At 34.3% G+C, this 72089-nt stretch overlaps 2 protein-coding genes across 2 annotated transcripts; one reads left to right on the top strand and one right to left on the bottom strand.

Moving 5' to 3' along the window:
- The first annotated feature begins 38184 nt into the window (after positions 1-38184).
- Positions 38185-46759, top strand: LOC128231983 (uncharacterized). The gene is made up of 3 exons (XM_052945300.1): positions 38185-38344; positions 43709-44962; positions 46319-46759. Exons 1-3 carry the CDS (start codon positions 38284-38286, stop codon positions 46498-46500), a joined length of 1497 nt encoding a protein of 498 aa, XP_052801260.1. The 5' UTR covers positions 38185-38283; the 3' UTR covers positions 46501-46759.
- An 11636-nt stretch (positions 46760-58395) lies between these two features.
- Positions 58396-64139, bottom strand: LOC128234975 (uncharacterized). Its single transcript, XM_052949635.1, has 3 exons — positions 63981-64139; positions 60307-61683; positions 58396-59365 (listed from the first exon to the last, which is right to left on the bottom strand). The coding sequence occupies exons 1-3, from the start codon at positions 64102-64104 to the stop codon at positions 59184-59186; spliced, it is 1683 nt and encodes a 560-aa protein (XP_052805595.1). The 5' UTR covers positions 64105-64139; the 3' UTR covers positions 58396-59183.
- Between the last annotated feature and the right edge of the window lie 7950 nt (positions 64140-72089).

Below are 72089 nucleotides of genomic sequence, written 5' to 3'. Positions count from 1 at the left end.
AACGAAGGTTATTCACCTTATTGATATCCGGATGTTTTCTGTATATAAAGGGACCGAATAGTCGATTTTACAAGAGAGAGACAGAATGAGGCAGACAATAGATAGTCGTGTTCTGGTATTATTATATCTTTCGCTGGCGTTTGCAGGTAAGAGTCTTTTTTTCAGGTTACTATATAATGTAATAGTATTCTACTACTGTATCATATCGTTTAAAAGATATGTTTGGGTATTGGGGATATTGGAGCTTTTTGAAATCCACTTGCATGTTTACGACAATACAGACAAAAATGATATTCCTTAGTGTCAAAACTTTTTAGGGGAATTCGGCAAATGGTACAATTGAAAGCTTCAAATAAAATACTTATTTCTACTAAATTATTAGATATATTGTCTGATATTTCAATGTCGAATAATGTAATTTTTCGAAGCGAAATGGAAAATTTCCAATATTTTGTTTTTACTTTTTTAATGCGTTATAAAATGGCACAAATAGGATAAAGGGAATTTGTCAAGAGTCGTCATACTAAACACAATTCAAGAAAATTGTTAGTAAACGAGCATTCGGCTATTTTTTATTTATTTTTTGTGTAAAAATGAATGAGTTATTTGAATTTTTCTTGGAAATTTGCCACATATAAAATTCAGCCTTCCTATAATTTCACATACCGAAATATATTTAGCGCTCTATTTGTATCTCATTTTGTATGGACGATAAGTTAGTTCCTTATTCCTTTTTCATTATTTCTTTTTTTCTAAAAAGTAGTATGGAATAAGAAGCTAACTTAACATCAATTTTCTTTTTAACGCTATTTACAATCACCCACTTCAAAGACAATATTTGTACATATATCAACTTGTCATGATTTGATTAAAATTAAATTAAAACTCAAATAAGAATATAGCAAGCCGTCAAATACCTTTCTTAATACCTGAAACTATCTAGCTACTTGATTTTGGAAAAGTAAAATTGTGTTTTTGAAAACTGCAATTTACTGTAATTTTACCAATGCGCTTTGAATTCACATCCTGTTACATATATCATTCTTAAAGATTTACCTCGGAATACAATTATGTCATAGTATTATAAAATCAACCTGAATAGAATATATGAAAGGACGCATGTGCCCATACAAATCGACCCTTTGCGATTTTGTGTTTTGATCCTGTTGCACCGATGATGTTTTAAAAAGGTTCGACGATATATTATGCATCAATCGAGCAGACAATTAATGGACGATAGGTAGTACATTAATTGCGCAGACGATTAATGGACGATAGATAGTGCATCAATCGCGCAGACGATTAATGCACGATAGTTAGTGCATCAATCGCGCAGACGATTCATTGACGATAGATAGTGGATCAATCGCGCAGACGATTAATGCACGAAAGTTAGTGCATCAATCGCGCAGACGATTACCGGACGATAGTTAGTGCATCAATCGTGCAGACGATTAATGGACGATAGTTTGTGCATTAATCGCTCAGGCGATTAATAGACGAATATTTAAACATATTTTAGTCTAGAACAAAAATTCATTCTGTTAAATCATTTTATATTGGTATCCACAGTAAAACATAAATGTTTAATCCCAAACTTAAACACTTCTGAGCAGTTCGATGGTCGAACAATGTATATTAACTTTTGTGTATTGGTCAAAGGGAGTACGCACGCGCGAACCGCCAACATAACATACTTTGTACAATACTTAAATGACCAATTGTTTGACAGATGCTGTATAACATCCCGCTTATCCCATTGGCGAAGAGAAAAGAACAGGGAAACATATTTATGATATTGACAGTGAAGATACAATTAAAAGTATGCAGATGTATTTTAAACCCAAAACAGCTTTATGGGAAGCCCGACGGTTGAAAAATGAATAATAACTTTTGTATTAGCATAAATGAGTGCCCATGTCATGCAACTGCCAAAATGATATACTTAATACAACATTTGACTGACAGACATTTTGACACAAGGCGTATAAATGATTCAATTAGATGCTTGCCACATATCCCATTGAAGAGACACTATCGTAAACACTTAGATTTTATCCCATTATCAATGAGTGTATTAATTAAGTAGTACACGTCTAAAGCATGATTAAAAGGAAAATAGGAGGAATGCTCATGTTTTCAAAAGAGGTTGAAAGAAACTTCGCTGAAGCGCATCTATTTTCAAATAAATAATTGTTATAAACAAATCGTGAAACAAGCTTATTACTGTGAGCCGTAACCAATAAAGCAATTAAATTTTCAAACAATTTGTTGTTACACATTATTATTTACAAATAAGATTGAAGCAATATCCTAGTACACATCTGGAATACGATATTCGTAACGTTTCAATTAAGTCTTAAACATGGCATAGCATGTGATAAAACGTATATTGTTTCTGTTGATTACCATCATTTTGACAGACTTTTGTTGCTGGTTGATTTTAAAAATTGTTTGTTTTAACAATATCTTCGTATTTCAGAGTCGAAATTCCTTCACCAACTTCAACGTAATGTAGATAATTACCGAAAATCTCATTTCGCATGGAACATTCTCAACTTCGACCATGATAACTACGTATCACTGAGACTGGTTGAGGTAAACAAAGATAAGGCATACCGTCAATACTTACAGCTCAACAGCCCTGATGTCAACCACCTACCAGCAAGTCGGAAAAATGCTTTGGGCAGAAAAGAAGGATCTCTTGGACAAAATGACAACATATTTACAAATAAAATTAAACCTGCTGCTACAGAAATGAAACCTAAGAAAAGGCGAACAGCGGAAGACCCTACAATAATGAAGCATGGAGCAACAGCAAAGAAACTTCAAAAGCGATCGGCAGAAAACCCTCAGATGATGCTGCATGCTGCACCAGCAAAGAAACTTCAAAAGCGGTCGGCGGAACACCCTCAGATGATGCTGCATGCTGCACCAGCAAAGAAACTTCAAAAGCGAGCGGCGGAACACCCTCAGATGATGCTGCATGCTGCACCAGCAAAGAAACTTCAGAAGCGATCGGCGGAGCACCCTCAGATGCTGCTGCATGCTGCACCAGACAGGAAACTTCAAAAGCGAGCGGCGGAACACCCTCAGATGATGCTACATGCTGCACCAGCAAAGAAACTTCAAAAGAGAGCGGCGGAACACCCTCAGATGATGCTGCATGCTGCACCAGCAAAGAAACTTCAGAAGCGATCGGCGGAGCACCCTCAGATGATGCTGCATGCTGCACCAGACAGGAAACTTCAAAAGCGAGCGGCGGAACACCCTCAGATGATGCTTCATGCTGCACCAGCAAAGAAACTTCAAAAGCGAGCGGCGGAAGACCCTCAGATGATGCTGCATGCTGCACCAGACAAGAAACTTCAAAAGCGAGCGGCGGAACACCCTCAGATGATGCTTCATGCTGCACCAGCAAAGAAACTTCAAAAGCGAGAGGCGGAGCACCCTCAGATGATGCTGCATTCTGCACCAGCAAAGAATCTTCATAAGCGAGAGGCGGAACGCCCTCAGATGATGCTGCATGCTGCACCAGCAAAGAAACTTCAAAAGCGATCGGCGGAAAACCCTCAGATGATGCTTCATGCTGCACCAGCAAAGAAACTTCAAAAGCGAGAGGCGGAGCACCCTCAGATGATGCTGCATTCTGCACCAGCAAAGAATCTTCAAAAGCGATCGGCGGAACACCCTCAGATGATGCTGCATGCTGCACCAGCAAAGAAACTTCAAAAGCGATCGGCGGAAAATCCTCAGATGATGCTGCATGCTGCACCAGCAAAGAAACTTCAAAAGCGAGCGGCGGAAGACCCTCAGATGATGCTGCATGCTGCACCAGACAAGAAACTTCAAAAGCGAGCGGCGGAACACCCTCAGATGATGCTGCATGCTGCACCAGCAAAGAAACTTCAAAAGCGAGAGGCGGAGCACCCTCAGATGATGCTGCATTCTGCACCAGCAAAGAATCTTCATAAGCGAGAGGCGGAACACCCTCAGATGATGCTGCATGCTGCACCAGCAAAGAAACTTCAAAAGCGATCGGCGGAAAACCCTCAGATGATGCTTCATGCTGCACCAGCAAAGAAACTTCAAAAGCGAGAGGCGGAGCACCCTCAGATGATGCTGCATTCTGCACCAGCAAAGAATCTTCAAAAGCGATCGGCGGAACACCCTCAGAGGATGCTGCATGCTGCACCAGCAAAGAAACTTCAAAAGCGATCGGCGGAAAATCCTCAGATGATGCTGCATGCTGCACCAGCAAAGAAACTTCAAAAGCGAGCTGCGGAGCACCCTCAGATGATGCTGCATTCTGCACCAGCAAAGAAACTTCAAAAGCGAGCGGCGGAACACCCTCAGATGATGCTGCATTCTGCACCAGCAAAGCAATTTCAAAAGCGAGCGGTGGAACCAGCAAATAAACTTCAGAAAAGAGCGGAGGAACCAGCAAAACATATGAAGGTATCCAATACGTTTCACTCAAGACGTTACGATAGCAATATTGGTCATTTATCAGAGAAGTTTTTAAAATTCCAACACAAAGCATTGACGTTAAAAAACACATCGAATGCAACTATTGGTACCGAAATCAACAACTTGAAGAGATTTGATTCACAAAGAACTCAGTGGTTTTCAATAGCAGACTCGATGTCTCTTAGGTTCCCAGAAAAGGAAAGTGTATACTTTAATAGCTGGAGTCAACGTATCATCCTCTTTCAAAACGGCACACTTAACAGAAATGACTTTACGCGATTGTTTCCGCGCTTACCACTGCAACTGATGGTTCAAGAGTTGTCTTTGACAAACGTTTTTCAAAAGATATTCTGGCCATTTAGTTTTGGCCAAGCCCTAATGAATCAAAGATTAGCTTTATTAGGAATGTCTGGAATATCTACAGATAAGTATAAACAGAAAGAGAGATTTTATACTGAACTTGAGAAATATCAAACAATCAAAATACCCGTGCAAGAGGAGGCAGTGGTGTTAAGTTTTGATCATCCTGATTTAGTTGAAGGGCTTAATCGCTCAGGGATATTGGAAATGAGTAAAGAATATGTGGATGCTGGAAAGCATTTATATACATTAGAAGAACAAGAGTATATTAAGTCCAATGTCCAGGCAGCCATGGACATGATCAACTCTACAGATCCGGAGCTTTACCGCGCGATCCACCAAGTCATCGGTTGTATTGCTTTCTACAAGGCTGAACATGGACGCTACGGTGGCGGCACCATCAGCTCAGCTCTAGGGGTAATCTGGCAGGATCCTAGAGCATACGGACAGAAGACAGTTGCCCATTTTGCTGAACAGATAGTACATGAGTTCATTCACACGTCTCTTTTCCTTGCTGACATGGTACATGGGACCTACATCGACCGCAGTTTGCTACCTCAATTCAAGGTTTATTCGCCTGTAATTAAAGAACTGAGGGATTTTGACAAAACTTTTCATGCCTCCTACGTTACAACAGGTACATAAAAACTCTTTAAAAGTCCATTAAGGAATTATGCTTTGTGAATTTTTGGCTTTTGAAGAACGTTTTGATTTAAGTAAGTCACACCAAGAACATGGCATTGTTTGTTTCGGTAGACTGCGAATGTCATTGTATTATAAAGAAGGAACGGTTTCAATTTCAGGGGTTGCCATATTCCAATCGCGAGCAGGAAACTTTGAGAAGGCCAAGACATACGCTGGAGATCTTCGTGCCGCGGTCGATGGTATGATTTCAATTCAAAACGAGGCTGTGATTCTCAACGAGTCTGGGGAGGCCATGTTACAGGCCCTAGACGATGTGCTGACTGTGATCAGAAAGGACTAGGGGAGGAATAGTATCATTATATTTGTGATGTAACATGAATGTTATGTTGTCTTTAAAACTGTTTATAGCCTAGGGCTTTGTCTGATTGTGCCATAAAACTTCGGACAGGATATAAAATTGTATATATCTATATATATATATATATATATGTTGGATAGGTTCGGATTGCGAATTATCGCGTATTGATATACATAACGTACTACTGTTTATTTTATGTCAGCAGTCCACAAAAAATAATCAACATGTTTAAAAGTGTTGATTTATGGTTGTTCAATGTATTGCTGTTATTATCGGCCTTCTTTTTCGTTAAAAATGTTATTCTGGGACTATTTGTGTCCGTAGCAATAAAATGTGCAAATCGGTCGGATCGTTCTAATTATATCATGGGTGAGAAGGAATTTATGCTAGTTTTTTTTAAATAAAATTAAGTAGAATGAACACCTTAGAAGGGTATATTCGTATCAGAAAATACTTAGTATGTTTACAGTAATTATCGATGAACATATTCGCACGCTAAGTATCATATTTAGACTGGGAGGTTGGTCGACCAAGTCCAAAAATATATATAAAGGTTTGCCAAGGGAGATAAAAGATAGATAAAGGAGGGAGAGATATATCATATTTAAACTGGGAGATTGGTTGAGCAATTTCTAAAAATATATATAAAGGTTTGCCAAGGGAGATAAAAGATAGATAAAGGAGAGAGAGATGATAGTTGGGAACACAACAAAGGAAGAAGGGAACAGTGTAGATAATCAAAAGCGTTTCGATTTCACGATGAAATACTGAACAATAGTAAAGATTCTGCAGTTGGTCTCATTATCGAGGGTTTTATTTCAATTAAGAATGAATTCAATATATACTGCTATAATTTCTGCCATGTCATCGATGAGTTTTTCGCTAATGTTTCAGTATAAGAAACATTGCAGAAAGAAATAAGTGGTATTTTCAATTTCCCCACAAGTGCATAGGGGTGATTTCACAATATTGTTGCAGAAAAAGGTGCAGATTAACCCTGCATTTAGGACTTAGTCTAACATGGATGACCTGCATACGTCGTAATAGTGGGAAAAACAGGAAGGGCTTAATGGGATTTGGCTATAAAGAAACCGCTCAAAAACTGATTTTGAAGGACTATTCCGCGCGTGTTCTGAAAGGCCACTGTGAAATCATAAATATTCTTTGGACATTAATTTGCGTGAATTTCGTGAGTTGGTTTCTCCACGAATTCAAGGTCCAAACTAAACTTTTACATTTAATTCTGAAATAGTAGTGTCTATATAGAAGGGTACACATGTTGATCATGTATTCACATGAATATAAATGGTCGCGGTTTATATTCATATAATCTTTTATTTAACCTAAAGAATAATAAAAGTCAATTACATGTAATAGTACTTGCATTCAGTTTATTGTGTGAAATTACTGGAACGTTAAAAAAGCAAATTATTAACCTCGTGTTCGGCACATGTAAAACGTGCTGTTTATTAAGTTCGTGTGTTTGAGCGTCGCCTCTTGGTTTGGTTTCTTTGATTAACTATTGAATCGATTATTTAATTAAACACCCTTACCAAATGTTCACAGTTAGCATAAACATATTGAATGGCGCCGCTATTTTATATCATGCTGTGGGTGCATCTTTATTTATGACCTTAATTTGAATGACATGCGTATCTGCGGTAATTGACATAAAGTCCGATTGCAGTGTGACGTAGATGTACTGCGTGACCCAGATGATACATAGCACGATATCGGCGCATGGTGAATTTGAAGACGATTTAGGATCGTAGAATCGATATTTTATTAAAATAAAATGAAAATCCACGAATTTAAGAACCCACTAAATTGTCCTTTTTCGAAAAACAAAGGGTTTTTGTAGCCAAAGAATATAATTGCTATGTCCACGCTCGTATTGTTGAAGGACGAATAATACGACGATATAAGAGGCATAATGCGTAATGCGTAATTCCTAGAACTTACAGGTGAATCTGTGATAGATGAAAGATACTCCGGGGCAATAACGTTATTATAGTATAGTAGACATAATTTATTATGAAGGCGTCGTTCAGAAAGAATGGACCAGCATAGCTATCTATGTAGAAGAGAAATAAATACTAACTTTATTGCTTAACCAACAATAATTCCAGTTTCGTTTTGATTCTTTTGCAATTCATTTATTTCGTAATTAGTACAGTTATTCCTACCAGTATCAACGTAAGACCGGAACGATTGTATGAAAAGTAGATATTTTCTAAGCATCTTCAATTAAGAGAGCTTTATAACAAATATATACTCAAGGTGTTCATGCACAAGAAAGGATTTAGCCAAGGTGCTTATGAGATTTAGTTTCTGAAATTTGATGACCCTACACAGGCAACTAAGAATAGATACGGGTTGTCGTTTTCTAGAGAACAGAACGGACAATGCTTTTGCTGGATTTAAGGTTACTAGCCATTATTTAGCCCAAGCACTTATGCTATCGATGTTATTTCAGTAACTCTTAACGGTTCTTCAACATATATATATGTCAACAACTTAAAGACCGTCACTTTAGGTTTTACAAAATAAAAATTATGTTATAGAGAAAATTAACTTGATTGATATTGGAATCGGCTGGAGGAAAAATGGACTGGAAGGGTGTAAAAAAAAGTTCGCATCACGAGGATGATTGAATATATGCTCATATATAACTCGTTCAAATACCTTTTCTAGTGTATTTAGTAATGAATAGGCCGATAGTTTACAGAAAGTGTCGGGTCATCTTTTTTAAAAACTGCGCAGACATTAGCATCTTTCCTTGAAAAAAATAACAGAAGAGTGAGATAAGAAAGAGCATAGCGGCTCCGCTATGGATTTCGCACATTATTTGAATATGCAATTGCTTATACGGTCAGGAAACGACGCCTAATTATTTGGCAGTGTTGCGAGAACGTCTGTTATCTCACTTTGTAACCTGCTAAATTCGAGGACGCTTGTTCCTGTTAGATGCCCTGTCGGCATTGAACTGTTCGCTGTGCTTAGTCCCCGTAAACAGAACTTCTTACAGAAAAAGGATGTAAAAAAGGCACCATAATAGTATACTAAGCTGAAGAACTATGCTTGCTAGTATAAGTGGATTGAAATAGTTCTTCTGTTGCAAATTGCTACAGGTAAACTGATTCAGTGGTCAAAGTATCAACAATCCAGTCTTTGGTGTAAGTTCTCCTTCCTCAATTTAGTAACATATTTTAAGGGGTCTACTTGGTCTTTTTCTAGGGAATTGGAGGAGTAACTTTGGGAGATGCTCGGGCTCTCTGGTAGTGCGTCGAGAAATCACTTAGTTAAGTCAGTGTTATTCAGCCAGATCATTTCCGCTTGCGTTTAGCTATTCAAGTTCCGCATTGACATATAACAATTATTTGTGAGACCTTTTTTTAGTTGTGAGTATTCCTGACACCGTGAAATATATAACCTTTAATCGCCTTACCCAGTCTGTCTGCTCTTTCAGTGCTTTGATAAGCATGTTTGTGTCGGAAAAAGATGCGTACAAGAATGTCGCCGGTATGATTTTAAATAAGGTTACTATTAGGGGGTTTCATGTTTGCGTATTCTTTATCGTTAACAAATATATGCACGTCAATGTTTGCTACCATAGATTCATGCTCACCTTTGTAAAGCCTCCAAAGAGTTACAACCCCGTTTCTACTCATATTACTGAAAACATAGTTTTTTCCCTTACACAATTTAACCCGGCAAAAGAAGTTAAATTCTAGTAAGTCGAGAAAAAGGTGGACTTTGGCATTTTTCGGAGATTCGACAATAGTGATTTACAATCTTAAAATACAAAAAGATTGCTCTTGCATTGCAACTATTGTTTATGCCTACAGTTATGTAAATGATATCAGAAATACTTCATTCTTACCTGTTAGATTATTTGTTGTGTTTTTCAAGTTCAACGGGTGTACTAAGTCCCTTCTTAATCTTCAGAAGAGGGAAGCGGATATTTGTTATTAAACATACATTTTAGGTTTTTAAAAGTCGATTTGAAGCCTCTTATGTTCCTAAAGGAGCTTCAATGGATCGAGTCAGTGTATTGTTCTATTTTGTCACAGCGAACAGACGAAAAAAATCAAAAACAATTTCCATCACGTATTCCTGCAATTAATTATTGAACAGCATATTAAGGCCTTTTCATTTTGGCCAAGTATTCATGAATCAAAGAAGAAGCTTTAAGAAGAATGTATGACCTATCAATCTTAAATCTAGAATTATATAGACTTATTAGTATAAATGTATATTGTATAGTGAGTAAATAATACAATATCAAACAGTCATAACTTGCTGAAAAATAATGCATTCCAACGCTTTCAGGATGTTATGCCTTAATGATATTTCATGCAAATAACGCAGATATTGCTAATAAATCTATTCGTTGATTTATGAAGGCTGTTATCGATATTTAACTGCTTTTATTGTTAGACTACAAGTGCTTGCAATAGAGGCATATAATAACATAACAAGCATCTCGACTTGCAGCCATGTTTTACGTTGAACTTGAACAATATTATAAGTATCTCCAATGGCCGAGAGTGTAAGATATGTTCATCCGAACCCGATCGTAGGATGTTCTTCGGAAACGAGGTTTTCCGAGTTTTCGCTGAACACCCTGCGCGAGGGTTGGGATAAACCTATCTTACATGAGCGGCTATGGTAGATGTTTTTTCACCCACCTCAGTTTAACAAATTAAAGTAAAATGTATTTTTTCGCTAGAACTAGTGCGTAGTGAAAATAATGCGCGTATAGATATGTGATAATTCGTGGTTGTCATGGATATGAGCGCAGTGATTCAGATAATGTCTATAATCAAATCGTTCTTTAAATAGTTCTGAGGAGAGGAGAGGATTATTTCTTGAATAGAGCGCTAAGAAATTTATGAGCAATAATTAATTTGTATTTCAAATATTGCCACAAGACAAGGTTTCCATGATTCTACAGAAGACGGCCTTCAACAAGGGAGGTAATTGCATGCTGACAATAAAAAAGTTATAATAAAAAAACGTACGGTTACTCGATTCATCTTTGCCCAGCACGGCCAAACTTTTGGAAATTCTTATCTGAGGTGTGAGAAAAAGTATTCCGATGAGGTAGAAATTGTAGCAGGGAATGACGGCTCTATCTGTTTGTCAGGTAATATTGTTATTATTAGAAGTGACACTTGATGTCATATCAACTCTTATATTTATATTACGATAAATAATCATATCAGTACAAATTGTGATAGTGCATACCTGTGTTGAAGCTACCCGTAACACATCAGGAGTAAGCAAAATGTGACATATACTCAAATTAATGATAATGACTCCTATATTATTTTTTTTCATTTTTCGTGGCTGTATACGTTACGTGTTATTGTATCAATTAAAAGAGCATTTAGTTGAATTATGTATATTTACACACCACAGGCACAGTAATAGTTAGCTTTATGTTTTGGATTTTAATTTACATTATTTTGTCAGTTATCATTTCAAAAATATGAATAAAAAGTCATAACTCAAGAAAAGGAAATGGATTTAAAGAAGCTAAGAGGATGGCGATCATATATAAACCAATCTATCAGGATATTGAATCAAAATTAAATCTTTCTTTCTGACTTGCACATCATGCCTTGGTACTTTTACATCGTGCGTTATTGCATCCTTGATTCGTTATTTGGGCAACTCTTATGCTAGGTTCGTTGAAGTTCCCTCTTGTATCTTGGTTGGTCTTAAGTGAAATTCAACGTTTGCCAATGCATAAAGTTCGATGCGTATGTTTTCTGACTGATTTCTTGTCAGTCAATTATCATTCTTATTCTAGCTATCTTTTCACTCTAGCTGTTTTTATAGCTTACGTCCTGTCTAACTTCTTCCCTTGCTTTGTTGGGTCACGGACACTACGGACCATGGACATTACGGACCAGACATTACGGACCAGATTTAGGGACATTACGGACCAGATTTAGGGACATTACGGACCATCTTTAAAAACTTACGGACCATCATTTATAATGTTTTTAAACATTTTTTGTTTTTAATTTATTCACTTATTGGTCTCAAATTTGTTAATAAATACTTGAATATTAGTGCTCAGTATGACAATTATCTTTAATGTAACTGAAAAATCCCATGAAATTCCAATGTTAAACATCAATGTATTTTTAATAAAATATTATAATAATTTGAATAATAATGAAAGAAATATGTGTTTATCTTATAATTGTAAATGTGAATATTAATGTTTCCAATACTCAACATGAATGACGAATGTCAGCAAACATCATGACGAATACTGCATAGCCGAATATAGCAAGCATGATGCAATACCTCATGATACGAGTGTTTCATATTATTACACACAATACGGGACGGCGATGAGCTGCTTTATACACATTAACGTCCCCTCGTTGTTAAAATTCCATTTTCAATGAGATTTGCCATGAATGAAATTAGGTAAGTTAGACCGTTGACTAGTGTACAGTTCAAAATATCCATGGAAAAATATAGGTTTAAATTGTAGCATTAGACCTGTCATTGGTAGTTGAAATTTCTGTTGCACTGCTACTTTCTCATGGGTGTAACATAGTGTTTGTCGGGTCTTTAACGTAGCTGTAAGCGTACAATTTTATTAACTTGACCACAGTGGCCTGATGAAAAGAGCTCATCAAAGTCATAATAAATCAGTTCAACTAGCCAAAATCATATTATACACGTACTCAAACATGTTTGTCATCTATATAAGGCAGTTGCCCTATACTGTAATAATAGTAGAGATTTCGACTAGACTTTAACTTCAAAAGCTCTGTCCTTTGTTAAATAAATTATCCCACCATACTTCTCTATATAGGTGACCTTCTTATAGTTTAAACTTATTTAATTAACAACGATTGTGAAACAAGTTATTGCAACATTATATTTATCACTCTTGTTGGCACGATTTTACGCGAGAGTGTGGTCTTGTGTTGTGGAACCCAAAGTACCCGGAGGAAACCCACTTGTCTGGCATAGTGACCACAAACCAAACTCACATGCGTCTAGGCCGAGAATTTAACCCGGGTCTCCTAGGTGTGAAACGAGTACGCTTACCGCTGCGCTAACCGGACGGCAAAAGTTTCTTATGCACTGTAGGAAGTCATTTGACAGATATGAATTGGGAATTTCGCAATAGAATGCGCCCAGAAAGACCTGTAGCAGTTCACAAGCTATTACAAACACAGGCAATATATGTGTTTCTCAAGCACAAAATTACCACCATTGTAATCACCATAAAGTATGTTCTGTCTGTCTGCACAAGCCTGCCTCTGGAATGTAGAAGAACGGAACCGTGTTGAAAAGCCAACTGGTAAGACTGTGCTTTGAATTTGTAATTTTGAATGACACCTCAGATATTGTTTCTGCCACGCTTAAATATATACACCAAAATGGTATACCCATGTACAATGTTTAATAAACAATGCATCTCATACCATGAATAATATTAGGAGCTGGTCAGGGACCTTTGCCTACTATTCATCAAGAGCCTGCCTCAGTGGTGGCAGGTATATCGCTCCTTGGACAAACAGTTGACTACGTCGTTGAGTCAATGATCTCAGTAGCAGCCATGACAACATCTACAGATTGACACCTGCAGTAGGCGTTCATTCTGCACCTCCCTTTTTAAATATGTTTATAAATAATTGTAAACAGACAAAGTGACTGATATCATTTGTATATGGGTAACAGTTCATGTAACATCACTTTATGTAAACAAAATATAAAAAAGTCAATATAAATATAAACATTTTTCAAATATGTACATTTGAATTGCAGGCTGTCAATCTGCATCGTCCCTACTCGGAAGGAAGTTCATGAATCCAATGGATTGTTCTTTCGGAAAATCTCTTCAACAGGCAGTTGACAGTACAGATTACCTTTGGCCAGAACATGACCAGTATTGTTTTAGAGGTGTGTTGGTCAAAGGTGATGGTCATGGCAAACAATGATTACAATTTATTTTACACAATGACTCTTTAATGCTTCGACCTAAGGTCATATATATTTATTGATTGATATATTTCTTTTTTAGTTGACGGTGTTATAGGGTCACTGGTTAAGTTCACATTCATTACTGTTATAAAAAGAAATGTTTGCTTAATAACTTTTTAAAAGAGTTATAAGTTTGAGGACCATGTAACTTCATTGCTAGTTTGTACAAAAACAGCATGCGACCATTAGCCAATTTAGGGGCGGAGGAGTAACCTCAATGTCATTATCGGGAAAAGGTAATTTTCGTCTCTGAGGGAGGGACGCGTGTCAAAAGGTTGCAACTTTAAGTTACGCCCATTTTAAATTCAGCAGCTTGACCCGCTTCTGATCACTTCTTATTTGTTTGAAACCAGTATATCAAAGTCACAGTTAATCTTCTTTGTAAAACAATTACATATCTCAGACAATTAATTATTTTAGTAGCTTTGACTTGACCAGTCGATTATCCTTAATGTTCATAAGGTCAAAGGTCAATATAAGGAGGCGTGCCCCAGCGTCGCAGTTGGTGTCCGTTTTAAGTGTTTGGGAAGGTTGGCATTTTCACTTTGAACTCCAATACCCTTTACACAGTTGTTTAGGAACATCACACAACTCTTTCTTGTCCTTAATAAAAGTTATTGCCCCTGACTTAGGAACTTAGAGTGAAGGAACACTGTGTCGGGTTAAAGTTTTACGGCCATTTGAGATTTTTATCAATTACTTCTAAACAGTTCATGCAATGGTCTTAATAATTCACACAATTACAAATGACCATCCAACAATGTGGTAAATTATATTAACTCTTAATAAAAATTATGGTCCTTTGCTGACCTTTTTTATACTTTTCATTGCTTATCATTGCATTGCAGTATTTCTTGCTTATTTTTGATTTTGATTTTATTTTTTTTTGACAGGCATGTATTACATCGTTATTGTTTTCTTTTTTAGGAAGTTTCTGTACAGAATCCTGATTCTCAAAAATATAGAAATAAGACTGTCTACCCACTCTATTTATTTTGGAAATGTTAGTGGAAACATAGAACTCGTTATCTCTTACAGTTATATGAGATATTGTATCCTTAAGATTTTTGCTTAAAACTCTATGTTAAGGTAACTGTTTTTTTCAAATGTAATATCTTTTGCTTTAGAATGTTCAACAGTTCATTGGAACCAGTGAGTTCATCAAAATGCATCACTGTACATGTTTCCTCATATGTATGGGCATTTATGCAATCAGAACATTATACAATTGGCTGTCTTTGTTTAAAAGCCCAGTTCCGAACATTTGCCACATGGCTGTGACAGCTCTTGTTCGAATATTTATATATATGTATTGATTTTATATACGAAGTGATTGCTGATATCCTTATAAGGTCAAGTCTCTGTTTCATGTATAAAGGCATGCTTTAAAACATTTTTACATTTTACACCAAGCCGATGGTACCAACTTTTTCAGGCAGTCAGGATAAACTGTTCAAAGTGTTCCCTTTGTAAAATTGCAGTTGCTGCAAGCATACTTTATTCAATAGACCAGTTGAAGGGAGATCAATGCAAACTGTACTTGGATGGTTTGCGTGGTTAGGAGCCCGCTTTATCAGAAGTAGGTTCTATGTTTCTATGTGACAGGTTAAACATCACGTCACATTGCTGAAGGTGTTGAAGCTAGTGTTTTTCCGATTTTTGAAGTGGAATGACAAGCCAAAGATGGTACACTTGAAAAGAAATTCACTTGGTGGTTAAAGCCTGAACAAAAGCCAAGATCAATTGATGCTTAAGACCCTTGATATATGTATACTAACGTGATTTGCAAACAGTAGTGTATAATTGTTACTGTATACTTTCAGAAGAACTTATTTGTTAAACAATTCACACAAGTTTTGTTTTATGTTGGTATCTCCATTAAGATAAAAAAAAAACATACTTGTATGAAAAACTATTTCTCAATTTAGCCAAGGATAGAAAACTACCTACAATGGAAGTGTTTTTGTTACAGACTCAGTCATGTCATCTAAAATCCACACAGTTCGTTTAATTTTATTAAATCTTCTCTTCAATATTGCCCAATTTAGATGAACAACATACATTTCTACTCCTCGTAGAAAGGCACAGTTAAATAAACTTTCATCATATATTTTCTTGTAATTCATTGTACTTTCTTGTCATTCCTCAGTTGAATCCCATTGTTTATTTAGAATTTTACTCGATATATTTAACATATTCTTGTAGGTTATCTTCTTAATCCAATGATAATCTGTATTTTTTTGTAATTCCATTTTTCATGTATCTTCGCCAAATCATAAGTTTCTGTTTGTTTGGTTTTTTACACAACCAGTGAAGACTTTTTCTTTAAAGTCTTCACTGATTCTAAGCACTAATCTTATATTTGCTGTACTTTATCCTGTATATTATCTGTAGAATTCAGAATCCAACAACATTTAATTTCACAGAATCAACCTTAACATCACTTCACTCCTCTAGTGAATCCAACCTCTATTCTTATACTAGTCAATGCTTCCAGTTTATCCCCGGTCATTGGTTCGAATATTTTTTTATCAATTTTCAAATTGACAATTGATCTACAGTGCTTTAAAATGAGTCCACCAGCCAAAGTTACCAGTATGAATGTATATACCGGTAGTCAGCTGATAAACTACATTGCTTAAGATTTAGAACTTCACATCATGTTTCAACGTCATATCCACTCATATGAAGGGTTATAACATATTGTCTAACTGCGGTGCTTTAAAACGTGTCCCGTCGCAACGGTCACCACTCAGCGGTATTGATGTAGAAGGTCAGTTGACTTACCACAGCGTTTTAGACTAGTCCCCTACCCATGGTCACCAGTATAGAAATAGATGGCCAGTTGACTAGCTATAGTATTTTAGAAAGTGTCCCCTAGCCATGGTCACCAGTATAGACATAGATGGCCAGTTGTCTTACTACAGCGCTTTAGAACGTGTCCCTCAACTATGAACATCAATAAAAAAAATATGTATGGTCATTTCTCAAACTACAGTGCTTTAGAACGTCATCAGTATGAAGATACATGTATATGTTCATTTGTTAAATTTCAGTGCTTAAACAGGTGTCCCTAACCTATGGTCACCAGTATTAAGATATATGGTCGTTTGTTGAACTACTGAGTACTGTGCTTTAGAACATGTCACACCAGTATAAAGATATATGATCATTGTTAAACTACATTGCTTAAGAACGTGTAATCCGGCTATAATCACCAGTATGAGGTCATATGGTCATTTGTTAAACTACTGTGCTTTAGAATGTGTTTGGCAGCTATGGTCGCCAGTATGAAAATATATGGCCATTTGTTAAACAACAATGCTTAAGAAAGTTTCACCTAGCTAACATTTCCAGTATTAATATGTATGGTCATTTGTCAAACTACAGTGCTTAAGAACTTGTTTTATAGCTTTAATCACAAGAAAACAAATATATGGTCACTTGTCAAACAACAGTGCTCTTACCTGTCAGTGTATCATGTATTGCAAGACGTGTTATGTACTGAACATTATTTGAATCAATGGTTAAATACTAGTTACACATATTATTTCGAAAATGTTTGATACACTTTTCTTCCCGAAATTCTTTGAACTCGAGTCCGTAACAAACTGAAAATTGAAGTTCCAATTGTCGGATTTTCAGAAAACCTGATCAAAATTTGTGTAAACATATTGTGGGCGTACCCATTTGTTTTACACAGATATATTTGACGTAATGATGTAATCAGGCAGTCTCTACGACCTCGAAATAGCTTAATAGCTTCATTGAAAACAAGGGACACAAATTATTCAAACTGCATATAAAAAAATTCGTGACTGGTCAAAACTTTCCGTGCGGTTCTGTATTACTTTCCGATCTTGTGCCCTCTGGCGTCAAAAGAAGGAGCAGTTTAACATTCTGCTGTGTGACATGTTGCTGTTGGTGTATGGACCATGTTGGAATACGGTGTTGGACAAATCACCAAGTGCATTGTCATTTCTTTGGAAGTTAACATCGGCTGTTCAAAACGACAGTGGCGGTGGGTGGGGTAACGTGTTAAGTAGTGAAAACTTTCGCGGAAGGGAAGCCAGAGGACGCCATAAGACTTAGTATTGAACTGAGCTATTTCATCTGGACGTTGCTGGGTGCACTGCAATATGTTATTGTTTCATTTTCTCCATTTAATGTTTTGTCGGATGATTTATTTTTACCGAATGTCAATTCCAAATTCCGGAATAAGTCGTCAAAATGTCATTTAATATTTCTTCAACTGTTCCATCCATCATGAAATCAAAATCTACATTAAAATCAATCAAATTATCGTTGCTCATTTTGGTTTTAACTGCTTTACTGCAGATTTTAGTTTTGCAGGTTGCCAATAATTTTACTACGATTTCATAGTTCCGTAGTAAATATGCCCCGCCATTTAGTATTATTGATCCCAATGACAGGACATGAGTATTGAACAATTGCACGCGATTTCGATGGGAAATGCCATTGCACTTTATACAGAAATAATGTGAAATTGATCAACAACAACCATCGTTAAGGAATGACGTGTTAATGTAAATATTTATAGATTATTACTTAAATTTTAAAGTAAATGTTATTTGTTGAATGGGATAAAACGTTCCTCCACAGTATGTATTTTTTAAGCTGCACTTTCACACATTGACTGTTCTGACAACTGTTATCATATTTTGTCTTGGAATAAACCAATCTTTGCAAGAATATCTAAATAAGCAGTGATAGAAGACTGTTGACAAAAAACAGATCACAGTTTTAATATCTATGTTTGAGAATTAAAGTTGTGTGGCTATAAGCCTTATCAACACTTAGAGAGAAATAGGTTTTTCTGCATAAAACATCAATTTTCTAATGTAAATGTAAAAAACGTGATCTGATCCTTTCTCAGCAACCTATAATCAATGGTTCTCAAGACATTTATACAAATATTGGCTCATACTAAAAATATATCTATATTTTGTTTGGTCAAAACGGTCCATCTGTGACAGTGCATCTTTAAAGTATTTACAAATTGTTCTTCATTCACTTCAGTTTCTGGTCATTGCCGATATTTTATTTTGTGCATTTGAACGAAGTGTTTTACGCTTGTTAAAAAAATCTTTATGTTTTCATAATTTTGCTTTCTTTTCACTCCTTGCAGAATGAATTTAAAGATCTCTGCTGTACCTTAAAATCCAAAAAAATATAAACACGAAAAGCATCTTCAATGTCACAATTTCTTGCAATAATAAACTGTTACAGTTCAATCCTTCTAAGATTTCATGATCAGTAATTAAACCTTATAATTTGATCAATTTCAAGGATCAGCATAGTGATTCTGCTGAAACAGCTGAGTCCTTAATACACGTTCAGAGATAACAAATATGAAGAACTTGCCAGCAAGTTGATTTAATACTGGACGATAGGTGCCATGGAACTATTTTATTTAGTTCCTTAATCAATTATCCACAATACCGATGTAAATAGGACCATTATTTTGTGCAATAATTTTGCAAGGGAATAGGGTGAGAGTGGTCTAGTGGTATAGGTGTTCGCCTCTCATAGTTGATTGCAACTATTTCCCGATATCTTGTTGTTATTTTCCATAAAGCTGTTGAGCATGTTGTTATCAGAATTGGTTATTGAAGTATTGGACTCGTCATTCATTAAACTGACTTATTCGTCATTCATTAAAATAACCTATTTGCTTCAGAAGAAAATGAATTGGATGATGTAATACAACCACAGAAGAATCCTCTTTGTACTCGATTTCCAAAACATTCCCATCAGTACTCCCAGTGTTTTGATTTGCCTAGAACATGAACATAATTAATAGGTTTATTTCATTCTATGATAACCTTATATAAGTTTAAAAGAAGTTAAGTAATTAAATTGAACTTTTTATTGGTATATATACTAATTTTGACATGTCACCCACTTATGGCTATTGACAAACACTAACATCGAGCTTCAAAATATGCCCTTAAAAAAATCTAAATTAGCCTTAAATATTAACCAACATCGGGGGCAAAAAATAAAACACACAATGTTTGTGTATGTGTGTTTATGTGCGTTTTTTTCTATATAAAGTAATAAAAGGGTGTACTTACCAACAACTTATTTTGTTTTGATATCTTCACCCTCTCTGAAAATAGTAACAAAACATGCAAGTTAAATCATAACCATCCTGCTAGGATTGTCAAGATACAACAGGAGCATAATATATTGCAATTCAAAGCAAGCTACTGCGCTATATCGCTTCATTAAAGTAATATAGGATAAAACCCTGAAGCATTCTTTTCAATTGTAAAATGCTACAATAAATCAGATTAACTTTAGTGTCTTCTCAGCCATGTAATTAACAGTTGAGTCACTGAACGCTTGATTAATAACTTACATATTGCTAAATTGCTGGGACATTACACCCTACTTTACATTGAAATTCATGTTAAAAAAATCCATGAAATAAACAAAAACTTGCTATACACACGTGAAACATGGAATAACAATACTTTGAACAACTATCAAACATCAGCTGAGAAGTAGGCTGATATTACCATGGTTCATACAGCTATATACAAATCTATCATGACAGCCCTTCATTGTACAAGTCTTTATAGACCGAATCATTATTTTTCTATATTCATTGACTTATGGTACTTGAGTTTAAGGTTGTATTCGTAGCAAAGTGCTGAAAGTGCTGAAAGGGCTGCTAGCAAAAACAAAGAACAACAATGGTTAGGTAGTTATTATTCTCCTCAGACTAAGTGCTCATCATCCCTTGCCCTTCCCTCTACCTTTTTGTTGAACATTTCAATGACGCATAACATCCTTAATATTAATTTAAAAAGTCTAAAACATCAAATTAGTAATACTGTTGTATCTCTTAACTTAAATTATACAAAGGTGATGTTAAAGATAATGAGAACATACTTACCTTCTGTCATTTCTGAACTTTGTTGCTCATCCCAAGGCTCATCCGGAAATTTTGACAGTGCAATAAACAAGGAAAACTATCATTTTGGGGAAAACTACATGATTTTAAAGAAGTTTTCGAGGGGAAGGCACCTATTAACAACAACCCTGTTTTCACATCTTTTGGAATGCAAATTTCTGTATAATCTAACCGTAATTACACCCGAAATCTGAAGTCAACCATGAGCAAATGTTTATGTTAAGTATTTAGGTTAAAGGAAACCACAGTGGAAGAATCAAAGATTAAAGGACCATGTAATTGCTATTTGTTTTGTCTCTTTTTTATTTAATTTACATGTCACACAACAATCCGTTATGTTTGAGTCATCCACGTCAACCCACGCATTACTTGGTTGGCATTCAGTTCCATTTAAATAAGTATCAAACATAATGTCTTCTTAAACAGAAAAAAATGTCAATGGTCCACTTAAGACTTTAAATACATATGTAACGAGTATACTTAAGGACAAATGTTCTGCACAGGTTTTATATTTTAAATGCTATATTAATGCAATAAATCAAATATAGAGGATAATTGTTGATTTCAGTGGAAACATGTATGTTATTTCACGAGGGTCGTAGAAAACATATTATAACGAGAGGCAAAGCAACAAGTGAAAATTTATTTTTTCATTGATCACTTGCTGTTTCTGTTTCTTTTTTGCTTATTTTCGAAATTTTATTATTATTTTAATTTATTTGTCTTTACAACCCCTTTTTTTAAAAGAGTGTTTTCTACGCCACTACCCATGGGGCACCCCTCACGCAAATTTTAAGCTGATGTCTCAGCTGTCAATATTCTATTTCCAGTTTGTGGATTTTCCTAATTATTTTATATAGTTCATTATACACTCGTGTCTAGGGTCAAACATTTTATGAATATTAATCAAGGAACTTTTATAAATGCATATATTATGTTCCATAAAAAAAGAAAGCACTTTTAAATTTAATAGTGCATGAATACATGACCAAATCACTAAATAACCTTTATTTAATAAGAAATGTGAAAGGTCGAAATTGCGGATAATCGTTTGATAAAAACTTCTTTTTTTTAGTTTTATAGTTTGTTTCATTATACATGGGTATTAAGTTATCCCTCAATATTAGAGACGAATCTGATTCTTTTAAAGACAGTGAGTTTGTTTTCCAGGTTGTTGACAAATTTTGAAGCGATGGTGGGGTAAAAATCATCAGTTAATCTGTGAATTGTTATGGAGTAAAGTTCGTATTAATTACGTATTACATGACGAACAGTTCAAAAACATACTTGAACGATGATAGAACATTATATCCATGTTCAGGTATCTGTTTTCGTCTGTTATTTATTTGGAATGAAAGTAAATGTTCAAACATTCAAATAAACCGTTTGTTGTTTATTTCCAAATATATCCTTATTAAACCTAGGGAAACCTTTTTTAAAATTATATTTTTTTTGGCAAGGTATTCTGGTTCAGAAGTGATTTGATAATTTTTTACCAAGGGGAAGTAGCTTTAATTGATATTTAAAGCAGTTCTTCAATTTGATATTCGCACTCCTTATTTTGCAATTAGAATATCAATTTGATATTTTCACTGTTGTTATTTCACTGCTTAAACTCCATATTTCATCAAAAAGCATGAAAGAAAAAGGGAAATCAATTGTTATAAGTTCTGAGTGACCAATGTTTTTAATCACCTTTTGATGTCAACTGTACAATTGCATCACAGTTCGGCGATTATTCCCCCTACTAAATGTACATCAAGACTGTTTGGGCTTTTATAAAAAAAACAGCACATTTTTCCTGTGAATGGCTAGTCATCTTTGAGCTAATAAATATTATCATAAGCATCTTCGCTTTTTGCAAACATGAACCAAACATATTAGTTTACACGTTTCAAACAAGGAACGTAAAGCTTTCGAGTAAACATACCTGTCATAAAAATGGCTTCTAGGTCTATTGGATTTTTGACAATTAAGGCACAAAAGGGATAAATGGTTAGATAGTTATTAATTTTAAATTTCTATAGAGACATATCATCAAATTATTGCCAGGTTAATGCTGGTTTGAGTATTTGTTGATAAACAGAATAATTCTGAATTCAATATAAAATATACCAACCATGCATAACTTTTGTTCAAAAGTATACTTGACAAAACTTGAGAAATCGTCATTACATGTTTCAGTGTTTCACAAGCTCATTAACCTGGATGCCATGATCAATGTAACTAGCAGCACTCTACCAAAAGATCTAAAGGAGATATGATTAAAAATGTTAAATCATCTTATACTGTGCACACAAACTTCTGTTAACACAATCTGAAATGCAAGGACAAGTATATTTACCTATTACTGAACAATTTGTTACATTGGAAGGACTGTACTCCTCGACAATGTCTAGAAATCCACCATCTGGCTGGCACTCTGTAACATGGCGTTTGAAACGTTCTGTCCAATTAAAATTGACCCATTTTAAACACCCCATCACACAAAATATATATAAATGAGCTGCATCATGCGTAAAAGTGTCTCGAGAAGTTATCATTTCTTCTAAATACGCCTGTAAGATGAGCAGCCGACATTGCTTATAATGCCAATAGCATTAATTATTGTAAAATATGTAACATTTTACCTATTTTAAATGGGAAAACAAAAGAGGATTGTTGGTAACTAAATACAACGTCTTATAACAAACTGTTACAGAAATAACGGCTGTTCTAAGGATTGCACTAACAACCTCCATAATGTTAAGCTGGAGTTTCAAACAATATGCTACTGAACCTGGTTAATATAAATGACACAGTAGTAATATAATTTTTACCTGATTCAGAGCTCCCACTTACATAGCTTCCATTAAAAGGATCAGAGTCTTTGCTCTCTGAAACAAAAATGTATGATGGACACAACCTATACAAATGTTTTGAAATACAAAATAACTTGGATGGTGATGCATTTTCGGCTAAATTGGCAAACTTCTTATTACAAAATTTATAAATGTCAGTGGTACTTTTGTCATTTCTAGATGCAAATTACAAAGTAATTATATTCTGAAAATTTCAAAACGTCTTCCTTTTATTGTATCAACAATAATCAAATTGAAACGGACTCGTTTTAAGGAACAAAATAAACAATAAAAACTTAATGAAATCAATTGTATTTTCTATTTTTTCATCAGTGTCTTGTCATAGCGATTATCATTTTGTGTTTCAATTTTTATTGAATATAAATCATTTTACTGACATTACGTTTACTAAGCAACTGAGGCAAAATACCCATACTATTTTATTTGAGTTGATAATATATATATATATATATACTTGCCATTTGTTACTTTCTTAGCTACAGGGTGCATGGCGCTGTAGTTTTTCACACACGGCTTCAATCTTGTATCAAATATAGATCTCTGAATCAATCATATTATTCTAAAAAATCATTTTAACTGAGGAATTAATCAAGAACATGCAAGGCTATCAAGTTTTGATTGATTCTGACTGAAAGGCAAAAAATATTTTTGCATTGTTTTTGATGATTTAAGTTCTACCAGAAAGTTGCTAATTTACTCCATAACTAGAACTACAGTGAATTTGTTTGCACTGTAAACATATCTTTATGCCCAACAGGATGCTAATTTTAAGTCAGCATTTCGACCCCAGTCTGCACTGCAGCCATAGTTGTTTGAAACAAGAGTTAAGCCTGTTAAGAATATTGCTAAAGTCAGGGGCTGAAATTGACATGTTTAAGCTATCTAGTATCTACACTATACTTTAAACCTTATTGTCAAACTTTTTAACAATATGAATGGAAAATTAACATGCTTTTTAACAACAAAAAATGCTATTTTACAAAGTAATACGTCTTCCAGGTGGTTCTTTCATCAGAGAGAATTCTCTACATTATTAGACTCGTTTGTTTTTAGAATTAAGCAGGACTCAGTTTTTTCTTCAGACTTGAGTCCCAGGGACTCTTCTGTCAGAGGGAATCGGTGTTCAAAACAAAATTCTGATCATTGCACAGACTCATATAACCTGTCGGTAAGCTGCACGACATGTGTTGACCGATACCATGACATCCAAATCGAAGAGTTCTAGTTATTAATCCAAGTTCTTTAGATTTTTGCCACACTCAGAATTATGTGCATGCATAAGTTAAATACTTGTAAATGTCCCCATGAAATGTCTGCCTGCACCAAGCAATATTTAGTCATTTGAGAGCCTTAACAAATGTTAAATTGTAACAATACGTGTAAACATAGGTTGATGCCACTGTAGTAACCACAAGGGGTGGCACGATTTACCAGTATAACAGTAAAGTGCTTTACGAAGCAAAATTATATTTGTACACAATCAACATTCTTGAAGTAATTGAAGCAATATATTATAATTCGTACTTCATGCTGCAATAAACTGAGGTTCTTCTTAGCGTATTGTATCATGACAGCCCTTGTAATAACCAACTGCTGCACTGATTTTTAAGGATTACACTTACCATAAAACTTATTCTAAAACACAAAGAGATTTTAGCGGTTAACCAAAACTGGTCATTCATCAAATCAGACTATTGAAGAATAAATCATTCATAAAAATACTGTTCATAGCTCATATAATTTCTAGTTAGAGCTATTCCATTTAAACATATAACCCCCGGGGGAAGGCACTTTGAGATTACGCCACCACCCTACAGAAGCAAATTTACCCTTGTTGGGTCAGAATTAGCGAAAAAAGACACCCACCTATACACTTTTTAAGTAATTGCCTTCCCCCGTGGGCTATATGTTTGACTGGAATAGCCCTAAGTACTAATGCATTTTTAAATGCTGAATGACTGTCCATGAAATTTTCAATCACACTGTCTACTTGAAACAAAGCTGTTGTAGAACAGCACACTCGACTATACAGTGCTTTGACTTCAAAATGAATACAACATTGATGTAAAATGTGCCTTTCAAACAAAATAAAACGATCAAATTACAAAAAGAGCCGCTATGCGACGGAACCTGGTTTTCCCAAATTGCCCTAAAACTTCGACCAGACAAAATGTGCCCTAAAACTTAAACCCAAGTTCCTTATCAATCAGGGGCCATAATTTGTATTAAGGATAACATGGAGTTATGTAAAGTTCTTCATTGTGTGATGGTCCTGATCAATAGTGTGAAGTATAAATTGAATAATAAGTATTGGAGTTATAAGTGAAAATGCCAACTTGCCGTAACACTTAAACCGTACGCCGATGCAGAAATGCAGGGCGAGTAGTATTGCCTACTTACTTTTTGAATAGTTGAGCTAAAAAAATATTTAAGTGACGTCTTCCTAATTTCCACAGATACTAGCATACCAGTGATGCTCACGTAAATAATAAAGTACCCAATATTTCTGCCAACAGCTTAATTTACTTCCTATGCCTCAGACATGCTTGCAAACAGACAGACAAATACCTTATCAAGCCAGATGCCGTACTTGTTTATGCAGTCAGGCTTAAAATATACACTGCACATTACCAACTATAAACTAAGAACAACTTCACTAAAGCTTGCCTGCTTCTTCCAACACAAATGACTTTCATCTCCATAGTTCTCCATAGTTGTAAACTATTTCATAGCCAGGCTATATATCTGCCTTCGCAAAAAGGCATAGGTATGTTTAAGTTTCATGACAGCATTTGTTTGAGATGCGTCGGCATCATTTGCATACATGTATTAGCAGATGTGGTCCGTGGTGCCCTCTGCATCAACGCTTAAAAAAATCAACAATTTGTTATCCAGTTGGGTTCAGCTTTAGAATTAAACATGCATTAAAGGCTGATTTCATTTTATTTGAGTATCCTATATACAAAATAAAGTCATTCTGTTGCTTAATGCAGTCACCTTTGAGTTTATGAGGCTTTTATTTGACGACCGTTAATGTCGCACACTGCTTTTAAGAACATATTGTTCTATGAAGAAAATACTATCCTATTACCTGGGGAAATTGTTACCTGCAAGCTTCAAACTGTATGAATTGATTCACTTTTGACCTAAGCACATGATTGTATCATAAGCATGTATTAATAATTGCAGACTGTATCTTACCAGATATAAGGCCTAAATGAACTTATTTATGGGCTTATTCCGCAGAGCTCTGCTGGGTGAAAATGAGCTTATTCTGCAGAGCTCTGCTGGGTGAAAATGGGGTAATTCTGCAGAGTTCTGCTTGGTGGAAATGGGCTTATTATGCAGAGCTCTGCTGGGCAGAAGGGGATCAAAGCCACAACCTCTATATTGCAAGTCCAGCATGATACCCACTTCCCTCTAAGGACCTGGTGCCCCTCTTGGTAAATGTTCATATGTCCACTTCTTATCAATTGTAGTTGACAAATTATAAAAATATGACTCCATTTCAACTGATATATGGATGCGAAAGGCATACTATATGAAAAATTGATATTCTTCAACCTTAGAGAGTGTTGATATCAAACTAGAATTGTATCAAACCAAGTTAGTTAATCAAATAACTGGCAAGTCATTACAGTTCGGCACAAAAAAGGCTGACTACCTTTATAATAAGAGATGTATATCACACTGAAACCATCTTTGTCAATGCCAGATGAATAAACGAAGTAATATCTCGTACATAAGTCTTAAAAATGTTTTCGACTGTATAAATGACAATCATCTGCGTGTTGTTCTAGGGCGGGTAAGTGAGGTTTCATAGAGTATTTCTATCATTCAGCCGGTTTGGAATGAGAATATAGGCTCTCAAACTACAAAAGACACAACAGATAATAGTTCTTGAAATAACACAATAAAAATGATCATATTTCAGTATTATTTTGGAAACATACACATGACCTGCATGGTTCCGGATTTATATGTTATTGAAACTTAATTGCGACTCGTACCATTACGCGATAGGGTGAGGGTATTTCTAGGGTTATACCGTTATTAATTAAATACCATTTAAAGTAAATGCATCTCAGTTCTAAAAAGAGACCCTTTTGTCCGGAATAGTTTATAAAAACCATGAAGCATGCTGTTAGATTAATACTCAAACAAATATACAGGTACTACTGTGCTAACAGGAAAAGCGAAGTCGCCCAGTAAGCTCATATACTTCTCATAATATGCTTGTAACTGTCCCTTTTGCACAAACATGTGGGCGGGATTTATTTTGCTAACCAGGGCTCAAAAGGGATGCTCTTATATAATTAACGAAGCCGTACTTAATCTTTGTCTATTCCAAAGAGACTAGCAGCAAGGGACTTAAGCCAAACTTTGTTGTTTTCATATTTGTAATAAGCTATGAGCATGTCAAAAGGATAGACACACAGATTAGCCGAAATTTGCAAACCTAAATCGTCTTCGAAGGGTGCATTTAACATTCGCTGTCCACACGAATTTTCTCCCTTTTTTATTGAGCCACTGAAGAGTTAAAACTCTGCTTCGTCTTATAATATTGTAGAGTAGTATTTACTTCCCTTTCATGTTACCTTGCAGTGCATGTGATGATTGTACCGCTGTTACGATTGAAATGGTATTGTAAAGTTTTCATTATATTTATGTTATTCAAATCTTTATCGTACATGTATGCGTTGCCTATATAATAAATGCATACCGTTCGAAAATTTGACTCTGATAACTGACTGTTTGTTCAATTTATATAGTATTAGTGGTAATCCAACTATTTTTAATTTTGTCAATCGCGAAATGTGTATTTTATCTTATTATCAAAACGGTGCTGTCAATAGGCGATATTCGCTTGGTTTTCCAGGAGCTCAGCTCGCACAACCGGTCCAAACAACACGAAAAATATTGTACTATTTTGCTTTATCAATGCAAAATTAAACTCTTTGAATGCTCTTTATAATGAAATGATACTTTGAATTCTAGGATGGGATTTCAAATGAAAAACGGATATTTGGCTTTTAAACAAAGTAAGTTTTATAAAACGTCTTTCCAACATGTAAAACATGTGATTCACACGTTATGTAATGTTTGTATATAAATTGTATGTGTACAATGTTTTAAACAATGAACTAAACTTTGGTTTCTGTTTTAAATGACTGTATCGTACTTTTGACACGATGGCACTCTTGCTCCGTCTGGATTTACTCTTTTACTTGTGGTATACGCATCCATTCGGTTAGTATCTTGATTCAAAGTAAGATTTTAAGTTATATCGTTTTTTTTGTTTTTTTCTCTTCTTTGTCTTCAAGTTGATGTTGGCTTCGATTAGGGTAATTTTGCTATTTTTCGTATGTAGCAAGGTGCATATTTCAGTATTTTATCAGTTTGTGTGTTTGGTATGGTTCTATATCGTATATTGTTTTGTATTGTTTGTGTATTGTCGTGTTTAGTGTTGTGCTACGTGGTTATTGTCCTCTTTGCGTTACTGTCCGTCAATGTCCGTCTATGTCCGTCAATGTCCGTCTATGTCCGAGTGCGTCAGAGCGTGAATACTGGTTATGCGATTTTGTCTAAATTTATAAGAGTGATTGATTGTTTCATAATGCCTTTTCCCCTTTTTCCCGCTTCATTGCACACGCCCTTATTTATATATACACATATATCATTCCGTTCTGGATCATCATCGACGCAAGTCAAGATTGTAATTGTAACAGTTGTTACTATATTCGCTCTTATCTTTGAGCTGAAATATTCAACTCATTTATTTAATATTTGCTCTTATCTTTGAGCTGAAATATTCTTTCATATCATATATAATTATTATTTAGACGTGCCTGGTAAGTTTATTACTCATAGTTCTTAGAATGTTTTATGTATTTAACCGCGAAGTCTCCCTTGATATATTTACCGATCACTGTCCATTGTCTTTGTATTTTGTGTTATTAATAATATGATTATGATTAGCATATACTTTTATATGTTTTATTATATGTTTTAGGTTTCATTCGACAACGTAAATAAATATATTCGAACTCCGAAGTTTAGTGGTTTTGTCTTGGTACACCCACACTATGTACCCTCGTTGGGCGCCAAATGTAACAGACTGCACAAATTGCTATGTGCACCTGTCGGGGTTCGAACCCACGACCTCTCGCTCTGCAGGCGGTTGTATTTTTGGACAACTGTGTGGTTGGGTACTCATAAACTAGTTTAAGCCCCCAGTGCATACCTGTCTCGCTGACAGTTCCAAGGGAGTAACACGTGCAGTTATTACAATGATAATAGTAATGATAATAGTATGCAGTGAGTAGTCTGTCTTTATTGTTGTGTAGTCTCTTGCCTATAATGTCTGTACGGTATGATACTTGTGCGTAACAACAGGGTTTTTGTTTATCGTTGGGCCTTTGGTGTTTCCCTGACTTTACTCGGACATGAGTCTGATTTTACTTGAAATACACGTATCGTATAGATCACGACTGATTTAGAACGCTAGTTGTACAGTTGACTTTAATGAGTGCTAGGTTATCCAGATATGTTCAAAATGCACCTTCTTCTCATTTATTTTCACGCATCGAATAATACAACATTCAATACAATACAACGAAGCATAATACATCTTGACTTCTCAAAGTATAATGTGCTTTTAATAATACAAATCTACAACATATAAACAACACATATTATATCAACACACGTTCACGCATTCGCACGTATTGTACGAGAAGTGATTTACGAGGACTTTGATATCTTATGAAATCGAAACTCCTTATGCCGTTTAAAAATTCAGTTTGATAAAAATTGTTCCAAACGCTTGGTTGTCTAGTAAAAAATGTGTTTCAAGTATTCTATACCCTTTTTCATACCATTGTTAAAAGAATATTATGTTTCCTTTCTTACGAAAGTTTTAATTGTTTCATATCACTGTTTTGGCTATTTGTATTTAGTTTGAGTCATACGTTTATTTTATTTTGTTCCAGGATGTAAGAACGTCATTAACAATGTACCATTTTTCTTAATCATTATTTAAAAAACGCGTATCATTATTTCGTTTTCAAATATCATAATTATGAAAGGGATACCGTCAGCAAAAGCTCAGAATTTGATTTGTTTGTTCTTAAATTGATAACGAAAGTGAATACTTAAAATGTAGCTATACTGAGTTTGTAAAGGTCGCGTAGAATGCACAGGCAATACAGCAAACTGCCTGCTTGGTCCTGTATAATGCACAATCAATACCAATATTTGCCCGCTCGGTCGCGTGAAATTCACTCTTTATAGCTAAACCAGCCCCCTCTGTCGCGTTAAGTGCAAATTCGATACCGAAAACTGACGGCTCGGTCCTGTATGACACACATTCGATACCCTAAACTGCCAGCTCGGTCCCGAAGAATTCACACTCGATACCGGAAACTGCCTGCTCGGTCCCATTTTATTATACTTGATACCGTAAACTGCTCGTTCGGTCCCGTAGAATGCAAACTTGGTACTGTAAACTTCCCACTCGGTCCCGTAGAATGCACACACGATACCCCGTAAACTGCCCGATCGGTTCCGTTGAATAAACGGTCGATACCGTAAACTGCCTGCTGGGTCCGGCATAATGCACACTCGAAACCGTAAAGTACGCGATCGTCCCGTATAATGCATACTCGATACTTTAAACTGCCCGCTCGATCCCGTATAATGTATACTCGATAACCTAAACTGCCCGCTCGGTCCCGTATTATTTACATTTGAAACCGTAAACTGCCCGCTCAGTCCCATATAATGCACATTCGATACCGTTAACTGTCCGTTCAGTCCCGTATAGTGCTCATTCGATACTGTAAACTACCCAGTCGGTCCCATATAATGCACACTCGATACCATAAACTTTCTGCTTGGTCCCGTATAATGCACACTAGATACCGTAAAGTGCCCGCTCGGTCCCGTATAATGCACACGATACCGTAAACTGCATTATCGGTCCCGTATAGTGCATTCTCGATATTGTAAACTGCCCGCTCAGTCCCGTATAATGCACACTCTATACCGTAAACTGCCCTCGCGGTCCCGACTACTGCATACTCGACACCGTAAACTGCCCGATCGGTCCCGTATAATGCATTCTCGATATCGTAAACTGCCCGCTCGGTCCCGTATAATGCACACTCCATACCGTTAATTACCCGCTCAGTCCCGTATATTACTCAATCGATAAGGTAAACTGCCCGCTCGGTCCCTCATAATGCACAGTCACGATACAGTAAACTGCCCGATCGGACCCGTATTATTTACATTCGAAACCGTAAACTGCCCGCTCTGTCCCATATAATGCATACTCGATACCGTAAACAGCTCGCTCGGTCCCGTATAATGCACACTCGATACGGTAAACTGTCCGCTCGGTCGAATATAATGCGCATTTGATACCGTTAACTGCCTGCTTAATCCCGTAATTGCAAAATCAATACCGAAAACTGCCTGCTCGTGACCTTACAATGCCCACTCAATACCGCAAACTGCCCGCTCGGTCCCGTGTTATGCACACTCGATACCGTAAACTGCCCAATCGGACCCGTAGTATTTACATTCGAAACCGTAAACTGCACGCTCTGTGCCATATAATGCACACTGGATACCGTAAACTGCTCGCTCGGTCCCGTTTAATGCACATTCGATACCGTAAACTGCCCACTCGGTCGCGTATAGTGACCATCGATACCGTAAGCTGCCCGCTCAGTCCCGTATAATACACATTCGATATAGTTAACTGCACGCTCGGTCCCGTTTAGTGCACATTCGAAACCGTTAACTGCCCGCTTGGTCGCGTATAATGCACACTCGATACCATAAACTGCCCGCTCGGTCCCGTTAAGTGCACACTCGATACTGTAAACTGCCCTCACGGTCCCGTATAATCCACACTCGATACCGTAAATTACCAGCTCGGTCTCGTTTTATGCACTTTCGATACCGTAAACTGCCCGCTTAGTCCCGTATCATGCACACTTGATACCGTAGACTGCCCGCTCGGTTTTGTGTTATGCACACTCGATACCTTAAACTGCCTGCTCGGTCCCGTAGAATTAACAATGGGTATCGGAAGTTTCTCACTCTGTCCCATATTATACACACTCTGTACCGGAAACTTCTTGTAGAATGCCTGCTCGAGACATGTAATCCTCGCTCGGGACATTTAACGTAGGTGATGAAAACCTGAGAAAAATAATAAGATAAACAACCCTATATACACTTTTAGATGAACAAGGGGCAAGGTTGAGAAGGTATCGCCTTTACCAAGTTTACTTTTTATGTCAATATCGGATAAAAAAAATAAGAAAATACGCTCAAATTTTGGACTAAAAACTGTTAGACAACAGTTTATACCACTTGAATTTTGATACTGAGGGAGGGGCGAAGGTCAAATTTGTTGTGCCCCTAAGATACGCCCAACTGGATATATAATGCATCGCGCTCGTCACGTGTAATGATAGAAACCCGGAGAGGATCAATCATATAAGCGACCCTATACAACGTAGGATGGACTAGAGGCATGGTCGAGAAGATATCGTTATGCTCACCCAGTACCGTAATATATAATAAGTTAAAACACACTTTTGCAAAAAGGATATAGTTTTTAATGTATAACCTCATTATTCTCTTAACGTATCATAAATAAACACAGGTTTATGAAATGAAAATAAAACAAATGTACATTGATTAAAACATTAATATCATTACAGTATCCCAATAGTAGAATAAAATCAGTAAATTTATTAATTATACATGAAAAACATGTGCGTTTGATCTACCTACAGTAGGCTATTTAAACCATATGTATTGGAATTAACTGGCGTTAATCTTGAATAAACCTCCGTTTTCATTTGACCTGTTATTAATATTTTATTGTATTTAAAGAACTGTCTGCCCCCCCCCCCCCCCCCCTCCTTCTTCCCAGTCATTATATTAACACAAAATACTTTCTTTTTTTATACTCATATTATAGCGATTTTTTCAGATACGTAATCGATGTGGGATCATTATGCATTTAACATTTCCGATATCGAAAGACCCCAACAGGAGGTTTTAAACATTTGTTTCCAACGTTAACAATCTTTTTCATGAACACATCAGTCTACGTTCGTGTTGTTGTTATATTAACATTTTCTATCAAGCTAATTATGATGTTTTTAATTGCAAGTTATGTAATGTTCGTGATGTTTTTTTTAACTCAAAGGAAAATAAAAACACTTACCAAGTAAACACATTTAAAGTTGACATTTCTTTGGTATGTTTCACCGTAAATAATTATGTTGTAATGATAATACACGGGAGGAAAACTACAGGGACCTTAAATATCTTTCTTACAAAAATCAAACCTCAAACAGCTATTCAATCATTCATGTGGTAAAATACGCCTTAACAGATGATTCTATTATGGGTGTTTCCCGTCATTTAAAAATGATAATGCACCAATAATGTTTTGACAAAACATAACTTATTAGCAATTAGTTATATTTTAAAATAGATCTTTACAGTTAAAATCGACTAGTAAATAACTTTTTATATGTGTTTTCAGTCAAATATTATAATTTGTTTATGATTAAACATTTGATGAGCAAATTGTGGTTAAAATATGGTAAATAAGTCACGTCGTGAGCATTATAAGATGTGTTTTTGTACATTTTCTTCTATGATGTAAACATCGTATTAAGATATCCGATGTATAAATAAGCTTGTCCTTTTATCAAGCCATTTGGAATTCTGTAAGTGATGTCTGGTGACCCAATGTTAATGACCAAAATTTCATTTCATATAAAGCGATGCGATTTTTTAGTTCTTTATTTCAACCGATACCGGCAGTGAAACTACTGATTTGTCAATGTTTTTAATTCAAGTATGTGTGTTGGCAATACTCCTATATATAATATATCGCTAGTATTATATGCTTACCAGTGTTTTGTAAAGGCTTATCAGTAAATTAAAATTGACATTTCACTGTTTCAAAGAAAATATCACATTGATGTCAAGCACTGTTTCTAAATTTTAGCCCGCTTCCAGTTGCAAACCATACGTCAACGCGCGCACATGGCTGGGACACAATTTTACGAATGACGTTACATTTGCAAACTTTTGGGCGCCATTTTCTGTAAGACTAAAATTAAATGTCCAGAAAATTTGAACACACATTAATCACATATTTTTACAGAATAAAATGTCATAAAACGATATTCACATCACTTCAGCTCAATAAAGATGAATATATTGAAGATCTTTTCTAAAAGTTTCAGAGAAATACGACGAATAATAAAGAAATAGGAAGTACATTGTGTACATTAGTACGACTTTAAAGCGGTTCAGGAAGAAGCTTGCATTAAAAACGTTTCGACGCTCGGATTTGGCAAACTATTTGCCACCTTTGCGTTGCGTATGATGTATAAACTAACATTGTTTATTAAATGATATAATTCCTGACTAATAATATACTTGGTAACTATATAATATATAATTTAACCATACTTTGTTATCACTCTGTGTTTATCTACTGTATATGAGTTCTTAACCTTCTTAGTCCCATAATGTTTAGCGCGCTGCTCCGTGCGTGACGCTGACACCGGTCTTTTCACTGTTATTTGAAAAAAAAACCTGATATTCACTCTAATTGTTATGATCAAAATTGTTTATCAATGAAGGGCATGGAAACGCTGAACATATTTATCATCAGGGTTATTTTTCGAACTAGTATTTAAGCATTACAATATATAAGACCAGTGTTCATGCTTCATAATTGGTTGTTTTCAAAATGATCCGTGAGGACGCTACATGGATTGCCAAAGCTTCTCCATAACTACAAAAGAAGTCGACTTGAAATCAGCCATTAAATGTAATGAATAATATATATCTACATTGCGATATACTCAGTGTAAGATCGAAATAGCGTTCATCTCGTCAAAACCAAAGGTAAATATTTCAGTCGATACTTCGCCAAAATAGTTTGTAGTGCTCACTCTGTGAAATATATTACGGTCCTTCACTGAAAGAAACAATTGTCCTCTAGTTCTTAGCCTACACTTTAAAGCCTTTTATATGATATCAAAATAATACCGGGTTGACAGGCATCAACATTTTACAAATTTGTAAATTGGAAACTTTAAAACCACCTTTGTTATTTCATTTTAACACCAATTAATCTATATCTCTAACAGCATCACAATCAACAAACAACACTACATATATACAAAAAAAGTAAATTACAGAAAGAAATCGGATAAGACTAGAGCAAAAGTTCATGCTTGCGGTGAAATAGTGCAAGTGTTCAAAAACAAGGGAAATAATGGTGGAAAAAAATGGGAACATAATAAAGTTGCTTTTCTCCGACTATTTTAAATTTTGAGAGTTAGTTAACTCAACGTCATCGATATTTATATGAAAAACTACAGAAACAAGCTCAGTAGTGGAAACTTTAAACATAATCCCCGTGAAATGGCACAGGGTAAATGCCAAAGACAAAGAACAGAAAAACATACAATCACAAACCAGAAACATGGAACAACAGCTTAAGAATTAACAAACATCACTACATATATACTATACATCGAGCCTCAAACTGGTAGGAATACAAAGAAAGTGGAGGTAAACTTTAAAAAATAAATTAATATATAATAGTAAACTATATAAAAAGGAAAAATATCGTATGTATTGAATAGGTCAAAACATGGCGGATACGCAACGGCCCGACTCCAACATGTATTAACCTCTAAATATACGTCAGTTACGTATCGTTCATTGTCATTCCGAAATAATTATAACACAGAACGCTTTTAATGTAGATAGCATATCTGGCTTAAGACCTTAACTTATCAAAACCTTAAACTGAGTAAGGATAAATAAAGCAAAACATATATTTGAGCTGTGTTTAGGTGCGTAGCTAGTGTAGGCCCGTCCTGCTTGTGGGATCCGAGAGCATGTTTCCCCTCGAAGGTTTGTATTCTACAAAGCGCGTAGAAGCGTCTCCCGGTATATCTAAGGCTAAAAAGACAACATTCCTTTGAACATTTTGTCCCGCTGAAACAATATGTGCCAGATATTTATAAAATAATACGGTTTGCATATTTCTGTCTTTTATAACATAACTTACGGCGCAGAAGTGATGTAACCCCATGCAATAGTGTTCATATATAACTAGTGTACTAACTATGCAAATTAGGTAACCGCATCTCAGAAAAATGTATTTATACGCACTGTCAAAAAAATGTAAAAAACACATTAGAAACGATGGTTCAAAAGAAATCATGTCGGTGTCAACAAATTCAATTCCACGATGAAACGAATGGTGGAGAAGGCTGGGGTTTATCCAAACAAAACCTCCCTGATCACAGCGCCAGAAAATACCTCGTCTAGAAATTGAATGACAACAATGTTCCTGCGAACCAGAGTATGCAGACATCGGTACACAAGAACATCGCATCTACAAAGAACTATAGCCCCATTAATCCAAATCAACACAAGTAAATGTCCAGCATTTTGTACTCAAGTGAAAATACCCCGCCTACTTCCTTGCAAATTGCTCATTTCAGGCAGTTCGCCAGCATTGCTCAAGTTCACACACTGTCACAGTCACCTATTTCACATCAAATCCCACTTTTTCACTTGGATTTCACAACATTTATGGTGCTCCAATTCACGGAGGTCCTTGCGCACATCCATTACAATCCATGCTGTAATCGACCAGCTACAAAGCTAATTCGCACTATTGAAAGCGACTGTGACGCTAACTTATGGGGTTTTTTTAACTTCAACCGCCAAATGACATGTACACACTCGCGTGATTACTAATGACGTCACGCAGTTATGACATTGCTCTGTTTATTGATTTGTTTGATTTAAATGGATTGAAATATGTATTTTTGTTGTTTTTAAGTAAATCCTTTGAAAATGGGTTGATAATTTAGACATGATTTATGTTTTTTTATTGTTTATAAAAAGTTTCATGTCGGGCTATTTTCTTTCCTGCGGATAAGGCATCCTAATAACACACAATGTTAAATACTTTGCACTATGACAACAGAAGTGTATTGAAGAAACTTTGACCTAGATTTTGACCGTTAATGAGTTATGTTATAAATGGAATCTTAAATCCGTGTTAATTTTGAATCAAATTTATTTAATTCGTCATTTAAAAACGATAAAATCGGCAGAGGCTCGTTTTTATCGTTTTTCAATGATCTCGTTTAATAAATTCGATACAAAATAAACACTCATTTGAGATTCTCTATATAAATAACATTTAAGATAACATATATGTCATGACCGAGAGTTCCTGCACACCCACATCAACATAGAAATTATACTTACCTTTTTAGTATTTATTACATTTTGCTACATTCTATATTGGGTGATTTTCAGAAAAGTTGTAGGCCCTACATGTAGCTACGCCAGTGGTGTTACAACACCGGAACAATTGTTTTTTTTGATTAACGACCAAATTTGTTGTTTATCTTTGTGCGTTAACATATTTTTAATAAATCTTTTTCGGAGAAATAAAAACGACGGTTATTTTTCTGCTAAAGTACGGCTTATTTCTGTATATAAAGGGACATTATAGTTGCCTCTACCATCCAGACAAAATGAGAGGTTCAAAACATAGCCACGCTGTGGTATTATTTTGTATTACCCTGGCTTTTGCAGGTAAGTTTCTTCTTCAAATATTTCATGTTGTATTGTTTTTTTAACGATGCAGATGGCCGATTTGCTCTCGAACGCGTTTAGATGAATTATATTCATAAGCATATTAAAATATGAGTCTTAACTGAAGTCCTCATACTTGTATGCAAGATGTGTTTCTTATTTTATTTTTATTTTTGCATTTATATTGCTTCGGTATGTATTCATTCTACAATTATTTGCTATGGTTGATACACTTTTAAGATGAGAATCATACATTATGCGTTACAATTTAAGGTATACTATTTAAAATAATTTGAATTTTAGATGCCAGGTTACCCCATATTATTTTGGTATCATTGGAAAGGGTTTTATGAGTAGAAAAAAGTATGCAAAACGTATGCCGAAAATGTATTGAAAACAAGTTTTTTTGCAATAACTTTACCTAATAAAAATCGGTCGTTTATTTTACATAATATATATCAGCAAACAATCCCCCTAAATGGGATCACTGGGCGACAACATTTAACATCATCAGCAATGACTGAATAAAAGGATAAAAATTATTTGTACATCGGATAACTTAAAGTGACAATATTGTTCAAAATCAATAAATATCATAAGTTTTGAATGATAAACCTTTAACTACCTAGTAAATAATGCATTGATGGAAAATATTAATTACTGATAACAAGATTGTAACCTTGTATTTAATAGCTGAAAACGCACAAACATTCAATGATTGGTGAGTGCTAAAGTATTTACTGTGATCGTCTTTCGTCTCAAAAGGTAGAACTACCGTGTTTTCTGCACCTTTCCTTCAAATTAAACTCGGAATCCTTCTTAAAGACCATTGTTTTCGACATTTATTAATCATTTTTGGTATATTAAAACAATTGTATAAATTGTGGTAAATCTTTTTTCGGAGTAAGAGTGCATCTTTAAATAAAACTCAATTAATTTGTTACAAACCCTAAACTAAATCAAAACTGGGCTTTAAGAGTATTGGAACATCCGTTGCACACTCTCTCATGCATTGTTTCATCATCGACGCTCAAAGGCGTAATACACATTCCAGATTTATTTCAATTTTATTTCAAAACAAAATACTATATCATGAATGACGTAGCCATCAAGAAATAACTTCATTATAGTTATGTTTTGGAAATAAATTAAATGCTATATACTTTGACACAATGGCATAGATGAATAAAGCCCCTTAAATAATAAAGCGACAATTTTTGTGTTTAGAGCTATAAGTCGTCAGATTAGTAATTATGATATATTAATTTTTTTTTATATAATTGGTATTTATTGAATGAGAAATTTATCAGTCAAGTTTTTAATTGATATCATCAAGCCTAGTAATAAAATATATTGATGAATGACCGTACATGAAATATGCATAATTGAAAGACAATTTTCTACCATGTGAATTAGATCAGGAACTAATTGCACAATCTTTATTTTCGAAGGTTTATTCATCTGAGTATGTTATTCGAAAAGTTATATATTTTGTGCATAGAAAGGAAGTACTATAAGATCTTAATTTTTATCTAATAAAATGTTTAAACAGAAAACCATTAGTACTGTCATTCATTATGCACTATTGAACACTTGATTACTGTCATTACATATGCACTATTGAACACTTGATTACTGTCATTAAATATGCACTACTGAACAACTGAGTACTGTCATTCAATATACACTATTGAACCCTTGAATACTGTCGTTTATTATGCACTACTGAACACTTGAGTACTGTCAATAAATATACACTATTGAACACTAAATTACTGTCATTTAATATATACTATTGAACACTTGAATACTGTCATTAGATTTACACTATTGGACACCTGAGTACTGTCATTCTATATGACCTAATGACCACTTCAGTACTGATATTAAATAAGTATTATTGAACACTTAAGTACTGGCATTAAACACGCACTATTAATCACTTGAGTACTGGCATTCAATATGCCCTATAAATCTGTCGTTAAATATGCACTATTGAATACTTGAGTACTTTCATTTAATATGCACTACTGAACACCTGAGTACTGTCAATAAATATACACTATTGAACACTTAATTACTGTCATCACTCGAATACTGTCATTAAATATGCACAATTGATCACTTGAGTACCAGCATTAAATATGCACTATTGATCACTTGAGTACCAGCATTAAATACGCACTATTGATCTCTTGAGTACCAGCATTAAATACGCACTATTGATCACTTGAATACTGTCATTAAATATGCACTATTGATCACTTGAGTACCAGCATTAAAAACGTACTATTGATCACTTGAATACTGTAGTTAAATATGCACTATTGATCACTTGAATAATGTTATTAAATATGCACTATTTATCACTTGAGTACCAGCATTAAATATGCACTATTGATCACTTGAATACTGTAGTTAAATATGCACTATTGATCACTTGAATACTGTCATTAAATATGCACTATTTATCACTTGAGTACCAGCATTAAATACGCACTATTGATCACTTGAATACTGTCATTAAATATGCACTATTGATCACTTGAGTACCAGCATTAAATACGCACTATTGATCACTTGAATACTGTCATTAAATATGCACTATTGATCACTTGAATACTGTCATTAAATATGCACTATTGATCACTCGAATACTGTCATTAAATATGCACTATTGATCACTTGAGTACCAGCATTAAATATGCACTATTGATCACTTGAGTACCAGCATTAAATATGTACTATTGATCACTTGAGTACCAGCATTAAATATGCACTATTAAACACTTGAGTACCAGCATTAAATACGCACTATTGATCACTTGAATACTGGCATTAAATATGCACTATTGATCACTTGAGTACTGGCACTTTTAGAAATAAAACATTATTGATCACATCACCAACAAATATAATCATACTGTACTGAAATAGCCATATGGTATTTTAATTTGAACATACTATTTTGACCGCCTAAAATTGGTACATCGACGTTTAAAAGCAAAATCAACAAGTTCAAGAATTACTCATGACCTGTTCTTTATTAATAATCATCTTTAATCTTTTTGGAACATTATGCCAAAAAATCAAAGTTTGTAATTCCCAACCACCTATTTTAGCCGTGCCCGCAAGTTAAAAAAAATCTGCAAAGAAGCTCATTTGTATGTGTAGAAATGTATTTAATTACTTTTTAATGAAAATCAATACCAACTTCTGTCAAATATGTTAGCTAATGAAAACAAAGAAGAAAAAATTAAATACCCTCAAAAAATGTGTAGTCATGTGCTTAACAACATAGGCTAAAGCATTAAAATTGAAAAGATTCAATTGGAGGTGTTCATTAGGGGTGTGCTACCTTAATATGCAGTATTGAACACTTGAGTACTGTCATTTGATATGCAATCTTGAATACTTGAGTACTGTCCTTCTATTTGCACTATTGAACACTTGAGAATCGTCATTTAATATGAACTATTGAATACCATTTGAGTATTGCCATTAAATATGCGCTATTGAATACTTGAGTACTGATATTAAATAAGCGCTATTGAACTCTTCAGTTCTGTCATCAGATATGCACTATTAAACACTTGAGTACTGTCATAAGATATGCAGTATTAAACACTTTAGTACTGTCATAAGATATGCACTTTTTAAGACTTGAGTACTGTCATAAGATATACACTATTGAACACTTGAGTACTGTCATAACATAATCGCTATAGAACACTTGATTACTGGCATTAAATATGCGTTATTGAACACTTGAGTACTGTCATGTAAAATGCACTATTGAACAATTGAGTACTGTCATTAAATATGCGCTATTGAACACCTGAGAACTGTCATTTAAAATGCACTATTGAATACTTGAATACTGATATAACATATGCACTATAGAACACTTGAGTACTGATATTTAATATGAACTATTGAAGACTTGAGTAGTGTCATAATATATGCACTATTGAACACTTAAGTACTGATATTAAATGGACTCTTAAGTACTGTCATTAAAATGCACTATAGAACACTTGGGTACTGGCATAAAATATTCGCTATTGAACACTTGAGTACTGTCCTTTAAAATGCGCTATTGAACACTTGAGTACTGTCATTAAATATGCGCTATTGAACACTTGAGTACTGCCATTTAAAATGCACTATTGAATACTTGAATACTGATATTAAATACGCACTATTGAACACTTGAGTACAGATATTCAATATGAGCTATTAAAGACTTGAGTAGTGTCGTCATTTAATATGCAGTATTGAACACTTGAGTACTGTAATAAGATATGCACTATTGAACACTTTAGTATTGATATTGAATATGCACTATTGAACAATTGAGTACTGTAATTAGATATGCACTATTGAACACTTTAGTATTGATATTGAATATGCACTATTGAACAATTGAGTACTGTAATTAGATATGCACTATTGACGACTTAAGGACTGATATTGAATATGCACTATTGAACAATTGAGTACTGTAATTATATATGCACTATTCAACACTTAAATAATATGCACTACTAAACACATGACGACTATCACGAAATATGCACTATTGAACACTTGAGTACTGATATTAAATATGCACTGTTGAATGCTCGAGTACAATTTTTATCAATTCACTCAAGACCGTATCTTGATTGATGCCCAATTTTATCATCGATTATCCATATTATTTGTGAGTGAGTTATAATCGCTAATGAGAAAATAAATGTAAAACGTTTAGCAGTAGCAGATGAGAAATTTCTCATGTTTTCTTATTCTCACCTGAATACTCATCAAAATTTCATAGCTATAGTTATTTTTTGACACGTGAGCTATGAACTTTTTTACTATAATACTTCAAGATACATAAATTGGTTAAGCATTCCAATTTACATGATTACCTTTCAAAAGCTATTTACCCTATTGAACACAGCACAGCTTGTAAAGTATTGGGTAATGCAACTGAAGATTCGGTTCGAACCTGTTTGGAGTTTCTACTGTATGTTTTCTGTTTACGAATACAATGATTGCATTGTCTGCTTTTATTCACATTCTATGTTTAAATCATCCCCTTTTCATTCAGTATATGCCAAAACGTCGTTAAGGCTATAAATGGAATTCATAAGGGGTAGTCAATTGTTATAATGATATTATTTTGACCTCAAATATACATTTTGATCAAAACCTATTTCGTTCTTTCCCTGATATATAACGAATAGAATTTAAATATTTAACTGAATAATAACATGGACACTTCGTTCGGCTGTGGTCACAATCTGACTTACTGGCTGCGCACTTTTGTTAAGAATAGAACCGATGATGGTCTAAATGTCTAAATTGTCCCTTTTTCAGACTCAAGCAATCAAAACTTTATACAGAATCTTCAAAGGAATGTGGGTGAATACGGAACATCTCACTTCTCTTGGAATATTCAAAACCTCGACCATGCTAACTACCAATCACTGAGAGCGATAGAAGACGATAACGACAGGGAATTCCGAGCATTCTTGCTCAATCACAGCCCTAAAGTCAAAAATTTACTAGCCAGGGAACATGTCACTATGGAGAGGAACATAACAAATGGTGAACATGAAGACAAAACGCATAAAACGCATCAGAGAAAATTAAGAAAAAGGGACGCAGCACTACCACAAAGGATGGCCATTCTTATAGCAAAAGCACAACCTCGAAAAATTATTCGGAGTCTTCAGAAGAGGGAAGCGGATAACACTACGCAAATGATGATATATAACATAGATCCGTGGTTTTCAATAGCAGATTTGATGTCTCTTAGGTTCCCAAAGAAATACGATGATTACTTCAACAGCTGGAGTCAGAGTATTGTTCTGTTTGGTAACAGCGAAATACACAGAGAAGAATTCAAACACAATTTCAATCGCCTACCTCTGCAAATAATGCTGGAACTGTTGTCGTTAACAGACAAATTTCAACACATATTCTGGCCTTTTAATTTTGACCAAGCATTTATGAATCAAAGATTAGCCTTATTAGGAATGTCTGGATTATCAATAAATGGACATAAACAGAAAGAGAGGTTTTACGCTGAACTCGAGAAACATCAAACAATCAAAGTACCGGTAGAAGAGGAGAGAGTGGTTTTAAGTTTCGATCATCCTGACTTGGTTGAAGGTCTCAATCGCTCTGGGCTACTGGAAATGAGTAAAGAATATGTAGAAGCTGGAAACCATTTATATACATTAAAAGAACAAGAACATATTACGTCCAAAGTCCAGGCAGCCATGGATTTGATCAATTCTACAAATCCAGAGCTGTACCGCGCTATCCACCAAGTTATCGGATGCATAGCTTTCTACAAGGCAGAGCAACCCGAATCGGTTGGTGGAACCATCAGTTCAGCTCTTGGGGTTATCTGGCAAGACCCTAGTGTCTATCCAGACCATTCTGTGGCCAACTATGCTGAACAGATAGTTCATGAGTTCATCCATTCGTCCCTTTTTCTCGCAGATATGGTACACGGGACCTACATCGACCGCAGTTTGCTCACCAAGTCTAAGGTTTACTCGCCTGTACGTAAGGAACTGCGGGACTTTGACAAAACGTTCCATGCCTCATATGTTACAACAGGTAAACATTTTGTCTTTGATGGAGGTTAAACATTTTGTCTTTGATGCATATTTGGATCATAATCAACATTTTGCTTATCTCTAAGATTTGTAGAAAAATCGTTTAATAAAACTCAGTTCAAATGCCTACAAAGGTGGTATCCTCCTCGAATACATAGTTTGCGAAACAGTAATATGTTTTAAACTTTTGACAATGTAGACTCACTTAAACAAAAGTAATAAAACATGTTCGAGTATTATGAACTTTATTAGACGAGGCCGCGACATTATGGATACATGTTTGCAATTTTCAATGGTGAGGTGTATATGAATAAATTTTATTCATGTAAGAAAATAGATTACTGAATGATAAAAACGCTGGTTCAACTTTACAAAAGATATGTGGTCAAGAACCGTGTTGATGCGTGTTAAAACAACATATAACAGCATATCACATGAATTAGCCTAACGGTTTAGACGAGAAATTAAATCAAATTATTCGCTGCTTTCTCAGTTTGGCTGGGCACCGGTAAAACGTGGTCGTTATCTTAGAAATATTCAGCACTTTCTGTGAAACGATTTATAAACACGTTCAGCTAATACGTAAGCAGTCCAAAATATACGGGCATATTCTATGTAATAGTTTATTTATTTGATTAAGTGCCGAAACACTTTTAATAATTGACTAACTTGAATTCATATGATTATTCTACTCCCAAGCCGAATCGACTAGACACCACTGAGTTTTATCGATGATATTGTAAGGTACCAGAATAAAGATTTCGTGTCCGTGGTAACGCATGCCGGAGATTAATGAGGAAGCTGTGAAAAATATTGTCCGCACCAATAAAGGGTCGTTATTTTATCCTGTGTTCAATCCATCAGAGATCGGATATTTCCGTGTTTATTCGTATGGTTAACAAAATAAGGTTGCTATGTAACAACTTTACAACAGCTTTACTGTTTAAACATCAATATATTGATATTCGGAATGTTTACAAAATTAGGTTGCTATTCAACGATTTTACAAAAGCTTTACCGCTAGTTATTCAAATCGTAAATACCCGCATTTAGCCGCGTCTCTGATGCCTTGTATCAACATTCGTCTTATTATATAGCTGTTACGGTATACAATATTTTGTAAACGCAATATATATACTCCAAATAGTTTTTTGGATAAATCAAAACATGTAGTAAAATCATTGTGAATACATTTTCACATATTGCCATGCAACTCAATTAACCAGGAATTTACTGGGCTTTACATATTTTCATTTATCAAAACAAATAAATCGAAGTGTTAAAGTACCTCAATGTATAAATAAGGTGTGTCGAGTTATGTTGTGATTCAAGCATAAGTTTGTTCATTCGATTTCAGGCGTTACCATATTTCAATCACGAGCGGGCAATGTGGGGGACGCTCAGACATACGCGGGAACATTACGTGCCGCTGTGGACGGTTTGATTGCAATTCAGAACAAGGCTGGCGTACTAAATGCGTCTGGGGCGGCCATGTTACAGGCCATGGACGATGTGCTGACTTTGATCAGAATGGAATAGATATATTTCTTATGCCATTAATATGTACATATGTATATATTTAGTATATTTTTTATCCTTGAATATTTATATGAAAAAGTACATGGTATCATTAGCCGATGACAAATTTCTTGTAAATAGTGCCTTATATGTGGAGCGGTATTGGGTTCAAAAATAAAATTGACAATTTGTTAACATTTGTATGCTTGATATATAATCTCTTACAATACATATTATTCATGCATTGTTTAATTCGTTGAAATAAAGTGCTTTATCGTTATTAACATTTCGTTTTCAATGTTTCTTGAATAGACATTGTCTGTATCAGGCTCGCAAAATTTCAAGGTGTTAAAAACCGCTATGTGTCTAACGTCTAAAGCCAAACCGCAATTCGCAATTGGATTTCGACTACGAACCTAAACATATAAATGTCAAATTTTCACTGAAAATTTACGTCGTTTGATTTGAAATTGTCATATGTTTCAAATCGGAATGTGTCTATTGCTTAAGTTCAAAATGCGAAACGATAAAACTAGAATTTGATTACGAAACTAAAGTTTGGCTTGTCAATATTAACTCCAACTAATCACGGAAAAATTAATTCCCCTTACTTTGAAATTGCCATTTGTACTAAGGTAAAACTGATATATAGACAACAGGGCCGATGTAAGGATTATCTACACCAGGCCTAACGAATGTATATGTCTACTTATTATCAAAGTCGACAAACTATTTATCGACAAGAAACTTTATAAAGAAAGTGACTACGAAAACAATGAGAGTGTTCTCAGATGTTTATCATGGAACATTAAAGGATTAAGTGCGGAGAAACGAACATCACGCGAGTTTGTTGATTTTATTTCTAGTTATGATGTCATACGCTTAAGTGAAACATGGACTAATTCAAAATCAAATATCGAGTTAAAAAACTATATTTAACCAATTCACTCTTTTAGAAGATTTCAAAACCGCAGAGCGAAACGGTCTAGTGGAGGTATTATTATTTATATAAAAGATAGTATTAGAAAAGGTGTATCTGTAGTTCGAAATGATATTGATTGTATAGTATGGGTAAAATTCGATAAAACATTTTTTAACCTCGAATCACCGATCTATTTGCCCTGTGCATGATATTTATGATACTGATCTATTTATGCAATTAGAGCAAGATATCACACATTTCTCTCAACTTGGTAGGGTTTTCATTACTGGCGATACAAATAGTAGAGTTGGTCAAAAAAGAGATTACATAGAGCTTGATCGTAGTATTGACCACGATGACATAATTCAGATAGATTTTCCCACGCCTAGGCGATCACGTGATTTTACATCGAATAGTTTTGGAGATTGCATGCTTGATCTTTGTTAGTCTACAAATACACGTATTGTAAATGGTCGTCTATTCAATGACCCCGGGAATTTCACGTGCGTGACACATAACGGACAAAGTTTAGTGGATTATTAACTAACGTCCTTAGATAATTTTCATTTATTGGCCGGTTTTGAAGTTGGGGATTTTAACGTTTTCTCTAATCACGCGCCTGTGGAATTTTCTTTTAAAATTAATACGAAGTTTAAGGGGTTGACTGAAAATAGAGGTACCTTTTATAAATGGGATCCTAATCTCCAGGCTAATTTTGTTGAAGACTTATCAACAGATTTACTTTGCCTTGAGAGAGATCTAACTGCAGAAATCAATGATGCATGTAACATCGATACGTTAACTTTTATATTTACAGAGTACCTTTGCAAAACAGGCAATAAATATTTTGAAAAAAAGTCGAACAGTCCCAATCGTACTTTTTTTAGCGAAGTTGATCCAAATAAAAAAGATTGGTATGATGACGATTGCAAACAAAAGCTTATAGTTTATAAGGAATGTTTGGCAAATTATAATTCAGTTATGAATAATGAGAGAAGGGAACGGGTTTTACGAGCAAAGAAAGATTATAAATACCAATGTAGAAAGTCTAAGATGTTATTTCATTCACAGCGTAGTAAACATATGAATGAAATGCGTAGAAAATCACCGAGGGAATTTTGGAAGATTTTTAAATTAAAAGCCAAAAGTCAGACCGGCGATAGTATCTCAAATGAGGATTTTAAGGTATATTTCAAAGGGCTTATGTCTGGTTTGCAGAATGATAACAAGGATTCTAGCTCTGAATTTTTATCTGATTTTGATAGAAATAATGATAGCAATTCACCTACCTTTGACTGTTTGGATAGATCTATAAGTGAAGAAGAAATATTGAAGGCGATTAGTAAACTTGGAAATAACAAGGCATGTTCCATTGATAATATTTTGTATGAGTATTTTAAAGCCAGTGTCCCGATTTTGATTAAGCCCTTACATTTATTTTTCAATACCATTCTTGATATGAAAACATTCCCTAAGTCCTGGGCTAACGGTGCAATAATCCCTGTATATAAAAAAGGCGATCAGTCGGATCCCAATAATTATAGGGGCATTACGTTGATCAGTTGCTTTGCGAAATTATTTACAGTTATTTTAAACGAGAGGCTTAAAGAATGGACTAAGAAGTATGATGTTCTCACTGATGCTCAATTTGGCTTTAAAAATAATTACAGTACCGTTGATCCTATCTTTATTTTACACTCGCTGATTCAAAGACAGTTAAATTCTAAGCAGAAGTTATACTGTTGTTTTGTTGACTTTAAAAAAGCATATGACTGCATTGATAGGAGTAGGATGTGGTATAAATTAATAAAATCAGGTATCGATGGTAAATTTTTGGCTCTGTTACGCTCAATGTACGAAGAAGTGAAGCTATGTGTTAAACATGTAGGTACATTGTCTGATTTCTTTGATAGTAATGTCGGATTATTTCAAGGGGAGATAACTTCCCCGATCTGTTTTTCCCTATTTTTAAATGACATTGAGTTACATTTGCAACAAGGAACCAACGCCGGGCTCACCATTGATGAACTTAATATTTACCTTTTGTTGTTTGCTGACGATGCCGCTCTAATATCAGAATCAAAAGAAGGCTTACAGGAATCACTTGATCAACTGGAAACTTATTGTAATCGTTGGAAACTCACAGTGAATGTTGAGAAAACTAAAATTGTTGTCTTCAAAAAAGGTGGTAGACTTTCGCGAACTAACAAATGGAAATATGCCGGTGTCGATGTTGAAATAGTTAACTCTTTTAATTACCTAGGTGTAGTACTAACGTCTGGTGGTTCTTTTGCTCAAGCAGCTAAAACTTAAGCTGGAAAAGCTCTTCGATCAATGAATGGCTTATTTTCTATTGTAAAAGATACAATTGTTCCAGTTAAAATTATGTTTAATCTGTTTGACTCATATGTTGTGTCTATACTTAATTATGGATCGGAGGTTTGGGGATTTGGGAAATATGAGTGCTTGGAAAGAGTGCAAAAACGATTTTGTAAATGGATACTTAAAGTAAAACGGTCTACAAATACATTGTCTTTATACAGTGAGCTAAGTCGGTTTCCGCTATATATCGAACGATATATTCGTATTATTAAATATTTTATCAAACTATTCACTAGCAAAACTGATTGTAAATTGTATTTTAAGGACAACTATCGGTAAAGAATTAAGAGAGATAGATGCAAACCGTGCTGTTAGAAATTGGGCCTCAAATGTTCGAGATGTTTTACCACATTCGGGATTTCATGACGTGTGGCTTTATCCAGAATCAGTAAATATGACTGTCATTGTACCTTTGATTAGAAATAGGCTACGAGATATTTATATTTCAGACTGGAGAGTGGGTATGGAAAGTTGTACCTCACTATCTATATATAAAGAACTAAAAGACACATTCGAAGTCTCAAGCTATATTCATAAATTAGACAACATGAAGTACATACAAGTACTTGCAAAATTAAGACTATCGTCACATAGATTAAATATTGAAGTTGGGAGACATAATAACATTGTAAGAAATGAAAGAAAGTGTACATTTTGTAATTTAAACGATCTGGAAGACGAGTACCATTTTGTCTTAAAATGTCCAATGTATGCTGATGTTCGTAGAAACTTTATACCCAGATACTATTCAGAACATCCTAGTATGGCTAAGTTTATCTCTCTACTGCAATCTGATAATAGATCACTTCTTGTTAAATTAGCAATTTTTTGTCTAAAAGCCTTTGAAATAAGAAAGAACAATGCCTAATGGTTTTATTCATAAATTGTCACCAAAAACTAGACGAGCTGTATATGTCATTGTATTTCCTTTTTACATGTTTGTTTGTTTTGTTTCCTGTTGTTGATTTATCACACATGATGTATCTCCAATCTATTGGCATTAGGTTCCTCTATAAACGGCAATACTGCTTCTAATTTTATGTCTTATTCGATTTATTTCGACAATTTTCAAGGTTTATGTGTTTAAGAATATATTTAACATTCTCACTTCCATATCAACCATCATGCACGCTAATTTGTGTGTAACTTGGTTGATGTTTTCCTTTTTTTCTTTTGTTCTTTCCATTTTTGAGTATTTACTGAAAAATCTGTCAATGATGCAAAACTCATTTAAAATGTGTTATACATGAAACTTTATATATTTTGATTGTTTATGTGTGTGTGTATTCTATATTTATGTTTATATTTTGTGTAATGTGACGATGAGCTGTATATGCTTAAGTCAAAAAATAAATTTTCTGTTCTGTTCTGTTCTGTTCTTATTACAAACGTGAGTGATATTTTACGTACCAAGGACAAGTATTGTTACTATGAATAGTGTTGGCAAACAATATGCACTAAATAATTTATTCCATGTATAAAAGGTCCACATTTAAACAGCCGCTTCAGAGTCATTTGACGTTGTTTTTTGCTTGCTTATGTTAAGGGAACATAATGAATCTCCAAATGTTATAAAATCCCCATAATGCGCATTATTGTGGCTATAAATAAATATGATTAATATATTATAATATAGACTTTTTCCTGGATAATGTCGACCGATGAAGATACATGCAATTTATTCTTTCTTTTAATTCATGCTTTTACCATTGTCTTCACTTAACACAATTGTTGTGTCAATGACTATTTCCTGCCCTTTTATGTTAGTTCAAGGCATGACAGTATGTGCATTACTTTCATTATCAACATGACAGTTAAGCTAAAATAATAGACGTTCAATACGGGATTCTTCTAATTTGCCATATAAAAAAATGTAAAAGAAATCCCTCCTGGTGAAAGTAAGGGCCAGTTTGTATTTAGATAAATATTGGGTTACGTAACCTAATTGTGTAAAGGCCGTGAAAAACAGTTACTGTGTGAAGTATAAAATCCATTGAAAGAACACTTTTTGAGATCTGAATTAAACCCCAACTTGCCCTAAAACTTAAACTATGGTTTCCAAGTCAATCAATTGCCATAACTTGTATTTCGGATCATATTGAGTTAATCCCTTTTTTCGCTGAGGAAATAAAAGGTCCGTGACAACAATATTCTCGAGTTTTTTTTACTATACTGTTGCTTAGTGAGTATGACTTCAGTGCTTCCGTTTAAAATGACGACGCAAATTAATTTAAATGCAATCAACTTGTACTGCATGGTGCCATCAAGAAGCTTAGAGTTTACTTAAGGAATGAATTGCGGGGTTGATGTCATTATCGGGGTATGAACGCAATTGGGCTGGTCAAAGTGTGTGGAGTCCGACGCGTAATTTTACCAGCCCTATTGCGTTCAAATCCCCGATAATGACATCAAACCCGCAATTCATTACTTATATTTACATCAATAGTTCATTATTTCATTAAGGAATTGTTAAAACAATACTTAATTTGATTTAAGAAAACCGTTCAGTAATCCATTCTTACACATTCTGTTAATATAACGACCCGAATGAACCTGAAACATTTAATCACAATAACGCGGGGAAAGATCAACCACTTGAAATCACTTTAAACGTTAAATTGAAACACTTATTTCAACAATGCATTTAACATATCATAAATTAACACTTTCTTAAATGTTGATTTATATTTTACTGGACTTGCTGAGACAATATAAACAATAACAAGATGAAATTCATTTATATTGTTATGCGATGAATTGCGATCCGAACATATCCGAAGATGTTGCGTTCATCGGATGATAACCGCAAAGGCAGTTCATTTAAGGAATGGGAGTTGAGACGTTCGTATTAAAGCTTATTCCACACAGGAAGACCATCATCAATCTATTCCTATCCCAGTGATAAATGAAGATAAATCAAATCAACATATTTTTAGGCCTAAGTAACCTAATTGTGTGATTGTGTGAAGTAAGAAGTCCATTTAATGAACGGTGTTGTAGTTATATGTGAAAATGCAAAGTTGCCCTAAAACATTATCCAAACCTCCTTAGTCAATCAAGGGCTATCATTTGTATTAAGGATAACATGAAATTATGAAACGTTGAAGAATTGTATCGTGGTCGTCAACAATTGTATGAAGTACGAAACTCATTGAATGAACGGGATTTGAGTAACGCCACTCGTAAAATGTAGCCTTTCGTGCTAACTCGTTGAAATATATAACGATCTTACAATGAAAAAAAACAATAATATTCTATATATTTATATTTTACCATGTAACTGCAATAGTCTTTTGCACAAGCATTAAATGCATGAAAAGCAGGCCTTACCTTCCAGGTAAACAAAGCTTTTAATGACAGACAACACTTTTGTATATCAAACTTGGAGTTGTACCTACAATTGTTGAGTTAAACAAAATGCTGCATGTATTAATTGTTCTGTTATTCAATGCATCTTTGTCAAAATCCAATATGTGATGATATTGTCTCGCTTTTACTTTCAGTTTCACTTTCACCTAGTAAGTATTCTTTCGAAAGTAAACAAAACATTCAATGTTCCTATTGCCAATATCCCTACATTGTTCTTTTATAAAAATGGCAAAGTAATCCAAATGTGATGAAATATAACTGTAAATTGACCATGATTTACGTCCAATAGATCTCCTTTTACATTCATTTAAAATAACAGGATGTAAACATTCACCTTAAGGCTTTTTCCCGCGCTATTAAGTACATGTGCCTGCTCGTAGTAAGCTAAAACTGCCGAAGGTACCCGTTAATTTACAAATTGGTTGGAGCTAGTCACGTCATTGAGTTTGACTGCTGCTAATTGACACAGTTGATCGTTTATCATTTGTCACTTCTGCCGTTAATTGCTTTTGACATGCGTTATATATACTTTAATTGAATTAACATTACGCACATGGTTTGCAGGTCCTTTTATCTTAAGATTCAGGATAACCGACTCTTGCACTGAAATGTTCCCAGGTCAAAGTTACTTGCGTCAACTTTAGGTAATGAATAATGTCCTATGGGAGCTCGTGTCAATTGGAAGCCCCGTTGAAATATCCTTGTCGAATTATTATTAGTCTCCGGGGTTATATTTATAGTTTATTAATTTGAAGTTATATTTCAGTTTAGATTATTAAAACTGGTATGAAAATGGTTAAAACCTATGGTATCATAGGTTAGACTTACGAACAAATGAAAGAACTTTAATAAAAGAAATTTGGCACCAAAACCCGGGAAATGAGCATTGTCTGTCAACTGCAGGTGCCCTTAATATATGTGTATATAGCATTATGTTTAGACAGTAAGATATGAGTTTAAGGTTGTTGTTTTTTCCTGCCTTACATTATATAGCTTGATTCAATGATCTTTTATAGAAGTAATATGCTTTAAGCAAGATTCCCAATCCAATCGCAATGAATTACCACAAATGGCATTAAAACCATTTGTATGGGTTGAAAGATTTGCCAGATAAAATATCGTGAAATATCTATCCACAAGGAACTTTTATGGAACCTAATTGTGTGATCATGGTCCTTAACAACTAAATTGTGTTATGTATGGAGTGATTTGAATGAACAGTATTGGAGTTACAAGTGCCAACTAGCCCTAAACCCTTTAACGAAAGCAGACGCCGAGCCGAGAAATATAGCCCACCTTATTATTCAAATAGTTGTGCTAAAAACGGGTCGCAAAAACAGATGACATTTTAAATTAGAGACATTTTGTGACACATTTAGCAAGAAAATTTTCAAATTTATGGTATAATTATATGTTTTTTACCAAAATATTGATAACGTTGTTACATCGGTCCCGTTTTCCTTTATTTATAAAATATAATGTTTCCTCTATTAGCCATGTGTTATCTAAACGCGCTAGCCTTTCTTTAGTACAAATGACAATTTCAAAGCAAGGGGAATTAACTTTTCTGTGATAGGTTGGATATAGCATTTTCAAGCTCGTGATAAGTATCGTATTCGAATTCCAGTTTTAGAATAATGCAGATTGACATAAGGCGTTAGACATATAGTGTTTACAGTTTTAAAATACGAGTTCAAGTCAAACGACATATATTTACAGTGATTAGTTGATTTGAACATGTTAAGGTTCATAATCGAAATCCAGTTTAGCGTATTGCAGTTTGGCGTTAGGCGTTAGACACTTTGCGGTTGCAACATCGTGAAATTTGCTAGCCTAATAACGACAGTGTCAATTCAAGAAACGTGAAAGATGAGATGACTATTACTGAACTCTTCATAACAAGAATTAAACAATGCATGAATGAAATTAAAAGTAAATGATTATAAAACAAGCATAAAAATGTTATCAAATTTCAAATAACATTTTTGAACCAAATACCGCTCCGTACTTATCAGGCTGTATAAAGTGGTACTGATGATCGATTTAAATTCGATTATTAATTGATAAATTTATTAAAATGTATATGAATATTGTGTTGTATAATGTGATTGTAATTTTAATATCAAAGTAAGGCTGACTTTAGCTTAAAATGACAATTTTAGTGAAATACATTAATGTATCTAGTTGGTTCAAACTTTAAATGAGACTGTAGTACGGTGTTCAATCCACGTGGTTAAAACGTCATATGAAAACGGAAACTAGATGCGTATATCGGACATTGTTTACCCGGACAATACCAATTTGCACTATTTTCTTAGCTGCGCAATGCAACAAAAAGTAAGTTCAAGATGACTGGATAGAAATTATGTAAACATAGGCACAGCCTTACTAAAGTCTGTCCAGTATTTTATGCGTGAAATGTGTGACAAATGTGTTCCTGTTTTGCCTTTTTATTGAATAGTTCTTAATGGGCTCTTACGTTCACATTTCTAATCCTTATTTGTTTACCCTGCACTTGATGTTGTAAAGTCATAAGTCGTTATGAACTGAATATTCTGCAGCAACTGAGCCGAGTCACTGGCATCAAAACAACAACAAGTAAGATCCCCTTGTGGCGCTATCTAATTAAAGCAATATTTTATGTTATTGTAGATATCTACGGAAGCAAAGCAATGAGCTCGTAACTTTTCTTAGACATTATATTTATTAATGGGAAATGTCTGATTGATAGATGATGGTATTAATAGAACCATACTTTGACACCTTTGAAAGTTTTCATAAAAAAAATATCGTAAAAGACTCAGCAACACTTATGTTTCAGCGGCTATTACAACTCAGAATATAAAATGAATATTGAAACTAATTAAATTTAATATAGATAGACAGTTTTTTTTATTGTTCAAGTCAAGAACACAATCGGGGCCGCAATAGATGTATTATAGTTCTTGGATGTGGGTTTTACCCAGCTTATAATTATTTTGTTTAAATAACGCATCAATATTACCAGCTCCAGCAGTTACAAACAAACGTAAACGCTGACAAATCTTGGAAAGATCCAGCGACATCATTTCTCATTTGTTGTTTCCAGTTTAACGTCTTAAATGACACATTGAGTATCGTTATATTTTCTTCTCATCGATAAACATTGCCGTTCATGACCTCGTCAATTTGTCTTTCACCAGTGAATATCAATACTATTATATTCCATAATCGTTAACTTATCCCCACTTTAAGTTCATGACATATACACTTAGCTCTTACAGTACACTGCGTTACATTGTAAAGCCGATAACCTTTCCCTAACCGACATTAAATAACAAACGTGCGTTTGTTAGGATGAGTAAATGAAGATGTAATAGGATAAGTCTCAAAACAGTTGTAACGAGTCTCTCCTCGTGATGATATCTTATTTTCAATTCAAATATAATCCTTTTACGGATGTTTTCTCTATTTAATGATTTGAAACATAATATGTTGTCAGTGAAAAAATTAATTATTTCACATATGCATGATTCATATTAGATTACATAAATATGTTTCCAATTCATTCTTGTTCAGGAACTTACGGAAGATAAGGCCTATGAGACTTGTAGAGGCCATTAGAGCGATGTTGGGCACAAAAAAACACTCCAAGTAAATAACATCTTACCGTTCTAAGGCGGTACTTAACAATCCTTGATAAACACACCTAGTGTTTCATATAGTATATATATGTACTATTTTGTCTGTGGAGTATTTAACTGTTGTTCCATGTTTCTTCTTTGTGTTGTTTTGTTTTTGTGTTCTATGTTTTTGGCGTTTACTCTGTGCTATTAAATGGGGTTAATGCTTAAACCTTTGGCTACGGTGCTTGTTTCTGTTGTTTTTCATATAAATACTTACACCTAGTGGTAGGACATTTCCTGTTATTCCGGCCAGTCGACTTCATATGTAGGATCTATTCCATGGTGTTATCTAGTCATACCTTTCCAGTTGCGCTTACGTGGTCTCATTGTATCCAGCTTCCTGTCGCTACATTATAATCGTTAATCGCAAATCGCCATGTACGTTTTAACAAAGTAATACCCTAATGTATTTCATCATTTGTAAAAGGAAAATTCAAATAATCGTTATTGTAAAGAAGAGCGTTGCACATAACATCAAAGTTTATATGTTCTATTGGTACTTCATTTTCCTTGTATAGTAAATATTCAAAGTAACTTGCCCAATCATTTTCCGAAATATTATTTCATTCTACAGTTAACGGTTTTAAAACGTTTACTAGTCGCCAACATGTTTTACGATTGTCCATAGATCGTAAAAGTGAAAATCCTGTATTTCGCTTATAATTTATAGTTTTCGCATTGCATAAGTTTTTAAATGATACTCTAGACGCCTTATAAGAAAATTGGTATAATTATTTGTCCGTCGGAAACGCCTGAAAATGGAATATGTTCTACGTTTTGCTTAGTACAAATTAAGTCCCAAAATGCTGGCTGGGATTGACAATATTTTTCCCAAGTTCTACCGCGCATCTTTTCAGCGGACATCGTTTATAAGCGAACACGTTTGTCGACAGCATCGTTAAATACGTATTTGACGCGTTACCGGGAAAATCGTAATTCTGATACTTGGCAATAGTTGGAGCCCGGAATTATACATATTTTGGTTTCCCCAAGCTAATCCCTTGGTACAAACAAAATTGTACCGTTTTAATATACACACGTTACTTTGGAAACATCAGAATCATTGATATGCTACATTAAATTAAATAGCTTGAATTTCACCTTTTTTTACCGCCATGGGAAAACCAAGTTATGTGAACTCCGGATTACATGTTTTGATGACAATTTGCGCCAAAACACGCCCAATATCGACCAAAGTCGCCCAATACGAGTTTCTTCCGTTTGGGTGGCTATTTAACTCGCCGATTATCAGATTCGAGGGGCGGACCAAGAAAAAGAATAAACGTACATATAGCAAATCGAGATTTCACCGGACGACTTTTCGTGCTGTATGAAATAACAATCATGTTTTAAATATTTGTTATGGTATAGAGAATTATAGAATTACAATGAACTAAGTCGAATACACTTGATAAAAACACATATTAAAATATAGTCATAATGTAGCATCTCAAAAAGGGACTACCGCAATATTAAGTTGCTAGAGAAGGCCAACAATTTTAACCATTCGAAATCGGACTTTTTTTTAGTTTGGAAAAACAATATTCTTTACATGTTAAACAGGTAACTTTTGCAAAATGATTTGTTATAATATGGGTTTTATTCAGTAATTTTATACAGTTTTCAATAGTCATATGTTTGTATGTCAAATTGTTCCACATAGTGGAAAAAAGCATTAAAGAAATCACAACAAAGCCACAGATATTTAAAAAAAAATATTTTGCAAATAAATCGAATAAAAACAATTCCTCCGTAATAATCGCTTAGCTCTATTAAAATTTATAATACAACACAAGTATTGATACTTTGGACACATTTAAGCCGGACGATATATTTAACTAAATACAATAATTTCCCCAAAAAGACAATTTATACAACATTAAGTACAGAATTAACGTATAAGGATAGTATGTGCAAAATCCCATTCAGAACTATTCACCCAAAAGCAATCCGGAATACATCGACAAACATTTTTCACATATTCTAATCGATGTTATCCGGGTTACACGAAATGCGCATCTAGTTTATGTTAACAAATGTCTTTTAACCAAGTTGTACGAACGCTATACGACAGTCTCATTTGAAGTTCGAGAAAATTATATTCCTTAACATATTTCACTAAAATTGCCATTTAAGCTTAAGTCAGTCTTACTTAGTATTTTAAATGACAATCACATATTACAAAACAATATCCAAATAATTATGTTTTAGCTAATCTATTCAGGATTTATCATTTCAATCAATCATCAGTTAAGTCTGAAAATGCACTTTATCCATGAAGCTTTCCATCGGCTAATGTTATAATATACTTCATAGACAAGTGTTTTTTACAAATTATATTTAAAAAAAATGCATAAGAGTTTAATCTATTCCATTCTGATCAAAGTCAACACATCGTCCATGGCCTGTAACATGGCTTCACCAGACGCATTTAATACGCCAGCCCCTTTCTGCATCGCAATCAAACCGTCCACAGCAGCACGTAACGTTCCCGTGTACCTCTGAGCATTCTCGAAATCGCCGATTCGTGATTGAAAAATGGTAACGCCTACAATAGAATAAACAAACTCATGAAGCATGAATCCAACCTTAAACTCGACATAAACATAACTTTATACTGATATTCTTTCAAAGTTTGATTATAACTTTAAAAAAAGCATCCTCAGCCAAGCGAATTCCTTGTGAATTAAGTTGCATGGCAATATATGAAAAATAATTCCAAAAGAATTTACTGTGTTTGTGTTTATCAAAAATTATTCTCTAAGTACATACAATGCGTTTTTTGAAGTACTGTATACCATGACGTCTATAAAATAGTTCGGATTACATGAATACGTTTTTAAACTATTGTTTAATTAAGTCGTATGTAAACTATATTTTTTTCGCAAACTGTATAAAGGAAGATACTACATTCGTTGTGATTTGAAGTTCTTTTAAACAAGTTTGATACGACGGCGAGTTATTTATAAACATACAATTACACTGAGTAAACGCTTTGAAAATGAATCATTTTGTTACATAAAATATTAAATATGATATTCTTTTAAACGTGCACAGCTAACGTAATCAAATGTAAGTGCCAATCTCACGATAACCTCTAGTTGAAAAAAAGTATTATTTAAACCTAAATCTTCGATTATAGTTATTTACCTTTTGTAGCCTTTTTTATTTGAAATTGAGTGTGTTATAAAGTTAAACTGAATTAATCGTTTAACATGCTAATTGATCAAATTCAAATTTGCAACAGAAGACATTAATAATTATTCTTGTTTCCAAAACATATGTCCCCAGAAAATATAAAAATAATCCAATTATGCAAAACTTAGACTTTATGTGCAAATGTATCAATATGTTACAGGTTAATCCCATAAAATATCACGTCATAAATGATAACACTAGTTTTGTAAAAATGAATATTGTTATAAGTTATTTTAGGTCTAATGGACACAATTCTATTTAGAGAACAAACAACAAATACAATCTGTTTACCTGTTGTAACATATGACGCATGAAACGTTTTGTCAAAGTCCCGCAGCTCCTTGCGTACAGGCGAGTAGACCTTAGCCTTGGGGAGTAAACTGCGGTCAATGTAGGTCCCGTGTACCATATCGGCTAGGAAAAGGGACGAATGGATGAACTCATGAACTATCTGTGCAGCATAGTTGTCCACGGTCTGCTCGCTGAATGCACTAGGGTCTTCCCAGATAACTCCAAGAGCTGAACTTATGGTTCCGCCAGACATTCCGCGGTGTTCCGCCTTGTAGAAAGCTATGCATCCGATAACTTGGTGGATAGCGCGATACAGGTCTGCATTTGTAGAATTGATCAAATCCATTGCTGCCTGGACATTTGACGTAATATGTTCTTGTTCTTCTAATGTATATAAATGTCGCCCAGCTTCTACATATTCTTTACTCATTTCCAGTAACCCAGATCGATTAAGGCCTTCAACTAAGTCGGGATGGTTGAAACTTAAAATCACTCGACCTTCTTCTACCGGTATTTTGACGGTTTGGTGTTTTTCGAGCTCCGCGTAAAATCTCTCTTTCTGTTTATGTCCAATTGTGGATAATCCGGACATTCCAAGTAAGGCTAATCTTTGATTCATAAATGCTTGGTCAAAATTAAAAGGCCAAAATATGTGTTGAAAATTGTCTGTTAAAGACAGCTGTTCAAGCATTTCCTGCAGGGGTAAGCGTTGGAATTTGTTTTCAAATTCTTCTCTGTCTTTTTTGTTTTTTCCAAATAGAACGATATTCTGATTCCAGTTGTTAAAGTAAGAATTGTCTGTCTTTGGGAACCCAACAGCCATCGAACCTGCTATTGAAAACCACTGATGCATTTTATTGGCCATCCTTTGGAGCGTGATATTTACTTCCCTCTTCTGACGTCTCCTTTCTGGAGGCCTTTTATTACGATGTGCACGTGCTATTAGCATAGCCATTCTTTGGGGTACTGCCCGCTTCATAAGTCTCGCGGTTTCTACATCATTTTTCGCGTATACCATGGGCTCTTCGTACGGCATCAACTGCGTCATGTTTGCCCTGTACGCATACTCCATCGTTTGTGGTAGTTGTTCATCTCTCTTTTTATCTATCATCTGAAGCTTTTCATGCGGTGTTTCTCCATTTTTACCATTTGTTATGTTCTTGTCCGTAGCGACACGCTCACTGCCTAGTAAATGTTTGAATTCAGGGCTGCGATTGAGCAAGAATTCGCGGAATGCCCTGTCAGTATAGTCTTCGATCGCTCTCAGTGATTTGTAATTAGCATGGTCGAGGTTTTGAATATTCCAAGAGAAATGAGATGTTCTGTATTCATCCACATTCCTTTGAAGATTCTGTAAAAAGTTTTGATTGCTTGATTCTGAAAGCAAAGAAACTTATGACATCATCGGTTCCATTATAAACAGGAGTCCTCAACTGTCAAGTGAGAATGTTACCAAAATTTAATAATTCAGTAAATGATAAGTTATATAACAGGGAAATAAGTTAATAGTTTCTGATCAAATTGTATATGTGAAATCAAAATAATGTCATTATGAATTAAACACTACGCCTCAAACAGGTGGGCAAAAGCTAAATAATGTTTGATATGTAACCATGTTAATTGAATTCACATGTTGTACCTGTTTGTGTATCTAGCAATATGATAGTCCAAAAAATGAATACTCACATGTCAAAGTCGAACAATAGCTATGATACACACACACATAATTATATATATATATGGCAATATACAACAATTGTTTTTTATAAAAAATATGAGTTTAATGAAGTTATTTCTTGATAGCTACGTCATTTATGTTATAGTTTGTTCTGAATAAAATAATGAAACAAGACTCCTTCAATGTGTAGTACGCATCTGAACGTCGATGATGAGGACAATTAACGATCGAGTGCAAAACGGAAAATCCAATATTTTTAAAGCAAAGCTATGATTTAGTTTAGTTTTCGTATCAAATGCATTGTATGTTCATTTTAGGTATTTTAGGAGATAGGAGAATACACTAACTCTATAATCCAGCAATGGGTGATGATGTTTAGTTTTGGTGCTTGGTCACCACAATATGATTTTGATTTGCTGCGATACGGCAATGATTGCTGATATGTAAAATGACTAAAGATCATATGTTCATTTCTTTTTCTTTTATGATATATGATATGTTAAAAAAACTATTTTGAGATAAAGTTATGGCACACAAACTTGTTTCAATATATCATTTGGCAAATTTTGCATATTCTTCTTCTACACAAAAAAAGCCTTTCTTAAATATATTATCGCATGAAGAAATACAATTGACAATTGATTCTATACAAACACATAAAAGAGTTTGATCGGAAGCTAAAAGCTAAAAGCATATAAAGATCATATGGGGTTTTTTCTTTTGGTTTGTATGAATTTTCAGAAACAAAACATATTAAAACATATGAATTGTCGTATTGAAGCAAAATACGCTGATATTTTAACACAGAAATTGCATGTTTCACTGTAAAATGTTCTTGACGTAACTAAAAGCAATATTGCAAAATACAACTAATTAAAACGTCTCTTAATAGTAGCGTAACATTTTTACAATAAGACTGCGCAAACAAAACCTCAGAGGAATCTTCAATAATAAACGTCAAGCCCCGTTCAATAGTAAGCCTAATTCAATAGATGCTCCGGAAACTAGCGTGTCTTCCTGTAAGCATCCGAGTTATCTTTATGTTAAAACGAGGGCAAGGGAACAGGAAAGGACAAGTTGATTCTACTTCTCCATATAAACATTCTCACGAAGGCTTATATTTCTTTCGAAAAAGATCATACTTAAATAAATGGCAGCCAATTGCAACCTAGTGTAGATAATTTGTAAGTGCCTATGTCTGGTCTGCGTAGTAGAGAAGCCCTTCGAACTGCTGTTCTGGATCAACAGACCATTGAATTGGTGAAAGAAAAACTTCAAAATGATACCAAAATAATATGAGGTCACCAGAAATCCGAAATTAACATTATTGTTTATCATACCTCACTTTTGTCTGCAATGGTAAAATCCCATTACCCGAAAAAGAGAAATTATGACTGTCAGAAACATTTTCAACTTTTTGACACGTGACCAAGCGAAAATGCAATGTCAGGTCATGTGATAGTGATATTTTGAATGTCATATAAGGACAAATAACTCCTTCAATATTTAGCTAAATCAAGACGTGATTGCCTCCCTTATACAAATACAACAGTGACGTCACTATTCAATGTGTACACAAAAACATTAGACGACAGGAAATTAACGGTGGAATTAGATATAATTATTTTATTATGTTTAATTTTCATTACATGGTTAAACTTGTTCTATTAATATCAAAAACATTTTATAACCATTTTATGTACTTAATTGTGTTCGATATTATAAAATAAATATCATATGGCAGCATGTGTGACATTGACATTGTCAACCCTCGAAACAGAATGTCACCCTCGGATGCTAAGTAATGTTTTGTATTGTCATTATTTAAACGTCGAGGAAGATACCGTAGCTATATAAATGCAAAGAAAATGAATCATCTTGCAAAATCGAACATGAGTTTAGAAGATATTTTAATATATGCATAATATAAAACATTAAACTTTTAACACTAACATTGCATCAGTAAAAGTCTTAATTACTTGAAGAAATAACTTACCTGCAAAAGCCAGAGAAAATAAGAATAATACCAGAACGTGGTTGTCTTTTGAACCTTTCATTTTGTTTGTATGGAAGAAGCAAGTATTTGGTCTCTTTATATACAGATATAAGCCGGACTTCATTACATGTATAATCGTATTTTCCCAGTACAAGATTTATTTAAAATGTTATTACGTTGTAGATAAACAAATGTGATCGATAACCAAGATTGTTCCGTTGACTTAATACCACTGGCGTAGCTACATGCGTGCTTACAATTATTCTAAGCTGAATCACCCAAGCTGAAAGTAGCAAGAACATAATAAAACACGAAGAAAGGTAAGTAATATTTCAATGTTGACAGGTATTTCTTTGATTTTACAATTATTTGAATAAATTGTTCCTTTATTGACACACAATGTATTAGTGGAATACTTCAAAATGTTTTAATGAATTATTTTGTTTTAGTCTAAGATATACCGGGAGACGCTTCTACGACCTTTATAGAGTTAAAGTTTTACAGGTAGGGGGGAGGTGGCGGATCCCCCTAGTAAGACGGGGCTATACTAGCTACACCGCTGAACGTTGTGCAAACATATTTTTAGCTTCTGTTCTGCTAACTCGGTAACATTCTAAATAGAATGTGGTTTTAAGCAGGATGTGACTATATCGAAATGATTATAAACAATACGTTATTGACGTTTATTTCAAGGTTAATGCATGGCGGAGCCAGAGTGTTGCGTGCCTCGTATACCTCGTTCATACATACGCATGTTCTTCCTTTGCAAATTTAAAACTTATTTATATAAGTTTACCTCCGCTCTTGTTTTATTACGACCACGTTCAGGCTTGATGAGATTGAGTTAATTTTTACCCTCAAAAAGCAACAAAATTACCTATTTATTTTTTCCATCAATTCAATTTTACTGTAATCATAAACACAGCATTAGTCTTATAAGTGTTGCCTTATTAGTCGGTTCACTCCATTTTAATGTCTTGAATGTTTCAGTTTAATTAAGTAAAACTAAACTCGTAGAAGTATGAACTACATTCCCTCGTAATCTTGGAGTCGATTTTTTTTATAGTATACCAACGCTATTTTTTTCTCATACGAGCACTCCTAATGTATATTACAATTACAAAAACCAGCATATCGACCTAGCAAAACATATAAAAGTAGGTATATAATTGCCGTCCAAAATATGTCCGGTTGCGGGTTCGAACTCAAATGCCTTTATATACCTTTTTCCTTACTAATTCTAAAATCGTTTCTAGTTTATGTTAATTTATATACATAATTGCTCAATTCCGTTTGATCTTGATTAAATAATTGTTAATGTCACATTTTTATCGATAATTAATAAATCATATTTTCATTTTTTTTTGTCGTTTATCTATACCAAAACTGTTTAAAATTTTAAAAGTTCTTAATAAAGCATTGCATACAAAATATGTACTGAATGAGAGAAACAAATGATAAATGTTTTTTTAAATCATACTTTGAAAACAAAAAAAAAGCGTTGGTTAATAAATCAATGGAAATTGCTGGCTGATTAGTAATTTTTAAATGCTTAAACGAAGAACAAATTATGGATAAAATGATTTTTGTAACTTCATTATGTGGTCTTTATTTCAATAGAAATCGGACGTGAACTGACAGTTTTGCAGCCGCTCAAGAACAATACGGCTTGAATGTAACAGTGCATGGTTTTTACATATGATTACCATTCACATAAGGCCATTTCAAATGTCAATAACGTGATATGGGGTCACTTTGCATCTATAATTTACGTAATTGGGTATCAGATACCTTAAGAACCTAATAGGAGATAGTGAAAGTCAATTATTTGATTTGTAAACAAATACATTGAAATACGTGACAGGTTGACTCGATACGAATGGCAACAATTTATAACATTAAAGTGCAGAATTGAATAAAACAACAATTTGTCTACGTGCATTCTGTCATTTTGTTTACTCGTTTAATTGCAAGCTATGTAATCCTTGATCAGCAATATATGAACTTGATGTAGTTCTTTTTGCAGACAGAAAATAGACACTGAGAAATAAACAAATTAAACATTTTTTGGAATGTTTACTTTGTTCACAATATTAAACAGTTTATCAAATACTAATTATACATTGATACCGTCACGTGTTAATGTCAATCAAGCTCAAACGCAACAACAAAGCCGTAATTAAGTGACCACTAGGTGAAAATTGTGGTCCTTATTGAATATATTCGCGCAAATATCAACATTTTCTAAAGTGTTCCAGCTTCAAGTATCCTAGATTTAACTCTCCTAATGATTTGCAACACTTTATTTTGTCATACAAAAAGTGCATCTTACAAAAACATGAGCGAAAACCTTTTAATGCAGTTTTTCATCCCATTAAAAAAAACAAGCAATTGAGCTGCAGTTGACAATTTATTCAATATATACACAAACATGGGCAGTAGTAGAGTATACATTTGATAGAGCTACTGTGCATTTGATAACGTACACAAATGCATGAGTAGAGTATGTAACAAACAGGAAACGAAATAAAGTTCATCACATAACAATAATGATTACACAGAAAATGCTACAAACAACAGTAATTGTTGTTGTTGTTTACTAAAATCAAATATAAAGATAAAAAAGTGTTGATTATATTAAATTGGAATATACATGTACTATTTTCAATAAGACCAATACAGAAGAAATATATATTTTATGGCTTTTCAACAGTTCAAACACCTTTAAGTATTTGAAATGATATATAAATGTGACATAATATATTCATCATTTTAACAGTTAAATCATTATAATGAACTCAATTTCAATTCATAATGTTATTTACACAGCCTTGCTTATTGAAAGTGACCCTTTTGTATTGCCTTCCAACGAAAAGTTTATTTCTTTTAACATCTGGTGGAAAACACAATTGTATAAATAAGTTCATGGCTTTTAAAGGCAAAGTATGTTTTGGTTAGATAAACTTAGTGACTTGTTTTAACATATTTTGACCTCAAGTACAGTTGAAAGAATTCCAGTATCGCAATAACAAACATACAGCAAAACTAAAAGTATATTTTTAATTTAGCACACAAAATGTCACTACATTTTATCAAGTACATATTATGTTCAATTATACCACTTTCGCCGTACTCCAGAGGTTATTTTGTCAATGTATTAGCTGATGTTGACATTGAAATTTATTTACCAGTAGACGTATTCAGCTATTAAGTTTTTTAATTCTATAAATTCTAAACGCTATAACATGCAATATTTGGGGACGAATGCTCTCTTTTGTCGAGTGCATGTTTACACATTTTTAGTTCAGCAGTTACACCGACACAAGATGATCGCATCGAAGCAGAAAACAAAGCATGTACTTGAAAGCAATTGCTAAAATTCTTTTTCATCTTTACAACCTGTGAAACAGTATGTTTGTAGTTGAGACGAAAGAATGACAATATTTGCATGCATATACTATAGAAGCAAACATACCAACAACCATTTGATAAAAAACAAAATGTGCTTAGTATCTATCATTTATATCGCCCATTAATGTAGAACGTCTTAATTGATGAGCTAAATTGCGCGTTTACAATTACTTAATGTAAAACAACTTAATTTATTTCTAAAATAGCATTCGCCGCACTAATTCGAACCTCTTTTTATCAATATATATATATATGACTGCAAGTACACGCGCTAGTCATAAATATAAAAAAAATCGTACATTCACTTCGCATGAATACATTTTTCATCGATTTAGGATTGTTTATATCAAAGTATGAAGCAACTATACAACTTCATCTCTTAACCATCTCAGTGTGATACACTTCATGTATACAATTGCGCAGGTGGAGCACACATTGATTAATCGTATTGAGCGGTTCAGATCAAATTTAAATTTGTTATCTGATACAGACTTAAATCCTTACAAAATAAGTTAAAGAGGAAAGTTAGTTGATTGACAGTAGAATCTACTGGATGGAGATATGTCATCTCACTTTGTTACTGCTTAAATCGTGGACGCGTGTACCGGTTGTAGGAAAGGGCGACATTGAACTATTTGCTGTGTTTAGTCCCCGAAACCAAAACTTCTTATAATAGAAGTCTGTAAACGAAAGCATCATTAAAGTATTATAAGTTGAAGAACGATGATTGCTATTATAAGTGTAATTAAAAAGTATCATCACCGATTTTTATAAGCATGTTTGTGTCGGAAAAAATATGCTTACAAGAATGTCACCGGTGTGATTTCTAAAAACGTATTAACAATTTAAGAATTTCATTTTTGCTTGTGCATATTCAATATCTTTAACAAATATATGCACGGCCATGTTTGCTATCATAGAGTCATGCTCACCTTTGTAAAGCCGCAAAAGAGTTACAACCCCGTTTCTTCACATATTACTAAAAACGTAGTTTCTTCCCTTAAACAATTTAACCCTGGAATTGAAGTTAAATTCTAGTATGTCGAGAAAAAATTGGACTTTTTAAGAGATCTGACAATAGTGATTTACAATCTTAAAATACAAAAAGATTGTTGTTGCATTGCAACTATTGATTATGCATACAGTGTTTTACTAATAACGGAAATCCTTTCAGTGTTACCTGATATATTAATTGTTGTGATTTTATGTTCAACGAATGTAATCGGGTCCCTTCTGAGTCTACAGAAGAGGAAAGTGAATAATACTTAGCAAAATATTGTATTTAACAAACAATCGTGGTTTTTAAAAGTAGATTTAATGCCTCTTATGTTCCCAAAGGAAGACAATGTTTACTTCGATGACTCGAGTCATTGTATTGTTCTCTCTGTTCACAGTGAAACAGACGGAGGATTTCTTTAACAATTGTCATCGCTTATTCCTGATAAAATAATACGTGAACAGTTGTCGTTTATGGATAAATTCCAACACCTATTATGGCCTTTTAATTCTGGCCAAGCTTTCATGAATCTGAGAATAGCTTTAAGAAGAATGTATGAATAATCAATAAATCAGGCTTAAATCTAGATTAATGTGGTATAAATAATTTCAAAAAGTGAGTTAATATTACAATATCGTACATGGATGAATTGCTGAAAAAAATGCATTCCAACGTTTTCAGCAAAGTATGCCTAAATGATAATTCATTCAAATAACTCTGACATTCCTATTAAATCTATTCTTTGGTTCATGAAGGCTGTTATCGACATATAAACTCCTTTCATTGTTGTACTACCAGTGCTTTTAAAAGAGTCATAGAATCACTTTACAAACATTACTCCCGACTTTCAGCCATGTTTATATTGAACTTAAGAAGATAGTACTCCGATGAGGTAAATATTCATATCATCACAGTTTGTGATAGTGAATACCTTTGTTACCTAAGCTACTCTTAAAAACACTAAGCAAAAGCAAAATGTGACAGATACTCAGATAAATGATAATAACTCCTATTTTTCTTCTTCCTTTTTAATCGCTGAATTCTGTTCGTCTTTTTTGATCAAGTGACAAAACATTTAATTGTATTTTGAATATTAACACACTTCAGGCAAAGTAGAAGTTAGCTGTATTTCTAAGACTCTAATTAACATTATTTCGCCATTTATTATTTCGAAAATTGAATAAACAGTAATAAATTCAGAAGAGGAATTGGATTAAAAAAAAATTGGTCATATGGACCAATCACTTTTTATTAAGAAATATTACACCACCACTGAGGGTCTTATGACATTATAAGGACCGGCCAGTCAGCCCCGAAAGGTGTATATGGATCGAGGCGTTAGCCGAGGTCCATTCACCTTCGGGGGCTGACTGGCCGGTCCTTATAATGCCATATGGCCCGAAGTGGTGTGTTATATTTCTTATATTATACCGATTTTTTTTTCATTACCATTTAATATTTTTTAAAGCGATTTAAATGTGTTTATTGAACAAAGCTAATAATGTTTACTTGCGACCAGTTTTCGCTTTTGTGAAATAGCAAGCCGCACTTACCAATTGTATAACGTCAGCAGTCCATATTACATTTTTGGCGAGGTCCGGACCGGCCAAAAATATAATATGGACCGCTCACGTCATTAATTAAAACTGGATTTTCATCAAAATACAGTGATATACGGACCGATCGAGTTTATATATACAAAGAAGGGACACATTTATGTGAGGTGTAATATATTGCTACATTTACTGTCAAAAGCCCTTGTGCGGTCCATGTATTTTGTAAGCATTAGTCTGATATACATTCGTATATATCAACAATTGAATACTCGAAGTTTGCATTGGTTTTTTAATGTTTACTTAATGCAAGAAAAAAACTGTTATCAACTACTTAAGTGTAAACTTTGTAACAAGTGCATTTAGGTTATCTCTCTGTTTCACGTGATTTGAATTCATCACAAGATTAGCCGTGAAATGGTGATTTCGAAAGTACATACATTAAATATGGAATGAATATGTAGCATAATATTGTGCGCGTAAGTGTTTTTTCTACGTTTGTATTTACCAGTGTAAAGGAGTGTATCTTATTAATTAAACAAACATTTACCGATTATACCTTGATATTTTAAACCTTAAAAACGAAACAAAAAGGGGGCGTATACAAGATCGCTTACGACATGAGTGGCACCTATGTAATGACTATGTGTTAAATAAGAAAGTAATATATCTGTATGAACTGTTATATTTATACACAATTTTTCAAAATCAAACAAATTATTATAATGCTAAAAAAATAACCTACCTTATTTATAAAGAAATATTATTTTATAATTGGCTACTATTTCCCCACATGTTTCATGCAGTATTTTCAAACAAAAAAGGGAATATGTCTAAATAAGATCGCTGGCACATACATACGGAAGTTAAATGATAAGAAATAAAAAAAAAACGAAATGATAAATTAGATATTCGTAAGATTTGCTCAACCCCTTAAAACGTTCTGCCAGAGGAATATGCTACAGAAATTGACAGTACAGTTGTTGAATCGTAAAGCGAAAATAAATCCGAGCTTTTGGCGGTCATGTCTTGCAACGGATTCGATTTTTAGCTCACCTAAGCACAAAATATTAAGGATGAACTAAGGTTAATGGGTTGTTCGGTGTAACAAAGAATAATGAACCCATTCAAATACTGACCGGGATACATCTACTATAAAGCAATTATGTTTATTCTGAATGTTTTATCTTTAGGAACCTCTTCATCGCGGTTGGTTTAAGTTAGCTAGCACGACATCCATTTGTTTTTGCCAGCACGGCTTTCATCTTTTGAAAGTCTAATGTCGAACGGCATATGTTAATCTAATTTTACACAACTTCTCATCGTTGTCATGTATGTCCGCTCTACACTACCCTTTATCAATTTTGCCTTTTTTATTTATAACTAATCAACAACAACTCGTTTGCAAAGTAACTATTATGGCTACGTGAACAACTTATTTTTTTCAAATAAATTTCAATACGGTAAAATAAATCATCCTGAAATGTGATCAGTTCAGCAAACGTCAATAACAAAAACGTATTGGTAATGTGCTGCGGTCGATGATTGTATGCACCTATCACTCTTATGCAATTTAAAAGGCGGGAATGTAACCTTTGTCATCAACCAAGCACATATCTCTGATATAACTTTGCATAAAGCCCGCTGATCCCCATGCTCATTTCCATGAGCCCTAGTCTTAGTGTTATAAAATATGTAAATTAGAAATTGGTTTCATGCCCTTGTTCTGCGTAGTCAGTCTTACAGGCAAGGATATTCCGCTTTAATATCACTAGGGGCCTGCCTCGGTAACAACGTATCATAGGTGCCTAATGCCATTTTGCTCTTTTACACGAGCACGAGCTTTAGAACAATACAATGAGTCAAATAGACCAGATATATCCGATCCATAACTTTATACCCCCGTAACCATCATTAAGTGCCAGGCTATTCACATGTGTAAACATTTAAAGATAGTCCTAGTCTTGAACCTTGAGTAAGATTCCTATGGTCGCATTGCTTGTGTCGATGAGCGCGCGAGCCTTAGTAATACATGCCCATTTTCGTCGCAGCAAGTATAGAAGGCAATGCGATACACCTATGCCGCTACATAGGGCCATGCCTTGGTTACAAAATGAAATAGGCGCATGTATACGCTTGCAGTGGTTT

Source organism: Mya arenaria, chromosome 1, assembly GCF_026914265.1.
Source record: "Mya arenaria isolate MELC-2E11 chromosome 1, ASM2691426v1".
NCBI lineage: Eukaryota > Metazoa > Mollusca > Bivalvia > Myida > Myidae > Mya > Mya arenaria.
Note: the sequence above shows the minus strand (reverse complement) of the source record. Positions and strands in the feature narration are given on the sequence as shown.

Excerpts from the sequence above, each read along its gene's own strand:
- LOC128234975 (XM_052949635.1), bottom strand. The coding sequence starts at position 64,104 with ATGAAGTCCGGCTTATATCTGTATATAAAGAGACCAAATACTTGCTTC. Across the intron at positions 61,684-63,980 it reads ATTTTCTCTGGCTTTTGCAG|AATCAAGCAATCAAAACTTT; the intron begins GTAAGTTATTTC and ends CTTTGCTTTCAG. Across the intron at positions 59,366-60,306 it reads TGCGTCATATGTTACAACAG|GCGTTACCATTTTTCAATCA; the intron begins GTAAACAGATTG and ends ATTCTATTGTAG.
- LOC128231983 (XM_052945300.1), top strand. The coding sequence starts at position 38,284 with ATGAGAGGTTCAAAACATAGCCACGCTGTGGTATTATTTTGTATTACC. Across the intron at positions 38,345-43,708 it reads TATTACCCTGGCTTTTGCAG|ACTCAAGCAATCAAAACTTT; the intron begins GTAAGTTTCTTC and ends TCCCTTTTTCAG. Across the intron at positions 44,963-46,318 it reads TGCCTCATATGTTACAACAG|GCGTTACCATATTTCAATCA; the intron begins GTAAACATTTTG and ends ATTCGATTTCAG.